Here is a 72,089-nt window from a genome sequence, read left to right as displayed (position 1 = left end):
ATGATCCTATTGTAATATCTTTTAGGTGGCCGACGTAATTGGTTTAGGCCTTAGGATTTGTATAAAATGATCTAAGATCTCATTGTAGATCGTGGTATGGGAATGAAATAAGAATTCATGGTCTTGGAATTCAATATCATATGTGAAGGATATTTGGTCGATCATAGGTGATCGAATTGGGATGAAGGAAGAGGTCAAAGGCCTCTGGTATTGAGCGTAACCGAGACTATAATTAGGCATGGTAGATGTTATCTCTAGAAGTTCACTCTATTGGATTATTGTCCATTTATCTTGAGATGGTTGTTGCCTCTCTGTAGTCAGTGAGACTCTTTTGTAATGAGTAGTATTCTCTAGGCAATGTGCCTTCCTGCATGTGCAGGTCCTTCATTGTATCACATACTTTCTGCAGAAGTATCCTCTGTCTGTGGGTAGGCTTCCCACCATGGTTTTTGCCTTTCCGGGTTTTCCATGTACAAATCATGGTGTTATGTGGTATGGTTTCTTTGCATTGATTATATGTTTAATTGTTAAGTTGCATTGTTTACCGGTATCTGTTTCTCCTCTACCGGTACTTAATATGGTTAAAGGTTATTAAGTGGATTAAAAGTTATAATCTGTTAACAACTGATTCACCCCCCACTCTTAGTTGTTCACCGATTATCCTAGCAATTTAAGAATCAAGACATGAAGGAACTATGTGAGCGATTCCATATTCAACATAGATTTTTGACACCATATTACCCATAGGGAAATGGTCAAGCTAAGGCATCAAATAAAACAATCCTAAAGATCTTGAAGAAAACAATCAATGAAGCTGGTAGAGACTGACATGTTTAGCTAAATTCTTCTCTATGGGTATACCAAACTAGCATTCATACACCAATGGGGGCAACTTCATATTGACTTGTGTGTGGATTTGAAGCCATATTACCAGTAGGAGTAGATATACCTTCTCTATGGGTGTCCTTGAAAGATCTTATCCCAAAGGAAGAATAATGAATCTCTAGGATTCAAGAACTTGAACTGATTCAGGAACGTCACCAAAATGCTTTAGATCACTTAAAAGAATACCAACAGAGAATGGTGAGAATCTACAACCACAGAGTTAAGCCATGAATGTTTCAGATTGGAGATATAGTCCTAAGAGAAAATCCACGTAATTAGCAAGATTGAGAAAAGAAAGGCAAATTTGAGCCAAATTGGTTGGGTCCCTTTGTCGTGGTAGCATCATATGGTTCAGGAGCATACAAATTATCTACACCAGAAGGTGATTTGTTCGATGAACCTATCAATACTGTGCATCTGGAGAGATTCTATGCTTAAAAGTATCAGCAGAAAATACCCCCCCCCAAAAAAAAAAAAATAGTGGAAAAGAAAAAATAGCCTAAAAATCAGAAAAGCAACAAAATCCCTAAAAAGAATTAACAGAAAAATACAAAAATAGTGTAAAACAGAAAAAAAAAAAAAAAAATGAAAAATGCAATAAATTTAGATGGTGAAAATTTGGTAAACTGGTGCTATTTGAAAGTGGGTTCTTCCATCTATGAGATCGCTTTTCTTATCTATCCATCCTATCACATCTATCCATCCTAGCATATCCATTTCATCTATCGCATCCATTTCTTTGAACCGCTAATAGGAAATTTGCATCTTATCAACAATTATCAATCTTTGACATACTTAGTGTAGTCACTATCTTGGATTTTATCAGTGTCAATCATATCTGCATCGCATCCCACCATGATTTATATTATCCTTTGTATATCCATCATAAAGTTTGGTTCTACTAGGGTTAAAATCCTAAAACCCTTTCTAAGGGCATATTTAAAAGCTTCGAAAAATTTAAAAACATTAAAAAACTTAGAAAAGCCAAAAACACCTAGCATTTTTGAAATAGACGATGAGAAACAAGGAAACGAAGATCAAGACATTTCTAACAACTGAATCATGAAACTCAGAATACAAAGATTCAACCAACAAGTAAAGAAGGATTATCAATGATCATTCATCAAGATGATTATATCAGTTAATGACTATGATAAGATATGTACGATGTACATGATTCAATGTTTATATCTTGATTTTTGCTAATCATGTACCCTATGCAAATCGATGATGTCCATGAGTAGAGGATCTATGATGGGGCATGATTATTTTCTTTGTTGGCTGTCTACGGTTTATTTCTTAGTAATCTATGTACTCATCTAAGGATATGATTGACAAAAGATCATGGAGGACGTATCGAGTTATGCATGAAAGGGGATAATCCTTGTCTATTCTGCAAGAAATACTTAGGTCAACTTGGTTCATCATATCAAGTTTCTTGTATTAACTTTCTATATCAAAATCCATGTAAGAAGTACTCAGGTCAACTTGAATCATTATATCAATTTTCTTGTATTTTCTTACAACAATTTAAAAGTTCAATGATGAAATCAAGTACTGTTACAAGAAAGCATGTGAGGAATGGCACTATTATTTTAGTTAGATCATTTTAGATTAATATCATTTGCATTTGTATTATAAGCATTCATTGTTAGTTGTATTATAAGCATTTCATTTCATTCGAGATCAATGATTGAAATAAAGATTGAGTATATTTGGACAAACTAAAATAATTTGCACTAATCATATCATTATTAATTGCATTAGGTTATATTTAATTATTTATGTTCAATTCATCTTTCAATCATTAGGTTTGCATGTTATCATAATCATCATTCATCATTAATTAGTTGCATTCAATTTAATTGCATTAGTTTGAATAGAGTGCAATTTGCATTGATCATATCATTATTAGTTGCATTAGGTTAATTTATCATTATCATTTTCGCATCTAGTTATCATTAATTTATTTAAAATCAATTTTCCATTAGGTTCATTTAATTGCATTTTTGCATCTAGATTCATTAACCATATTATTACATCATTATTATTAATATCTCATCATCTAATTATCATTGACGTTTACATTATCATCTATAAACATTATATTGTATCCAAATCATCAAATCAGGATCACATGCATCTCATTAATATCATTTCATCATTTCATCATCATATGCATGTACATCATGGAATAGTAATAAACTTTTATTGCATAAGTCATTATTATAAGCATTTTAATATAGATCATTGAATTTAATCATTTAAGTTAAGCATCATAGAATCATATTCATATGCATATAGATCATGTAAATCATCAACATCATATAGATCATATAATCATAGGTAACATCATTTCGTAAAGACCATCATCATATCATAGAGGCATATAAATCACTATAACATCATAAAACATAAAGGAAAGAAAAGATCATCATGGCATCATCCATGTAACCAATGCATATAGGTCATCATCATCAGAGTAGCATGCATAATAAATCACGAATCAAAGCATCATATAAAGTCCATGTCTGCATATCATCATGAACATAAAAAATATTCAAGTATACAATGATATCACAAAGCAATAATCAATAAAATACAATGTCCCATGATGCAAATCAAGTCTCAAAAGATATAAATCAAGGGTGTCCAGTGCCACTATCGCTTGAATCTATCTGTCTTTGTGGAGGTGGATGAGAAGACCCACCAGATGGACCTGCTCCTGGATCCCTCTCTCTATCCCTCTGAGGAGGCCCCATAACCCCACCACTGCTGGTATCCATCCTTCCTGTTAATGGGGTGGTTGCATAGCTTCTTTCTCTCTATCTCTTTGAGACCAAATCCATATAATCTTCGCCAATGTGCAGTCTCCTTCCTAGCCCAAAATAATGCTCTGATAGTATTGACTGAGAGTGCACCAGAACCAATCTCTTATATATGATCGAGTGTACCCTATACATCTCGGTATCTCCTCAATTTTGTATCTCTCTCAAGGGTGAGATCCTATACCTACGCTCTCAACCAATTAATCTATGCTTTGAGATTATCCAGTCACATCTTGCTGAGGTGCATTCCGGATAGCCTTGTCACCACCCACCTCACCTACCTCTCCATTAGCTAGAGTCTGACCCTATGTGGATCTCATCATTCACTGATGAATCAGTGGCACATGGTCCTCCTCATCATGCTCCTCCTCATCATCCCAACCTCCCTATGCTACTATGACTCTACGATCTGGATGAATCTGACCAAAATTAATCTCCCTCCCCTAACCTCTATCCAATCCACTACCTCTAACCAAACCAGGAGAAGGTAGTCCCCTCTCTAATCCTATCCTGCCACTACCTCTACTTGTATCCCTCCCACCAAACTGACTTGCATCTCTACCTTCCATAGAAAGTGGTCTCCCAATCTTGCCACTCTACCAATCTGTCCAAAAGGTCCTTGTCGGACGCTAGCCCTGCCTCCTCTTCATCCTCGCCTCCCTCCACGACCATCACCACCCTCATACCCATCATCTCCTCCAGCCTCTCAGATAGCTCTGATCTCTCACCTCTGTCTCCATCTCCTCACAATAGGATCATTAGAATTTGACTCCTCACCTCTTGAGCTTGGAGGAGGGTCCGCATGATTAGTAATATGAAGGAATGGATGAGTAAGAAGATACTAAGCATAATCAACTATAATATCAACATATAAAATATGAGGTCTCAAATCATAAGAAACAATAGGAATAGCCAAAAACTCTGCATATGCTATATCAAAAGACAAGGAAGGACCCCAATCTCACCTATCCTTGTATTCTCATGCATACATGGCCATACCAGAAGGCATATGCTAAATGTAGTCGAACTGTTTCAAAATATGACCAAATAACTATCTCTCAATGATGAAAGGAGTAGGACCGATCAAATATCTACTTTGAAAAATCAATGGTCACACACGAGCATCCTCTAACCAAGGCTCACGATGTATATAGGGCCACCAAATAACATAATTCATAGAATCAATAACCCATCTCCAATACTCTAGCTTACCCAACTTATGCTGAGTAATGATAGCTCTATACAAGTAAACAAAAGGCTGACCATCGCCTTGAACCCTATCATGCACTGGCCTTGTGTCAACTATATGCTCCCAACACCAGATCTGAAGGAGTGTGCACCCAGTAGAGAGACTAGCCCTACCATCATACATGACCTTATGTAAATCATGATAAAGATGCATGAGCATACCAACACCCCACACATATCAAGTACGGTGCTCCATCATACTCTGAAGAATGTCACCCCATCCAACAACAAACCCTCATGATCTCATATTTGGGCAGATGAATCCACCAATCAATCTTGCGAGTATAACTGAGAGAGTCTCATAATGCATAATCATATCCTCCCATCTAATCTCCCTACCATCAATTTTCTCATCTCCAAAATATACCCTGCAAGCCTCAGTGCCTCCTAAATCCTGGTAGTCATATTGGACAAGCTTGCTAGTAACAGGGATATGTAAGATCCTATACACATCCTCGAGCGTAACACTAATCTCACCCATGGGTAGGTGAAATGTGTTATGCTCACTATGCCATCTCTTGGCTAATGTTGTCAAAGAGACCCCTATTATGCATAATATCAGGCATATATAAGAGATGACGTAGACCACAAGCATCAATGTGTGTAATCTCATGTTGACTCAACTCCGATTCTAAGTGGTGTATTGCCAGGAATTTCTCTTGACACTGGAGAACATCAAGTTTCTCCTATTTAATCAGACAAGTTTGTCTATCAATTATCTATCCTCTTAATCAAACATTTCAAGCAAATATTATCTATCAAGAAAATCATGCTATCAATCACATGTTCAACATATCAAGCTCTTCATCAGAGACTAAATCGATCTCTTAGAGGTCCTATCAAACCATCAATCATGGTTTTAGCAAACAAACAACTATCAAATCGATCATAACATATATCACACAATCAAATTTCTTATCAATCGATAATATATCTATCAAATGAAACATCAATCTTTCAAATTGGAGCATCAAACATCCTATCAAATCCATTAGAGTGAATTCAAACATTGCATCAATAAAAAAAATATATTTTTCAATAAAAGCGTTGTGCATTTTCACATATGCGATAACATACTATACATAGGTGAAGAACGAAGTAAAAGTGCTAACCCACATCATAAATGCGCGACCAAAACAAGCACATGCCCTAACTCAGGCACATGTGCTAACATAAATCACAAATGCACAACCTTAACATTTACAAGCGCTAACCAAGAAAATTCACTAACCTAAATGACAGAGGCGTTAACATAAAAGGTGAATCCGTTAAACTAATAAAAGCAATAACCTAACCAACAAAAGGGCTAACTTAAGAAGCAAAAGCGAGAAACCAAAGCGGGAAAATCAATTTTTTTTTAAAACTACCCTAAATCATGCGAAAAACATGGAAACTCGTACAGAAATCAAGAACAAAGCTTGAGATAGGTCACTCACTGGTGGGCCATACTTGACAGGTTGCTGATATTGATGAATGCGCTCAAATCTGTGGTTCTCATACATGATCATCATCTTGCCAGCTCAACACTTTAAGACAATTTCTCTTTTCTCTCCAAAAGCTGACAAATTGAAAATGAGGATAAAATGGGCCCATGGTTAATTTTATTATAACATTTTTGATTTTTTGAAGGGGTAATTAATTTTTCAAAGTGGGGCAATTTTATTTAATTGAAGGGCCTATTTTTAATCAAATCTTTTCAATCAATTATTGTGAGATTAATCACTCAATTAAATTTTTCACAATTTCACGATCAATCTCCCAAGGGGGCACACAATCAGGATTTTCATCATCGTCAGGGGCATCATCGAGACTTGATTTAATCTTTGAAACAATGTTGTTTCAACATCATTTCAAAGAGGGGCAAAATGTATACACATAAAATTGGCTATGAGTAATTAAATAAATATTTTATATTTATTATATTCTTCTATTAAATAATTAATTTGAAAAGATTAACTTATTTAATTCATTAGTATTTAATATTCTTCTATTAATTGTCCAAGGGGTTGAGCTTAAAAGGTTAAAACACTGGGTTCTGATTGTGGAGACACAAGTTCAACTCCCAATAGGGACATCTAAAAGGAATTCTAAGCTGTGACTCTTGGCCTTCCATAAAAATGGGGAAGGTCTAGGGTCAATCTAATCAAAACATAATAATAATAATAATAATAATAATAATAATAATAATAATAATAATAATAATTCAAAGTACTGTGGCTTCGGCCTATTACCGATCAAAAAAATAAAATAAAAATATTCTTCTATTAATTAATTGAGTTGAAACATTTAATTAATTAATTCATTACCTTCTTTCTTCTAAGCCAAATAATTAAATATTTAATATTTAATTATCATCTCTTATCATATTTGTGCACTATTCACTATCCTATAGTTCCATTATTAAATAATTTCATAATTATTTAATTACCACTTTCCAACTCACCCTTCATCTCCACCTTTGCCAACTCATCCATCACGTGGCTAATTTAAATTAATAAAATCAAATAAAATAAATCATTTATGAGCCACTTATCTCCAACTCCCATATTTACGAATAAAATGTGTATGTGCACATAATCTTTGAAACTTCCCTATTTTTTCTCCAACACTCCTATATTCTTGGAGGAGGTTTTGTCCACCTAACCCTAGTCCATCTCCACTTGTCCCCCTATCCCTAAATATTCTCCAACCATTCCTAGTTTCTCTCATTCTTTCCCCCCAGTCAAGGTGAAATGAGTGACACTTGTCTTCTCCTTCCCCCTTTCTCTCAACCTTTAGCCTCTTGCTCGTAGCTATCCAAAAAGAAAGATTTAATCATGACCATTGATCTCTACCAACTAAGCTTATTCACTCAAAAATCTATAAATAGAGGAGTTCTAGTGCATTTTGAGCCCAATGTCCAATAGTCTAAGTTAACTAGGAGTCTTAATCTTTGTATCTGTGAGTTCATTTGTCTAAGGATTTTAGAGTTTTTGAGAAAATTAGCATACATCATTTTCATAGCATAGATTTTGCATATCATCTATCAGTCCATTCCACACTTGCCATCTTGGAAGCTACTAATGCTTGTCTGAGAGCAAATTATCTACAACCAAGAACAATGGGGTTAAGACACATTGAGACATAATTCATGAAGGTATAATTTGTTTTATTTACTTTATTTTATATTGTTTCATTTGTTGAAGCTTGAGTTCTTGTAGCTTTTATTTTTCATGATGGACTAACAAGTTGCAGGTCAATTTTTGAGGTGAAAACTTAAGTCGATACAATAATTGGTTGCTCTATTTATTACAGTGAAAAATTAGGTTTTCGAAGGATAAAAGTGCATCTCAAGACTTCATTTGTCACAATGCGTTCAAGCGAATAAGAGAAAAATAGAGAGAAAAGTAACTTGGTGATCTCAACAACAATTTCAACAACTTCTAAGTTTATTTTAGCGCTCGGTTGTGAAGCAAGTTATCTATCTGTTCAGATTTTTAGTTTTTTGCAAACCCTAGGATTTGAAATGGCTTCAGTTTCTGGTATTATGACTCCTCTGGTGGTTGAAATTAAGGATAGGGTTCGTCCAGTCTTTAAGAAACATTTATTTAAATCAGTCAAGGATAATCTAGAAGGCACATTCTAATGCATGCCCTAGGACATACTGCACAATGAAGATATCAGGGCCTACATTCACTGTGACCTTGAAGAGATTTGGAATGCAAACATTTTTGACCTCTACAACAAGAATTTGATAGATAGTTTGGGAAATCTCAAACCAAAATATAAGGTGCTATAGGATAAGGGTTTCTCACAGTTCATGCATTTTCTGCTATTTGATGAGGCAAAATGGATCTGCTACATCCTTAGCCACGTGCATGATGAATTTATATGGCTTAATAGGCCTCACAAAATTACCAAGCAAGCAATCCATGCTATAACTGGTTTAGCTGAAATCGATGATGTGCCCAATTTAAGAAAGGTATCAAATGACACTGTCATAGCTACCACTGGATCCAAATTTGACAATAGAGCCATGACTGTGAATAACATTTTGGAGAATGATGTGAATTTTCCTTCAATGGTAGTTAGATACAAGGTTTACCAGTCCAACTATTACAACTTTGTCTCTGGTACTGCTATCTACTATGTGTACCAAATGCTCAAGGAAGATAAGAGGTATGATATGTGCACTGCACTTCTGAATGAATTATTGAGTAATCTAAAGAAAATTAAGTAGGATAAAAGCTATACTTTTAAAAATGGTACTCCTTATTTTACTGACACTGTACTTTCTTAATGAGATACTCGATATCAATGGTAAGGTCCAATGGGCCTATGATAGACCGGTGCCCATGCAGATCAAGGAAGGTCTATGGGGAGTTGGCGATGCAACCATGAGGATATCTCCCCTCTAGGGATATTTTAAAACCTTCCAAGCCGCAATGAAAAATAGGGAGAGGATTCCAAAGGAGGTAGTGGAGAAATATGAGCAAACCATTTGCTTCATGGTCGATAAGGATCAATTTCTGATGGAAGCAGTGGAGCCCTAGATAGTCTAGATCATGCCCATGGGGTATGTAGTTGACTATGGTACACTTGAGGCATATGCACAACACCTTTTGAGTCAACTGGTAGATCCCAAGGAAGGGAGATTTGGCACATTGAAGTAAACAAACCTTAGTTTACATATGCAGTTCACTGCTCTTGCTCGAAAGAGAAAAGCCACTAAGATGGCAGAAGAAGTAGCTGCTCAAATGGGTTTCACCAAGGAGGAAGTGAAGAAAGAAAGAGAAAAATATGCTCAAAAGGAGGCCAAAGAGGAAACCAAGAAGCCCAAGGTTGATCCATTTCCCTCCAAGGAAAAACCTAACGCAACTAAGTCTACTCGTGCTCTAGTGGCACAACCTGCAAAACCAAGCCCATCTAGAAAAGGTGTGCTAAAGCAGAAAGAAAAACCCAAAAGAACCTATGTTGTAGTATCTTTGATGGCCTCAAAAAATGAATCAAAGGAAGAGGTAGGAAGAGCTAAGAAAAGGGAGAGTTTGTCAGACTGGTGAGAAAGCCTCAATTTGGTGAAGCACAACAAAGCAAAAGGACCAAGTCATATCTTGCTCCTACCAGAAGATCCCAAAGAGGTAGATAGGTCAAAATTCAACTCGAAAAAGACCTTGAGTCTGGAAATATACAAGGTAAGTACACAATCATTCCTAAACTATCAATAGATCAGTTGATAGATGAAATATTAGTGGATGGTAATTTGAAGAATCTTGAAGCAAATTTTGAGCATTTTGATGATGGTGACCAGAGGAAAGTTGAGGAAGTAGTAGCATTATACTTACATATATTAATTGAATTATAAAAGTCCATTCCAAAGGACTTGTACAGTTTAATAGATGTTATAATAATGAATGCAAGCAAAATAGATAGAGAAATGAAGGAGAGAGAGCTAGTAAATATATGTACTTGTATTACTCATAGTGAAGTTTAGTAGGTTCATTGAAGAAGCAAATAAAAAGGAATCCAGAAGTAAGAACATAATCAACAAATTAATGATTAGGAATGTAGAGGAGGTGAGGAAAGAGACAAAGAAAATATGGAAAAAGATTATTTAGAATGACCCTCTGTACAAAGATGCATTTAGACCATCTTAGCCAGAAGATAAGCAAGGTGATTCTGGAAGTCAGAAGGTTGAGACTTAGTCTGAAGATCAACTGAAAGACCAAGGTAATACTATAATTGATGCTGAGACTACTGACAATCCCTCAGTGATAGATAGATCTGTAGCCCCTATGATTCAACAGATTGATATTTGGGACAAGGGAGAGAAGAAGGATGTTGTGTTAGGAGAAGCCGAGGTAACTAAGGTGGAAAAAGGTAAAGGCATAGCTGATTCGACAATTGCCTCTCCTCTGGTTACAGGGATCCTGCCTCAGATTTTGATCAAACTTGATGGCTCAGTTGATCTTGGGAAGATGTCTCCTATCGAGAAGCTTATGCTTGCTGCTGTAGTGCAAGCTCAAGCCTGTCAAGATTTGTTGAAATCAGAAAATGAAGACAAAAAGATAATTTTGATGTCTATAGATGTTTTGCAAAAGGTGTCTTTCAATGTACAGTTAGATTTAAATAACAACCCCTCTGGTAAATTATTACAATTGGTTAACAATGCAAATACCAATTTTGATTCTTTGGAAAAGGCGGCTACTCAAAAAGTTTTGGACATGTTTAAGGAAGTTAGAAAACAAACATTCCTGAAAATGATTGAAGATGCTAGGGTAACATTGAATAAGAGATTGTAGACTATTTCTGACACATTGCCAAAAGCTGGTAAATTGTATAAATCTTGCCTCATTTTGCCTAAATTCACTATTGATATTGATAAATAGATAGGAGTTAGCCATGGAAAGCTTGCTAGCATTTCTCAATCTTTTGACCCTAATGTAACATTAACCAGAAATATTGAAGGATAGATTATAGCCTTAAATGATCAGATCTCAAGACTTAAAGCAGATAAGGAGAAAATTTTGAGCAAAGTGGGTGAGCTCCGAAACTTGATTGTTGTTTGGTTAGATACCATGCTAAGTAATAAGGCAGACTATATGAATGAAATGGCCTAGCCTATACCATCAGATTTGAGAGAATTAGAAATTCATGGTACTGTATTTAATGCATTTATCACAATTTTGGATAACTTGAAGAATGGGTTGGATACTCACTTGAGATTCTTCAAGACTACTTATGCTGACCTCTTCAAGTATTTGTAAAATGTTTGTCATCTGTATATCAATTTTGGGTAGCACCCCATCTTTGGCATTGCTGTCAAAGGGGGAGAGATAAAATAAAAAATATACAGACTAATTTTGTATAGAGTGTACAGTTCGGTGATGCATATTTTTGGATTGTTGATCTAAGGGGGAGCCTTAGAATTGTTTTATGTTGTCATCCGATATACAAGTTTCAACACTTAGCCATTTTTAAAAGGTGTTGCCATCAATGCCAAAGGGGGAGATTATTGGAAATTGACACTCATCCGATGATTTCATATAACTTCTGGTAGTTGCATACTTGTCTAGGGTTTTCATTCATGACAACCCTTCTTGGTGATTTGATCTGGTAGTTGCGATTCATCTAATCTGGAAGATGGACGTAACCGGTAAAATAAGGTATTTCAGTAATGTTTTGATCCAGAATGATTTCTGATGATTGCAGTGTTTTTGGTGATTGTTTTTGTGGTCTCAGTGATTGGGAAGACCCTTAGGAAGTGTGTGATTATAATATTTTGGTTTGGTGCTATGTTTTGTTCAAGATTGAATCTGACTTGGGGCTACATGTTACACTTCTTGAAGTTGACTTGAAGGAGATTGCATTTGTGTCAAGACCAGATATATAAGATTGATCTGGCAATTTATTTTTGGTGAGTTAGTGGTATGGTGATCTGTTTTGATGCGATTAAGCACAGTTTCACGTGCTCACTTTGCTTTCAGGCCAATCACTAGCTGACATAGATAGAAACAAAGTATTTAGTAGAGAAAAGATAGTCAGAGATTCAATGCTTAATCAGAACTCATTCTTGCATATTCAGATGCTAATTAAAATTTCATTTCATTGTATTTTCTCATTATAATCAAATTATAAGTTAGTGAGACTTCCCTGAAGGTTGAAGCCTTCTAGGCAATTGTAATTGAGCAGTGAGCTCTTGGCAGTGAGCCTGAATGCAAGTGCATTCCCCATCTATGTAATATTTATGTACTCTTGGCCATAGTATATGAATATTGTGGGTTCCAGCCGCACCGTGGTTTTTCCCTTTCCGAGTGTCCACATAAAATTTTTGGTGTTGTGGATTTATGTATTCTTTGTTGGATGTTTATGTTCTTTTTTGTTATGCATTGCTAACTGGTGGATAAAGAATAAGTTTGAGGATTTTATTTCTGGTAGATCACCGATTCACCCCCCCCTCTCAGTGATCTCTGATTCTAACATTCTACTTTTGCAGTAGATAGGGACACTCAATCTCGTTTCTTACTAAACCAAGAGACCAATATATCCCCTAAAAGGAATGCACCACCACTAGTACTCTATCGATCATCAATACATCTAACCCAATCTGCATAAGTATATGATTTCAACATAAAATATCCTCCTTTTTTTGTACCAAAGTACATAATCAACAATACCTTTCAAATATCTGAAAATTCTTTTTACAACTTACTCATGTGTCACGTTTGTATTTGCCTAAAATATAGCTACCAAACAAATAGCCTACATGATATCTAGTTTGACGTAGTCAAATACAAAAAACAAACAATCATCGACCTATATTTCTTTTGTTCAACCTTCAAAGACTCATCATTTTTTCTTAACTTACATCCAACGATTAAAGGAGTTGTAACTAGTTTACAATCATCAAAACCAAACTTCTTCAACATTTCCTTCACATACTTGCTATGAGAGAAAAAAATTTCCATTTTCTAATTGAATAGCTTGTGACCCAAGAAAGAAAGATAACTCACCAATCATTGACATTTCAAATTCTTTCTCCATCTCCTTAGCAAATTATTTACATAGATTATCATCTCCTCTAAATATAATTTCATCAACATAAACTATAACAATTAACAACTTATCTCCATCAACCTTGAATTAAAGATTACTATCTATTGTACCTTTCCTAAAATTCTATTGAATCAAATACTTGTCCATTCTCGCATACCAGGTCCTCGGTGCCTATTTAAGACCATACCAATCTTTCTTCAGTCTGCACACCATATCTAGGTCTTTTTTCACTCTAAAACCATTTGATTGCTCAATGTAAACTTCTTCTTCTACGTCTCCATTAAAAAATGTTTATTTGACATCCATTTGATAAACTTTAAAATTCTTGTAAGCAAAAAATGCAAGAAACATATGAATAGCTTCAATCCTTGCTATTGAAGCAAAATTTTCTTCAAAGTCTATGCCTTCAACCTAAGAATATCATTTACATACCGGTCTTTCTTCATTCCTTGCCACCTATCCTTTCTCATTCAACTTATTTATGAATACCCACTTAGTTCCTTTTACATTTCTGTCCACCGGTCTAGGTACCAGCTCCTAAGTCTTGTTCTTCTAGATCTGATTTAATTCTTCTTCCATTACTTTTAACCAACTCTCATCTTTACTTGCTTCCTCATAATTCTTTGGCTCTGTCATAGATGGAAAACAATAATTGGTTTGTTCTTGAGCTTCTACAATCTTCCTTCTTGTCTAAACATCTTTTGTCTTGTCTCCATCTATCTGATTTTCAAAATGATATGTCTAAACATACTTAGAATTACATTTCTCTAAATTCTCCTCATCTTCTTCTTTTTCATTATTTGTTTCCTTCTCTTTTCTTTCTTCCAGGTCACCTGTCTTCTCTAGAATGGCTAGAATAATCTCAATATCAGTCTTAGTATTAAGTTCACTCAGATTCCATTCTTCGTATACCTTCACATTTGTACTTTCCACTATTTTGTTCAACCTTTTGTTAAACACCGATAACCCATGCTATTTGTAGCACATCCCAAAAAGATCCCTTCATCAACTTTGGAGTCAAACTTCCCAAGGTTGTCCGCATCTATTTTTAAATACTTCATAGTAGGCGATCTTCCATTCCATGACTCACAAGGTGTTTTGGTATTATTCACTCTAATCTGCACCCTTTTGAGAAGATACACAACACTATGCACTACTTATTTTGTGCTTATTTACAATATACATTAACCAAACTAACATATTTTAACAAAGTCTTAGCCAAATCAATAATATTTATATTGTTCCTTTCTACAACACCATTCTACTAAGGATTCCTTGGAGTAGAAAAGTGCCTTCTAATCCCATGAATTTCACAAAAGTTATCAAACTTCCATGAAGTGAATTGTCCTCCTTTTTCTGATCTTACACACTTAATCTTATCATCTACTTGATTTTCAACCATGGATTTGAAAACTTTAAATCTATCAAAGGCCTTAGATTATCCTTTAGAAATGTAACCCAAGTCATTCTAGAGAAATCATCAATAAGTAACATGAAATACCTTTCATCGTTCAAATCTGTTGTTTTTGTAGGTCCACACAAATCTATATGATTCAACTCCAGTGGTTTTGATGTAGAATATTAATTATTCTTGAATCTTCTGTTTGTTTGCTTGACCCAATAGACATTCTCTGCACATAGTGTCAGTAGGCTTCACAAGTCTAGGTAAATCTCTAACTACTTCAGATCTACAAATCCCTATCATATTATCAAAATTGACATGTCCCATTATTTTTTGCCACAACCAACATTCATTACTTTGCATTAGAAAATACTTATTCTCCATTCTACCCTTGATATAGTATGCATTTCCACCTATTCTAAATCATTCTACAACTCTTTTACCAGTCTTCTCTTTTCTGATCACACATCTAGTGCTACTAAACAACATGAACCAAGGGAAAAATCCACAAGAGGGTTAATGGTTAGATTAAATAAAAATAAAAATAAAACACATAGAAAAGACCATTATACTTGTTAGACAACTCAGATAAGTAGAGGACAACTGAGAGGGGGGGGGGTGGTGAATAAGTTGTCAATAGGCTACAAAACTTTAAGCATTCAAATTCTTATTACCAAAACACATAAACTCAATACCAGAATGCATAAACCAAATACTAGAATAACTGATATAGTAATTAAACATAACCATAAATTATAGATCAGTTACCATCCATCCAGAAAACATGACACCAAGATTTGTACATGGAAAACCTGGTAAAGGGAAAAACCATGGTGGAAAGCCTACCCACTGTCAGATAATACTTTTGAAGTAAGAATGTGATTAAAAAATGAGGGGCCTGCATATGCAGGAAGGCCAATAGCCTAGAGCACACTTCTCATCACAAAAGGAGCCTCGCTGATTACAAAATAAATCCAAACTATAATCTGGAAAGTAGAGTGGACTGCAAAGATAACATCTCTTATGCCTGAGTACAATTCTAGTTAAGCTCAGTATCAGAGGTCTTATACCTCTCTTACCAACCCAATTAAATCACCTATGATTGACCAAAAATCTTGCTTATGATTATAGCATTATTTGCACACAGATAATTGCATAACCATCCCATAACCATAATCCCATGATCTACAAAGAGTTCTTACATCATATTTATACCAACCCAAGACCTAAACAATTAGGTCGACCACCTAAAAGATAATACAATAAATTCATAACATAAACCCGCAATCTAATGATCAACCAATTTGGCCTAAGATTGAAACAACATAATCCAATCAATGAATCCATTCAGTAACGTATCAAGATCACCTATCAACACCTTACATAAGTTGGTCCATAACCTAGCAAAATAAGATATCATTAGGTCCTATGCAAAATGCAACACCACGGATCAACATGAACATGAACAAGATAACCAACAACATCTTGAAAGCCATCTTGAAGCCGCACCAACACCACTTATCACGTGCATCAAAAGATCTTCAACAAAGCTCTACCGGTAATACCCTTATCAGTGACCAAAAGACTTACAACCAAAACAATCGGTGTTGCCATCAATGATAAAACAACAATGCAACACACAATTAATTCCTCCAAATTGCCAACAATCTCCCCCTTTAACATTGGTGGCAACACTAAATGTGAAAAATATCCAAGTGCCAAGAAATGCCAAACAAGTCTCCCCCTATGGAAGACAACCAACAATCTCCCACAAAATGATATAGAAATGAAGATCTTAACCAAACTCCCCTAATGAATATATCTCTCCCTTATGTTTTTCACAAGAATAACTCTCCCCCATTGACATCAATGCCAAAGATCTGACATAAATATCAAAGAAAAATCACAAATCCTCTGATTCTTACATTTGACTACTCCCTCTGAGTATTAGCACCACCATATCAATCTGGAATGAGTAATAGCTTTGATAATGCATACCGGACTGATGCCAATCAACATCACTCAGGTCTCTACCAGAGGGGCAGAAACCCCCAATCTATCTCTGAAGTACTCAAATAATTCTTTAGGGAAAGGTTTAGTGAAGATGTTTGCAATCTTCTCTTTAGTGTTCATATAAACCAGTCCGACTTCATTTGCTTCCACCTTCTCCTTCAAAAAGTTATACATGATAGATATGTGCTTTGTCTTAGAATGAAATACCGGATTATTTGATATATCAATAGCAGTAGAGTTATCATAGTGAATTACTACTAGTTCATTACAATCCACCTTTATATCCGTCAACATTTGCTTCATCCATAGAATTTGTGTACAATTAGTAGCAACAACAACATACTCAACTTCAGTAGTAGATAAGGAGGTACATGACTACTTTTTGCTGATCCATGAAACAAGTTTCTTTCAAAGAAAGAAAGCTCCATCGGATGTGCTCTTCCGGTCATCAACATCTCCAACCCAATCTGCATCTGTATATACACATAATGTAAAGTCATCATTTTTAGGATACCACAAACCATATTCAGTTGTTCCCTGCAAATATCTGGAAATCCTTTTCACCGCACTCTCATGATTTTCTCTAGGATCACTCTGATATCTTGATACAATACAAACTACATTCATTATATCCAGTCTAGTCTAAGTCAGATATACAAACCTCCAATCATAGACTTGTACCTTGTAGGATTTACTAGTGCAGATGCATCTTTCTTTGTCAATTTATCACTTGTAACCATCAGAGTACCAATCGATTTAGAATTTTCCAACCCAAATTTCTTCTATAACTCTCTAGCATTCTTAGTTTGACAGATGAACATACCTTTATCAGTTTGAGTAATCTGCAAATCTAAGAAAAATTTCATCTCTCCAATCATAGACATCATAAATTCATTCTTCATATTGTTAAAGTATTCCATACACAACTTATCTTCACCTCCAAAAATAATATCATCAACAAAGACTTCAATAATCAATATGTCATCATCAGTGATCTTATAATATAAATTACAGTCAACATTACCTTTAGTGAAAGCAAGCTTCAAAAGATATTTATCCAGTCTTGCATACCAAGCTCTAGGGGCTTGTTTTAATCCATATAAAGATTTCTTTAACCCGCAAACCATGTTTTTGTCATCTGAAAGTGAAAATCCATCAAGTTGCTCAATATAAACTTCCTCTTCAAGATCTCCATTCATAAATGCACAATTAACATCCATCTAATAAACCTTGTAGTTCTTACGTGCAACATAAGCAAGAAATAATATCACAGCTTCCATCCTAGCTACCAGTGCAAAGGTTTCATCATAACCAATTCCTTCCTTTTGAGAATATCCCTTACAAACCAATCTAGCTTTATTCATCACAACTTGTCCATCTTCATTCAATTTATTCCTAAAAACCCATTTAGTTCCAATAACATTCTTATTTTTAGGCCAGGGAACTAAAGTCCATGTGTTATTCTTTTCTATCTGATCTAATTCTTTGTCCATATCTTTCATCCAACATTCATTTTGACAAGCTTCAATTACTGATGCCGGTTCAACTTGAGAAATTAAACATACCTCATCAATTTCCAACCTTCTTCTTGTCATCACTCCTTTGTTTTTGTCTCCAATGATCTGATCTTCTGAATGATTCAACCTTACATACTTAGGAGTCTTTTGATTTTCTGTTCCTCTGCCCTGATCTTCGGTTACTATTGAATTTTCTGATACTACCGGAGTAACTGGTTCAACATTCTATTCTGGTGTAGGTGCTTCCAGTTTAGTTATGATCATTTCCACTATCGGTTATCTCTCATAAGTTCTGATTTGACTTCTATTATGCTCATCCACCTTGACATTTGTGCTCTCCACAATTCTCTGCAATCTTTTGTTATAAAATCTATATGCTTTTATTTCATTAGAATAACCAAGACATATTCCTTCATCATATCTAGGATCAAACTTTCCAGTGGAATCATCTCTTTTGATATAGCATTTACTACGAAAGATTCTAAATTACTTAATTGTCGATGTATGACCAAACCATAACTCATAAGGTGTCTTACCAGTATCTCCTTTGATATGAACTCTGTTGAATGTGTATACCACCATGCTTACAACTTCTCTCCAGTAGACATGAGGCATATTAGCTTCCATTACCATAGTTCTAGCTGCATCCAAGATAGTTCTGGTCTTCCTTTCCACAAATCCATTCTACTGAGGTGTCTGGGGTGTAGCCAACTGTCCCCTTCTGCAATTCTTCTCACAACAACTGTTAAATTCACCAGATGTGAATTCTGATGGACTTGAAAAGAACTGAGAGGGGGGGGTGAATCAGTGACACCAAAACTATCACTACTTTAAACACTAACCGATAGATGAACTTAACCAAGTAGTTAAAAAAATACATGCTATCCAAAATGAAATAACAACATCCACATAAAGTATAACATCCGCCATAACACAAGTGTTTATACGGGGAAAACCCAAATAGGTAAAAACCATGGTGAGATGGAACTCACAAGTTAACTATCTGCAGTAATATATAACTGACCGGTTAAGGTCTTACAAAGAGCTCTGCTAAGAGAAAATCTTGTTAGAGAGCTCAAGCTTGATTAGAAGCTTATACCCTGTTAAGAGTACTACCCTGTTAAGAGTAACCTTGTTGGAGGATTTTAGAATCCAAACTAATGGATCACCATGTTAGAGGATTTGTACAATGAAGCTTGTTAGAGCTTACCTGGTTAGGGGATTTTATTCTATTGTAATGATTAGAAAACAACAAGAAAGATTTGATTCGTTCTGAGTAGCACAAACTTGCTTGATCAGATCATTCTAAGTACATTCAACACTTCTCTCCATCTAAACACTTATCGCTCTTTAGCAAAAGTATTCGCATAGATCACTTCTACTATATCTGTTCTCTCTTTCTCATCTCTCTCGAAATACTTCACTAAGATGTCTCTAAATATGCATTCAGACCTTATGTCGGCCATAGGAACACAATTTCCTAGGTGTAGTGTATCTAGACATTTAAACATAACTCATCACAAAAATGACTGCCAAACAAATGGTGCTGATAACGCATCACAAAATTAGATACTGATTAGAGAAGTCAATACCGGTTGGAATACAACTAGTGTATCGTTGTCCAAGAATCTTCCACTTGATCTTCCCCTTCAACTTCATCTTCACTTTGATGCCGACTTAGTGTTACCATAGGTTATCTCTTAGGCACATACCGGTTGACACAAAGTACCAGTTAGAGATAGACCTTAAACATACCGGTTTGTAGTAAAAACCAATTGAAGTTATACCGGTAGTCAATGTAATCATATATGTGTGTGAGAGTGTTTCATCAATAACAACAAGTGATGAATACATTACAATTATCATCAAGCCAACAATCTCCCCCTTTGGTATTGATGGCATCACTTAGAAAATTTTACAGTAATACAATACCACTAAGTGTGCATACACAACATATTTACATATTTACTCATATTCCCCTTTTAATGCAATACTCCCCCTTAATGTATGCATAAATACAAAATTTTCAAAAACACACATACACATTATTACTCCCCCTTTGACAATAATGCCAAAATGATAAAGTAAAATATATACATATATATAGAAAATCTGTATCAAAGTGTTCATCATATATTACAATTTTAAACAAGTTCATGCATTGGATATTCTCATGAAAATATTATTGAAATTCTACTGCATCTAGGATAGAGCATTCTTCCATGATTCCAGTATGTTGTCCGTATACTCAGAGGTAGACAACAGTTGAGAATAGAATTCTTCCATTGAATCTAGAGTACAGGTTTCAGGAGTAGCAAGAATAGCTTCTGCACTGGAGTAGGCTCTCTGAAGAATGCCAATCTGTGAGGTGAGCTGACTCTTGAGCTCTCTTAGAGATTGGAATCTCTTAGCTCTCTCATTATCATACCTGTTCAGTTTGTCATGCACTTCATCTATAGATAAAGGCATGAATAGAGTCTTGGATTGGGACATATGCCTTTCATAACCTTTTTATTTCCTGCTCAGTCTCAACTTGATTCTTAGAAATATCAAAATAAAAGAAAGTAATATTGGAGGTAGAGGCAAGATACTTTCCTCCAGATTCAATAGCTTTCTTTAACATACTACCATTATGAGATAAAGTTATTTTTTCTATTTTCAATGTGCTTAGCAATTTAACTCCATATGCCTTCTTGTGACTCTTTTCAGCAGATATTTGAGAACCATCTTCAAGTGATTTGATTTGATCAGATGCATCTGCAACTAACTGACCAAGTTTGCTGATAGGAGTAGGAAGATGTATGACAGAGGTTTCCAATAGTAATCCAGACAAGATTTCTACTGCATTTTGGATTGTCTTTGCCTCAATTCTTTGCTCTTTCAATCTCTTCTTGTGTGCACGAGATTGCATAACATTAGAAATCTTCATCATTTCAGATGCACTCAAGGTATTCATTTCAATAGTTCCTGAAATACTTAAAGAGTCTTCATCATCATCATCAAGTAGTTCTAGCTTTGCCAATTCAGGGGGTGTACTCTTAATGATGGCTCTTTCTGTGTTCTTCTCTGTTGCATCTTCTATTTGTTGAGTAATAACTTCCTTAGTAGACTCCTTTTGAGTAGTCTCAATGAACGGTGGAGATTGGGGTTTCTCCAGTTGTTCAGTTGCTGGTTCACTGACCTCTTTTAGTTGATTACCTGGTTGATCACCTGATGTAACCCATACTTCTATGATTTTAGGAGGATCCGTATCTGGTACAGTAATGTCTCCAGATAGGTCTATTGTGTCCTGAATGTATTCATCAACAAGAATAATGGAATCATCCTTTTTCTTAGTTGGATAGACAACGTCAACTTGAACAATTTCCTCTCCATCCATTTCTAGTCGAGGAACATCTTCTATGGTATCATCCTTACTGCTTGAGTGGATGACATCTTCCCGCTTTTTGATTATACAGGCTAGCTGATGTGTCTTAGACTCAACAACTGACCTTTTTCCATTTAGAAGCTTCAATTTTCTTACTTTAAAATCAAAATATGCTTTGTATTCCTTAGTTAAAGCACCAATTCAATTTGATGATAGATTGGGAAAATACTGTACAAATACTTCATCAAAAATCTTCTTTTCTAAGTGAATGGCTTGTTCCCATTTATCTAACGAAGTATTATACAAAGAGACTGAAATATCTTTCTCCAAATCATGTGTAAATCTACTGTAATGACCCAAGTAGGTTAGTACCTGTTGAAGTACTTGCTTCTGCTCATCTTTAGTAAAAGAATCATAATGTTCTTTGACATTGTGAAACCTGTTTCTTCCCAATGACTTAATTGTTCTTTCAAATGTTGTGTCAAGTTTGTAAGTGGCAATGTCTATAGGTGTAGTTGCCTTTGGCACTACCTTTACCTTCTTAGGTGTTCTTCCAGTTGCCTTTTCCTTCTTAGGTTCTTCTTTAGAATCTGTACCCTCAGACTTTGGTTGCAAAATCAGTTTCCTGTTCCTCTTCTTTGGTACACTCTCCTTCTTCTCATATATTCTAGGTGCTGGTTCCTTCTTGGTTAGGACACTCTGAGTCACCCTTGTAGTCTTCTTCATAGGAGATTTTTCATCACATTTCTTTTTCTTTCCTTTTGCTTTTGCTACAGGTGCAGTACTATTTTCAGTTGGTGCAGCTTGGACTGCTAGGTGCAGCTTGGACTACTAAGATGTCCAATTTTGCCTTTGTTTTGTCTTTGGGCGATGCTAATAGAGTATTAGCATAGCTAACCAGTAAGTCATGATTGACCTTGTAGTTCATATCTTCCATCTCTTCCTTCCTTGGTTCAATTGCTTGCATCAAGCAAAAGTTAGTGGTAACCGTGAATATTATGTCTTTTTCAAAGTGTTTTGCCAAATCTTCAGGTAACCTCATTCTCAAGCTCATCTTCTTCTGGAATTCATTAAAGTACCTGTTCATGGCAATTGAAAAGGTATTCTTCACAACCTTAATGCTATTCTTGATCTATGCATTGACCAGTTGTTCTTTGGACCATTCAATGTCACCTATACCAGGTAGAAAGTTCTGAAAGTAGAAAAATAACCCAGCTAACAGCTGACCATATTTGAACTTCTAAGTATTGTTCTTCTTAATGGATTTAAAATTTTGAAATAGCTAGAGTCTGATAGCTTCACAAATATCATAGTCTACATTATCAATTATCATTCTATGTGCTATATGAATTGCTACGGATGGAACACTGTTAAGTCTACTAGAGTAGAACACTCAGTAGCCTATCACCATTGCTGCAAGTTTCACCACAGGATCCCTAATATTGTTGATAGAAAAAGAATGCCTATCAGATGTAGAACTGGTTAACTTGAAGACAATATCTTTTGAAATTCTCCTCAACTTAGGAACTTCACCGGTTGAGCAATAACCTGTTACAACCCTAATAGCCTCCTTGGTTATTGTGTGAGTCCTCTCTAGATACATATTTTCACCATGGACTCAACTCAAAATTATTCTTATGTGTTCATCCTCAAAGTCTTCAAGAAAGTAGGCGACATTATGGAACCCTTTTTCAAAAACCCTAGTATATTTAGCTTCAATCTTTCCATCCTTATTACAGAGTGATTTCAGCTGAGTATAGATGTGAAGAGTTCCTAAATCTTCAATTTTGCAATCTATATAGCTGGACAAATCACCTTTGACCACAACACCACTCAGGACTTGCGACAATACATTATAAGTCATAATTTCATCTGCCTTTAGAGCTTCCTTAGGCTCAATAGTGATCATCAACCTCCCTATAGACTTAGAAGTAGATGCCATTCTAGATAAACAAGTTTTCGAGGCTATATACAAAGAAATACCTAGAATCTTGCACGTCGCTCCATTTCCTGGTTGGACTGTTCAAATGCACTCCCGTTCGCTTCTCTGCAGCTTCTGATTCAACTTGATTTTTCTTAATCACAAAGCAATTTGCCAATTCGCACCAAGACAATCTTTCTATGCTCTGCAATCGCTTCAATTTCTTTTTTTGAAAGAGTTAGGGTAAAAATGATAAGGTAAAACTTGTTTTTATCCGTTTTAGCAACCACAATAAATGCTCATACTTTTAGGTTACAAACCCTAATTTCACCGCTTAAGTGAAATACCAGTTAATAACACGTCAACAAAAATCACCAAAATTCAAAATTTAAAAAATTCTTTCCCGCTTATTTTACAAAAGGGGTTCGGAAATGTTTTACCGTTACGCTCCCCTTAGCTATATTAGACAGGCTTAAGTCATCGGTGCTGGATTCTCTTCACTAGGTGAAGGAATGATTTCCTCTATAGGAAATTCTTCACCTTTCTTCTTCCAAGTCCGGTTCATATCTTCTCTTGTTTCCTCAACATCAATTTTTTGTTTGCCTTTCTGATCCTTGAAAGAGTTGACCGGTTTACTATTCCTTGATCTGCAAAACTTTGTCAGGTGCCCCGGTTTATTGCAGTGGTAACAGACCATACCAGATGATCTCCAGGGTCCCGCATTTCCTCTTCCTATTCTTTTTTTGTAGTTCATAGCCACATGACCAAGGTTATTACAAAAGGTACAAACAACATTTGTTCCCTTTTCCATTTCGAATGGACTAAACTGGTTGCCATAGGATCTTTGCCAGTTCCTGTTTACCCGGTTATCAAAATTCCTTGTCCAGTCACCATATGGTCTATGATGCATGTGTGGTACAGGATTGTTTGATCCATATTTGCACTTAATATGTTTATGTCCATACATTCCACAAGTGTAGCAATGTCCTTCAAACTTTCTAGACACATACGTAGCACTAGTATTGTAACTTGCGTTCTTATTAGGTTTGTTCCTACAAACATTTGCAGTATGACCATGCTTATGGGAAACAAAGCAGACAGGTTTAAAATCCTTCTTACCGGTAGTCTTATTGACTTTAGAAGCAATTTTGTTCTTTGGATTGTTGCTCTTTGTGTCAGAGGATTCACCTTTTTCAGTTGTATGAAAACCAAGTCCAGAGATATCACCCTTCATTCTCTATGATTGAATTTGTTCTTCCAGCATGGTAGAACTTTTAATGAACTTCTCTAATTTCTCATTAGCTTTAGTAAGATTTTTGACAAGATCTTCATTATGCTTAGACAGGTTCTCTTGCAGAGACGATGCCAACTCAAGAGCTAGCTTTAAGTTCTCCTTTTCTTCTGTTTCAGCTATTAAGTCCTCATGTATAGTATCTTTTTCCTGTTTGTTCTTTATGATTTCTTGATCTCTTACCTTGATAAGATCTTCAGCAACTCTTCTGGCTTCCAGTTTCTGACTCATGCAGATAGTGAGACCTTCCAGCTCTCTTCTTTAATTTAGTTTCTCACCCTGCAACTTTTCAACTTCTTCTGATAAAGCATCAATATTAACTTCGTCTGAAGAACTATTGTTAGATATTTCTAAGAGCTTTTCAGATATCTCTCTCTTCTTGACTTGAGAAGCTTTCAGTTTGCCCCTAAGGGATTCAACTTCATTTCTACTAGCTTCCGTCCCCCATGGTAGTTTCAAGATTCCCTTCTAAGCGGTTAGGCTTCAAAGAAGTTAGGCTCCGATACCAATTGATGGACTTGAAAAGCACTGAGAGTGGGGGGGGGTGAATCAATGACACCAAAGCTATCACTACTTTAAACACTAACCGGTAGATGAACTTAACCAAATAGTTAAAAAAAATACATGCTATCCAAAATGAAATAACAACATCCACATAAAGTAGAACATCCACCATAACACAAGTATTTATACATGGAAAACCCAAATAGGTGAAAACCACGGTGAGATGGAACTCACAAGTTAACTATCTGTAGTAATAGATAACTGACCGGTTAAGGTCTTACAAAGAGCTCTGCTAGGAGCGAATCTTGTTAGAGATCCCAAGCTTGATTAGAAGCTTATACCCTGTTAAGAGTAGCCTTGCTAGAGGATTTTAGAATCCAAACTAATGGATCACCATGTTAGAGGATTTATACAATGAAGCTTGTTAGAGCTTACTCAGTTAGGGGATTTTATTCTGTTGTAATGATTAGAAAACAACAAGAAAGATTTGATCTATTTTGAGTAGCACAAACTTGCTTGATCAGATCATTCTAAGTACATTCAATGCTGCTCTCCATCTAAACACTTATCGCTCTTCAACAAAAGTATTTGCATAGATCACTTCTACTATATCTGTTCTCTCTTTCTCATCTCTCTCGAAATGCTTCACTAAGATGTCTCTAAATAGTCATTCAGACCTTATGTCGGCCATAGGAACACAATTTCCTAGGTGTAGTGTATCTAGACATTTAAACATAACTCATCACAAAAATGACCGCCAAACAAACGGTGTTGGTAATGCATCACAAAATCAGATACCGGTTAGAGCAGTCAATACCAGTTGGAATAAAACTAGTGAATCATTGTCCAAGAATATTCCACTTGATCTTCACCTTCAACTTCATCTTCACTTTGATGCCGACTTAGTGTTACCATAGGTTATCTCTTAGGCACATACCGGTTGACACAAAAAATTGGTTAGAGATAGACCTTAAACATACCGGTTGGTAGTAAAAACCAATTGAAGTTATACCGGTAGTCAATGTAATCATATATATGTTTGAGAGTGTTTCATCAATGACAACAAGTGATGAATACATTACAATTATCATCAAGACAACAAATTCTCCACCCTGATATAATCTTAAGCATTTAATCTTCAATCCTGTCTCTGTCTCAACTTCAACTTTAAAGATTTTAAACTTTTCAAATGCTTCAGACTTCTCCCTTAGAAAAGTAACCCACATCATTCTTGAATAGTCATCAATGATTAGCATGAAATATCTATCACTCTGAAAACTTTTGATTCTAGCAGGACCACACAAAATCAGTATGAATAAGATCAAGAACATCATTAGATTTGTCTTGTATACTCTTAAAAGGAGTTCTGATTTGATTTCCCATTTGACATTCCTTACATACCAGATTATAGGGATTTACAATCTTAGGTATATCTCTAACTGCCTTAGTAGAACTGATCTTCACAATGCAATCAAAATTCACATGACACAACCTCTTATGCCATAGCCATCTCTCATCAATTTATGTAATCAAACATGTCTTCTCACCAGAGTTCAAATGAAATATTTTACCTTTAGTCTGTGTACCGGTTGCAATCTCCAATCCAGATCTATTGATAATCTTGCATTTTCCATCCTTGAACTATAACTGAAGTCCCTTATCCACCAACTGTCCTACACTCAAAATATTATGCCTTAAACCTTCAACATAATAAAAATTATCAGTGTTATGCTTACCATCCAATGATATTGTTCCTCTTCTCATAATCATGCATGCTTTGTCATCTCCAAATCTAACCAAACCACCATCAAATTCTTGCAAAGATAAGAACTTCCTTTTATCTCCAGTCATATGATGTGAACATCCACTGTCAATTATCCATTCATCCTTGTCTTCAATTTTAGCCGCAAGGGCCTTCTCTTTAGGTACCGAATCATTTTCCTTGATAGCCAAAAATACCCATTCCTTTCCATTTCCAGATCAACTAGCTGAATCTTGTGCCGGTTCATCATCAGAATCAGTCACACCTTCCTCATCAGCAAAGTAGCATGATTTGTCTTTGTTTCTCCTGTATTTATGCTTGTTCTGATAATCATGGTTAGGCCTAAAAGATCTTCTAGCTCTTTCTTCAAATCTTGAATTCCTTTCAGGACATCTAGATGCAAAATGACCTATCTTATTACATGCAAAGCATTTACAAGGTGATTTTCCTTCATACTTACTTCCTATTGGTCTTTTAGGTACTCTTTTAGAAAATAAGGCTTCAATTTTCTCAAACTCTTCATCTTGTTTCTTCATATCCTCTAGTTCCTTCTCATATAAAGATTTCCAATCACTCTTGCCGGTAGATGATGTAGATGCATGAAAAGCAGGTTCATATTTTGCAGCTCCAGAAGGTCCAGATTCCTCAAGTTCAAAAGAAGATAACTTCCCAACCAAGGTAACCCTATTTACAGAGGTGTTTTCCATAGTTCTCAACTCATTAATTGTAGTAGCCTTCATCTTATTAGCTGGTGGCAAAGCTCTCAATACTTTAGAAACTATTTCATCTTCGCTTAGAGATCCACCACAACACTGGATTCCCATAACAATCTCATTAACTCTCTCAATAAAAGAAGCAATCCTTTCATCTTCTTCCATCTTTAGGTTCTCATCCCTCACTCGGTAACCATCAAGTTTAGCAATTTTAATAGGAGGGTCACCTTCATTCAGAGTCTCCAATTTTTCCCATATAACCTTTGTAGTTGATTTTTCAGTTAGTCCCATTATTTGCTGATTAGAAAGTGCACACAAAAGAGCCTCTCTAGCTCTACAATCATTCTCAAGCTCCTTATCCAAGCCTGTCGGAGGAGGATTGCTAGATGCTAGATTAAAAGGTGTTACTCCATTCTCAGTGATGACCCAAATTTGCTTTCCAAGACATCTCAGATGAGTCTCCATCCAAATCTTCCATACCCTGTAATTTGTTCCATCAAGCCTAGGAATTTCTCCCTGAAAAATAGCTGCAGATGTATTTGATGAGCTTGAACTGTTAGCTACCATAGGATCTTCCTCAAGTGGTTAAGCTTCTATAGAGAGGACCAAGCTCTGATACCAATTGTTAGATAGCTTAGATAACTAGAGGAAAATTGAGAGGGGGGTGGCATGAATAAGTTGTTAATAGATTACAGAACTTTAAGCATTCAAATTCCTATTATAAGAACACATAAAATCAATACTGGAATGCATAAACCAAATACCAAAATAACTGCTATAGAAATTAAACATAACCATAAATAACATGAACAGTTTCCATCCATGAAGAACACATGACACCAAGATTTGTATGTGGAAAACCCAGTAAAGGGAAAAAACATGGTGGGAAGCCTACCCACAGTCAGATAATACTTCTATAGTAAGCATATGATTGCAAAATGAGGGGCTTGCACATGCAAGAAGGCCAATAGCCTAGAGTGCACTTCTCATCACAAAAGGAGCCTCATTGACTACAAAATAAATCCAGACTACAATTCGAAAAGAAGAGTGAAGTGCAAAGATAACATCTCCTATGCATGAGTACAGTTCTGGTTAAGCTCAGTACTAAAGGTCTTAAACCTCTCTTACCAACCCAATTCGATCACCTATGATCGACCAAAACTATTGCATATGATTACAACATTATTCACACATAGATAATCACATAACCATCCCATAACCATAATCCCATGATCTACAAAGAGATCTTACATCATATTTATACCAACTCAGGACCTAAACAATTAGGTCGACCACCTAAAAGATAATACAATAAATTCATAACATAGACCCCCAATCTAATGATCAGTGAAGTCGACCTAAGACCGAAACACCATAATCCAATTAATGATTCCATCTGATAACGCATCGGGATCACCCATCAACATGTTACATAAGCCGGTCCATAACCTAGTTGAATAAGATAGCATTAGGTCCGGTCCAAAATGCAACACCACCAATCAACACAAACATGAACAAGATAACCAGCAACATCCTGAAAGCCATCTAAAAGCCACATCAACACCACTTATCATGTGCATCAAAAGATATTCAACAAAGCTATGCCATTAAAAACCTTACGGGTGACCAAAAGGCTTACTAGAACAAATGATAGTATCCGAGTCATCAAATCCCAAACCAACTAATCGTGATATGCATTTGAATAGCATGAATGACAGATCCAAATCGATTCCACAAACCAAAGCATATCAGATCATACCAGATCAATATCATAATCCAACCACTTTACCGAAACCAACCAAAAACTAGTAAACAATCAAAACAACTGTTATTGCCATCAATGACAAAACATCAATGCAACACATAATCAATTCCTCCAAATTGCCAACAAAACCTTCATGCAAAAAATCTCTTGTTCCTCGTATTAGACCTTTGGTGAAGTGAATAAGGTACCCCTTCCTCAATTGATCGGATTGGTCCTATGGAAAGATTGTGGATTACTCTCCAAGATTGCACAACAAAGATAAAAGGGATGGAGTGATGGATTCTTAAGTGATAGATATGGATGCCATGGATTCTAAGTGGATATTTGACAATAATGGTGATGCTCTTGATGAATTTCTAAAGATATGTTGACAACATGAGATTGCACAAATTGGAGATGTGAAATGGAGGGGAGGAGACCCCAATTTATAGATTTGAAGTGGGATGAATGGACAATCAAGATTGAAGATGGATCAAGGGTGGAGATTGAAGGAGAGGGAGCACATGGATTGAGAGGAAATGAGAGGAAAAGGTGTGGAAACCAAGAGATTTTCCATAAAGGCATTTATTGTCTCCACACTCGACAATGTACATGGGGAAGATATCCCAAGTACATTGAGAAGAGAAGAAGGAATTAAAAATTCCTTGGGGGATGAACAAGAGAATTAATTTTTTTCAAATAATAGAGTGCATGGGAAAAGGAAATGAAAAAAGTAATTTAAAATTCCTTGGGAAGATGAGAGGCATGGGGAGAATGTGAGATTTTGAATTTATTGAAATGACCCAATTAGGTATATTTAAGGTTGGAAGGTGAGGAGGGGACAAGTGGACTTAGCCATTTATGGCTATTGGTTGACTTGGTGGCTAATCATAGGGATTAGCCACTAGAAAATGATTAAGGGAGATGATTAGGTGTGATAATGAGAGATTAGAAGACAAGTGGGATTTGTAGGAGGATTTGACAAGAAGAGAGAGAGAATGAGTGGAGGAATTAAAAATTAGGAAATAATGTTAAGTAGGCTTCTAGAAGAATTAATTAGGCTAATGAAGAATTAGGGAAAGTGATTTGCAGGAGTGATATGACTAAGTTAATTATTGTCATTAATTAACTAAAAGGGGATTTTGGAAGAATTAATTAATTTTGATGACTTTAGAAGAATAGGGGATAATCAATTTATTTAATAAATCAATCATTAGACTAAAGTGACATGATAAATTAAATTAAATCTAATTAATTCTGAGAAGAATAATATTACTATAATTAAATTAATTACGTAGAAAGGATAAAATTAATTAAATCTTTAATTTAATTATTTTTGGACGTCTACATTTTGCTCCTCTTTTACGTAGTGACAAAACTAGTGATGGGTAAAAGATAAGAAAAAGATGCCCCAACGTGAAGACGCGAGTGGTGTATGCCCCCTTGAGAATTTAACCGAGAATTTTTAAAAATGTTCGAGAAAATTCTCAAAAAAAGAAGGATGACTGGTGAGGAAAGAAATGAAAAAGATGGGGAAGTGAATAAAATAGAAGAAAAGTGAGAAAGGTGAGAAAAGAAGGCTATGGGCCCAATATAAGCCACACGAGGCCCAAGGAAAGGTCATTGACACATACACCTTTAGAGATCACAGAGAGCATAGAGCCCTAGGAGAGAGATGGAGTGCATTATCACTCATGAGCACAACATGAAGAGAGTCCAATGATTCTAGAGACTAGAGGTGTATGGCCCATCAGTAGGTACCCTGACCCCACCTCATGTTTTAGTAGGTTAGAGAATTTATTATGGCCAATAAATAGGGTAAAAGGCTAGTGGGGAGAAAGCGTTGATCACTGTTTCAACGTCTCCATAGGTGAATGAGGCCTGTGCAGGCATTGAAAGGGCTAAGGAAGGGGGGTGACACCAGTGCTTATGACATAACACAAGCACAGGCGCTGATCAAGCTTGAAAGGGCCAGACAGGGGGTGGAGACTGTGATTCAACATCTTCGCTTGTGGTGCAAGGTATGCATCACAGTTTCAACACTTCTGCTGGGGATGAATAAAAATCTTTACTAGGGAAGCTAAAAGGGGGGAAATGAGGATCAGGAAAGGAGGTTTATACATTCAAGGGGCTCATAGGTTCCCCAGGGAAGGCATAGAATAGGATAAGATAAGCTAGGGTAAGGCATGATAGAATGAAATAGGATTATGAAGGTTAACAAAGTGAATTGGCTAGGTGCAAGCGAATGAAGGACCACTTACGTCACAAGAGAATTTTCCTCTAACTATGAGGCTATATAGGTGGCTCCAATTGGATGAGAGGGAGATCCTAAGTGCAGTGGGATTAGGTTTCATTGAGATATGGCCTAGGATCAGGGCACACACGACTATGATGACTGTGCTGGTAGAGCGATGGGACAACAGGACTTGCACTTTCCACCTTCCGACTGGGGAGGCTACCATCACACTGCTAGAGGTCTAGAGGATCTTGAAGATTCCCATTTGAGGCATCATCTTAGAGTACAGATTAGATGGCAAATAGTACTATATACAAAAGGTGTGTGAGTATGAAGCCCTACCCATGGAGGGGACAAGGATGCACCTAGGCCGAGCCATGCAGATTTGACACATCTCGCGACTTGTACTATTTATTTGTGGATTGATTAGTGGGTAGATGATGCCAGACCTAAGCGGTCAAAGGTTTTCGATTGGATGGGCCTGATGTGTTTACTATATGGTCAAGGATTGTGTGACATACTACTAACTCATTTGATTGCAAAACTTGACGATAGTCCAATAATTATTTGTATCGTCAGGTACTTGTGTGAAATTTTCATTTTTTTCATTTCTGCTCGACGTTCGTCAATCTTGCGACGCTCCTTGATTTTTATTGCTATTTTGACATTCTCTTTAACTTCTGGGTCGACGGGTATATGGTTAGCCTTTGTCGGGGTTTTGACCAATGTTTTTTGATAAATAAAATTGATTTTGACAATTTATCTATAATCAGTTCCCATTGTAGCTAATGCTTGTCAAAAAGCATTTATAACTAACGTCCGTGCAGGGAATTCTAGACCCTTAGAAGGGGATTTTGACTAAGGAAGAATTAATGGAATAGAAGATCTTGAGGATGTGGCAAGTAAAACACAAATGAAATTCTTAAGTTCTATCTAAGAAAGAGATTTATTTCTGATAGAGAATCGTTGCATGAATATACTAGAATTAATGGTAGTTGGGAGCTTGGTTGTATCTAAATATACAAATTTGAACCAAACGAAGGAAGTGTGTCAATTAATGATGGTGTCTATTAGTCTACATGGTAGATGGAATATATTGAATTCTTCTACATCCAGAGAAGTAAAAATTAACTCAAGAATTAGTGGAAGTTTTATGATACAGAGAAAGAGTCTCTCAAAAAGTAAATTTGGTAATACAATTAATGATGAGAGTAGAATTGTTAGAATAGAAATAAGAAGTGTTTTAGAGGGTGGAGCAGAGAGAGAAGAAGAGAATAGAGAGTAAAGAAATAGAAGAACACTAAATGCATGCATAACACAGTGTAGAGAGCAATGAATAGAGAATAGAGGAAAGTGAAGAGTTCAGAGCAAAGAGTTGATAACAAAGAATGTAGAAGAGGGAGAGGTGCAGAGTACAACCGAGAGTTATAAAATATTATTTGTAACAAGGTATCTTCATTATAACAAAAAAATGATCTTCATTTTAATTCATCTGAGTTGTTGCTCAAAATAGGGGTTGGTGATCCTTTGGGTTCTTGACCCTTATTAGGGAGTTTTGACCTTTGAGGGTCTTTTACCTTCTGTCAAATTAAATGTATGCACTTTTGTGGAAGAATCTTCAACTTGATCCATTGTAATGAAATTTGCATATACTTGGGAGCTTGGTAAAGAAAAATTATGTCAGATAATATTATTTCAGAACAAAATGAAGAGACAATTGCTAGATTGTGGGCTAGATTGAAAAGAAAAGGTGATGGGAAATGTTATTGTCCATGCAATAATTGCAAGGGTTTAAAGATGAGAAGAATTTTACTCACAACAACTGATAAACAATGTAGGCAACATTGTCACATTGAAGGGGGGCATGATTATCGTCCATTGATAAGGTGTTCATTATATGTCTTTATATTGATTGAATTTGTAAATGTTTATATCATTTTAACATTTTTTATATGTACAAAAAATCACTTGATCATGATCATGGTTTATTTGTATCGATCATTATTATAAAGGTGGGGTGCCCTAGGGCACATGATATGGATTATCATGGCCTAGAGCATGTGGTTTTGCAAGTGGAGGAACATAGTGCTGTGAATAGCGAAGATGAAGTTAATGATCCTATGGAAGAAGAGGATCATGCGTCAGAAAACACAGTTGAAGATGATGGTACAAATACATTGATCCATGACACATTTAGTGGTGCAGCTCATCATGATGATCGAGAGGACTTTGATGATGTTCATGATTTACCTGTACCTAAGAAGGCATACGAGCCCCTTTATGAAGGCTCCGAAAGAACTCTTCTCTCTACTGTATTGTTGGTGTTGAACCTTAAAGTTATGAATGGTTAATCCACCATAGAAATCTCACAGATGTTAAGGTATCTCATATATGTCATCTTTTTTCATCTATTTTTGTTGTTAGTTCATCACTAGTAAATAAAGGATGAAATAAGTACGATTAATATTCTTTATATTAACAAATTATTTTTTTGTTGTAGATTGATAAGTGATTTTTTTTACCACCATCAAATATTTTACCTTGCTCACCGAGATTTATTTGCTATTATGAAAAATATTGGAATGGAGTATCAAGCAATAGATGCATGTCCCAATGATTATATTATATATCATAAACAACAAGAATTTGCAACAGAATGCCTGAAATGTCATATCAATAGATATCGATCAGATCAACTAACAAAAAAGGTGCCTCACAAGTTTCTTCATTATATTCCCATTATTCCACGTATGCAACGATTATTTAGGTGCAAAACCTTAGCGCAATTTATGGATTACCATGCACAAAATAGAAGTGGAGATGAAATTCTTTGAATGCCTATGAATGGTTCTACATTTAGGGACATGGAGGAAAAATGGCCACACTTTAAAAAAGAACCTCATAATCTTAGGTTTTCATTGGCAACGAACAATGTCAATCTATTTGGAGAGCTGAGATCTATTTACTCAGTGTGGCCTATTTTTGTTATCAACAATAACATTCCTCCATGGATGCCAATAAAGAGGGAGCACATAATGTTGGCAATGATTGTTCTAGATATTTGTTTACATTAATTTTATTTAACGTAGTAGCATCTCATTTGTCTTATTTGTTGCATAATGACATAATTTTTTATTTAATAGTCATGTACATTAATTTATATATATTGCAGTAAAATGGTTATAACAATTATGTAATGTTTATGTTCATTCAACTAGGTAAGTACCAAGTTAAAGGTATGAATGTGTATATCAAGCCTCTTATCAATGAGATACTAAAGTTATGGTATGGCATCACTATGTATGACATCTCAAGACCAATATGACAAAAACAATTTGAATTCCATGCAATGCTTGTATGGACAATTCTTGATGCTCTAGGGCTAACACATTTTTGTGGTATGTTATAATGTTTGAATTTACTTTAATGATATTTAATTTTATAAAGTAGATATTATGTATAGTTATAAAAATTGACACATTTAATCCAATTATATATGATCTTGCAAGTCTTAAAACAAAGGGAAAATTTGCATGTCCAATTTGTGGTCCAAAGATGAAATCTTGTCATTCAACAAGTTTAGGAAAGCATGTGTTTGATGAGTATAGGCACTTCCTCCACATATATCATAAGTATCGAACTACTAAAAAACATTTTTTCAATGGGAAAGAAGCAACTACATGAAAACCATGAAGAATGACACCCTACCTATGAAATTTGGAAAATAATAGAATTAATCGTCAAGGTTATACATCATGTTGTAATTGACAATGATTGTCTTTGTTAATTTGTTTAACTTATATGCTTCATGAAGGTCGTCAAGGCATTAGTGGTTGACTTCCACAAGGATTGATAAGTTATCCCAAACAATTTAGTAGGTTGTCCCTCTATGAGAAACTACCAATTTTGTATTTTTTTGATACAATGGATTGATAACTCAATGATGAACAGTAAGTACCAAACCGGTACTAAGAGAGGGGGGGGTGAATCAGTACAGGCAAAAACCTTTTCTTGAACGGGTTTGATTGCAGACTGTAAACTACTGGAAATCCCTAACATTGGTCCAAACCAGATTACTACCGGTTAAACACAGTACAACTGTGAAAGACATGAACCGGTCAATCTTTTTAAATTTCCATACAACCTACTCCCTCATTTCCACTGTCATGCATAAACAGATAATCTATCATCAAAGATACAATGATTTACCACTAAACAAGAAAGAACAAAACATCACATGAAAGAGGCATCACACATGACACATATATTTTTCACGTGGAAACCCCACTGGGAAAAACCATGGTAGGGATGAATACCCACAAGCCATTTTGAACTCTTTAGAAGTCTGCTTTGTTAGGAGCCTAGCCCGGTTAAAGACTGTTACAACAGGTTCTGTTAGGAACCTATCCTGTTAGGGATCACTCGGTTAAGGGATGGCTAGAATAACCGGTTAAGGGTTAAACCCTATTAGAGCTTACCTTTTTAGAGGATTTTATGAACTCAATGGCTTCGAGTCACCTTGTTAAAGGATTTACAACAAGCTGATTAAAGCTACCCTGTTAAGGGATTTTCCAACTATTGAAGTAGTTAGAGATCAATAAGTATCACAATGATCTGGTAATAGCACTCAATGCCAATGCAGATTCACTTTAGTTCCTTCCTTCTACACACACACTATGTAGGTATCAATCCTTTCAATTGGTCTGGCAAGAATCACGTATCTCTGCACATAGATACACACACAACATTTGCCAACAACTTCAACATGAAACACAACATCGACCTTATAGGAAACAGATAGGTCGGTAGCATAAACCCTAAACCCTAAACACTTAGGTTGAGAAATTTAATCAGTTCAATCCTGACCATTGAACACTTTGCATTTGAATACAATGGTCTTGAATAGATCTCAAGACATTCTCCATTGTTCATTTTTCACCGCTTCTTGGAGGCGATAACCCATCACGCGTTCTCCACCATTTGCAGAGACTTCACACTTTCTCGAGGTAGATAGGATCAATCTCCTTCATGCAAGATCCTTCACATGCATGAGGGTGACATGGAAACACAATCTGATCTCCATTACAATGCTAACTCATCACATAATTCCATCGGTTGAAACACACAGGCTCGAAACACTTCAACCGAAAACCTTGAAGCTGAGACTACCAACTGATAGTCATGCCATATGAACCCTTGATACAAAACATTCCATATACCAGTTCTCATTCTGACATACCGGTTTCGGTTCACAACATCATACCGGTCCACTTTGTCAGTTGCTTAACTTCAATAATCCTATTCACTCTTTATCATGTTACTGGTTCACTCTTCAACATATTACCGGTTCTCTTTCAGCATATTGGCATCAATGACAACACAATATAATCATCTCGACATATTCTGCAGATATGCCAACAATCTCCCCCTTTGGCATTGATGGTTTTCTTTCAGTATATTGACATCAATGACAACACAATATCATCATGTCAACATATTTTGCACATATGCCAATAATCTCCCCCTTTGGCATTGATGGCAATATACAAAGATATCTCTCTTTCTGCATCACATCTTCTCCTTAATACTATAGATATCTTTTCCACTTCACATCTTCTCCCCCTTTGACAACAATGCCAAAGTGGAGGCACAAGCTTCCTTGTTCCACTATGCTTCTACCCCTGAGGAGTTGCATCCTTCAACACATCAATCCTAAAAAGATATAGCAAAGTAAGATCTGACTGATGTGGAGCACAAACCTTTAGATTATCTCTTGAAGGGGCAACACCCCTAACTTACCTCTTAGATAGGTAAAAGTAGCCTTCGGCAGAGGCTTGGTGAATATGTCTGCTAATTTCTCCTTATTGGAAACATGTTCCAATACCACCTCTTTGTTTTGAACCTTTTTCCTTAAGAGATGATACTTGAGTTCAAAGTGCTTGGTTCTAGCATGTAAAACCAGATTCTTGGAAATGTTAATTGCACTTGTATTGTCACAAAATATACTTACCGGTTCAGATACAGGAACTTTGAATCCATTCAATACATGCTTCATCCAAATAGTCTGGGTGCAGTTCATAAAAGATGCAACATACTCTGCTTCTACTGTAGACTAAGAGATACAAATCTTCTTTTTACTCATCCATGAGACTAGTCTACCACCGAGAAAGAATGCACCACCGGTTGTGCTCTTCCGGTCATCTACATTACTAGCCCAATCAGCATCTATGAACACTTTCAGGTTGAAATCATTATTGTATGGATACCATAATCCATAGTCAATAGTTCTCTTCAGATATCTAAGAATCTGCTTGACTGCTACCAAGTGGGATTCTCTTGGGCTTTGCTGAAACCGCATGGTAATACCCACTGCATGTGCAATGTCTGGTCTGCTATGCACTACATAATGCAACTTACCAATCATTGATCGATATTCCTTCTCATTTACCAATGCTGAGTCATCTTCTTTTGATAGTTTACAACTGGTCACCATTGGTGTACCAACTGGTTTACTATCTTCCATGCCAAAGGTCTTCAACACCTCTTTGACATAATTGGACTGAGTAATAAAGATTCCATTTTTCATTTGCTGAATCTGCAGTCCGATGAAGAACTTAATCTCCCCTATGAGTGACATTTCAAACTCCTTTTTCATCTCATTTGTAAAGTCATGACTCATCTTGTCATCTCCACCAAAGATTATGTCATCAACAAATACTTCACAGATCAGAATTTGATCTCCTTCTGATTTCAAGTAGATATTACTATCTTCACTTGTTCTTTCAAATCCAATCTTCACAAGATGGGAATGCAAGAGTTCATACCATGCTCTTGGTGCCTGCTTTAGTCCATATAAGGCTTTATGTAGCCTACACACCATGTCACTATCTTTTGATAGGAAAAACCCATTTGGTTTCTCTATATACACCTCCTCTTCAGGCATTCCATTTAAAAATGTAGATTTTACATCCATTTGGTATACCTTGAATCCTTTAAAAGTTGCATATGCAAGAAGCATATGAACTCCTTCCAATCTTGCTACTGGAGCAAAGGTTTCTCCATAGTCTTCTCCTTCTTCTTAGGCATATCCTTTACATACTATTCTGAATTTATTCCTTACCATTGTGCCATCCTCATTTGGCTTATTTCTGAAGACCCATTTGGTTCCAATGATATTTTTATGCTTCGGTCTGGGTACCAAAGATCATGTACCATTATTCTCTATCTGGACAAGTTCCTCCTCCATTGCCTTGATCCACTCTTCATCTTTATGTGCCTCTTTGAATGATTTAGGCTCCAATTCAGGGATCATACATGAGCTTTCTCTGACCTTCCTTCTTGTAAGAATTCTTGCATCTTTGTCTCCTATGATCTGCTTTGGATCATGATTGAGTTTGACATACCTAGGTATGTTCTTAACAACTTCCTCTTGCTTTTCTTCAACATCTTCATTAGCATCAACATCTACTGGTGTAGGAGCACAATTACTGGTACTGGGCTGATTAGCAACTGGTTCCTAGAAGGTTACTACCGGTTCATCTCCTACATGCTCTCTGCCAGTTTCCTATAATTTCTCAGAGTTTTCATCAACTCTAACATTGATGCTTTCAACAATTCTCTGAGTCCTATTGTTGAAACATTTGAGAGCTTTGGTCTTAGTGGAATACCCTAGGAATATTCCCTCATCACATTTAGCATCAAATAGCTTGCTCTAATGTTCACTCCTCTTGATATAACATTTACTACCAAACACTCCGAAGTAGCTTACCACTGGTGTCTTTCTGGTCTAGTACTCATAAGGAGTCTTATCCTTTCCTTTCTTGATGAGTACCTGGTTCATTGTGTAGATTGTAGTGCTCACCGCTTCTCTCCAAAAGGTGTGAGCAACCTTTCCTTGGATTAGCATGGTTCTAGCCGCTTCAACCACCATTCGGTTGTTTCTCTCTGCTAAGCCATTTTGCTGTGGAGTTTGGGGGGTAGACAGTTGCCTCTCGATGCCATTCTCTTCACAATATTTGTTGAATTCACCGAAAGTGAATTCTCCTCCTTGATAAGTTCTAAGGAATTTGATTCTTCTACCACTTTCTTTTTCTACCAGTGCTCTGAAAGCTTTGAACTTTCCAAAGGCTTCAGACTTGTCCTTCAAGAATGTGACCCACATCATTCTTGAGAAATCATCTGTAAGAATCATAAAATGCCTATCTCCCTGCACACTCCTAGTTTTTATAGGACTACACAAATTAATATGCACAAGATCAAGTAAGTTGTCAGCAGTGAAAGATTTACCTTTGAAGGTTGAGGAAGACATTTTCCCCAGTTGACATTCTCTGCACAAAGGATTTTCCGATTTGCTTAGCATCGGCAGTCCTCTAACAGCCTTGATCTTACTGGCCTTTACTATGTTATCAAAGTTTACATGGGAGAGTCTCCTATGCCATATCCAGCTATCATCAAACTTAGCCATAAGACATGTACTTATATTTTCATTTAGCTGAAATAAGTTACCTTTGGTCTGCATACAGGTGGCCATGAGTTCACCATTCTTTCCTTTGATTTTGCACACTCCATTTTTGAATTCCAGAGTGAGTCCACTATCATTCAGCTGGGCAACATTCAATAGATTGTGTCTGAGACCTGCCACCCAATACACATTGTCAGCACTACTCTTTCCATTTAGAGAGATGGACCCTCTGCCTTTGACCAAACATGGTGCATTATTACCATAACAAACCACACCAACATCATACTCTTCTAGAGATATAAACTTTCTCCGGTCACTAGTCATATGGTGAGAGCAACCACTGTCAATAATCCACTCATTGGAATTATCAAAGTGGGAAACAAGAGCCTTCTTGTTTGACACATCCTCCTTGACTGCAACAAACACAATATCTTCATTTCCTTCATCTTCTAATTCCTCATCTGTGACACCTTCATCAACTACTACAAAATAGTTTCTCCAGTTTCCTCCTTTGAATTTCTTGAACCTTTCTGGTTTTTCCTTGCTATCACCATTAGGATAGTTTATAGCAATGTGTCCTATCCGGTTACAAGAGAATAATTTCAAAGGAAGCTTACCTCTGTATTTACCAGTTCCCTTAGGAAGTCTCTTGGCAAGAAGAGCTTCAAATTCTATCAGAATCTCCTCATCATCCATTTCTCTATTCTGTCTTGGTTCACCACTGGTGCTTGCTTCTTTTCCTTTTCTGGATGGTGCAACAGATTCTCTAAAAGCCGATTTAGACTTCTGAACATTGCCATCAAAACTATTTAGCTCATAGGCTGTTAACTTTGCAATGATGGAGTCTAGGGACACCTTAGTCTTGTCTATTGACCTCAACTCCTGAATAGCAGCAACCCTTGTTGCATAGACCGGTAATAAGGATCTCAAAACTTTGCTAACAATAGTGGAATCTTCCATTTTACCACCTGCCCTCTTGATATCTCCAATAAAAAATTTGATTCTTATTTCATATTGTTGAATGGTCTCTCCTTCAACCATCCGCATATCTTCAAAATTTCCTCTAAGGCTTTCTTCCTTAGCTTGTTTCACATGCTCATCACCTCCATAGATATTCTCAAGAGTATCCCATACTTCTTTGGGATTTTCTTTATCCTAGACATAAATAAGCTCAATGTCAGATAAACTACTGATTAGGGCTTCCATGACTTGCCCATTCTCCTGGATCTCTCTCTTTTGATCATCGGTGAGAGTACCGGTGGGAATGGCATAGTCATTTTCAACATAGCTCCAGTGCTGAGCACCCATGCTTCTGATGTATATCTTCATTCTGTCTTTCCATATTTTAAAATTGTCTCTGTTGAAGTTTGGACCTTCCCTCTTCATCATTACAATAGGATATTTCCCTCAAGTGGTTAAACTTATAACACAGAGGACCTAGATGGCACTCTGATACCAATTGATAACTCAATGATGAACAATAAGTACCAAACCAGTACTGAGAGGGGGGGGGGTGAATCAGTACAGGCAAAAAACTTTTCCTAAACCAGTTTGATTGCAGACTGTAAACTACTGGCAATCCCTAACACCGGTCTGAACCAGATTTCTACTGGTTAAACACAGTGCAACTGTGAAAGACATGAACCAGTCAATATTTTTAACTTTCCATACAACCTACTCCCTCATTTCCACTTTGTCCTTATGCATAAATAGATAATCTATCATCAGAGATACAATGATTTACCACTAAACAAGAAATAACAAAACATGACATGAAAGAGGCATCACACATGAAACACATATTTTTCATGTGGAAACCCAACTGTGAAAAACCACGGTGGGGGTGAATACCCACAAGATGTTTTGAACTCTTTAGAAGTCCACTTTGTTAGGAGCCTACTCCAGTTAAAGACTGTTACAACAGGTTATGTTAGGAACCGATCCTGTTAGGGGTCACCCGGTTAAGGGATGGCTAGAATACCCAGTTAAGGGTTAAACCCTGTTAGAGGTTACCTTTTTAGAGGATTTTATGAACTCAATGGCTTTGAGTCACCCTATTAAAGGATTTATAACAAGCTGATTAAAGCTACCCTGTTAAGGGATTTTCCTACTGTTGAAGTGGTTAGAGATCAACAGGTATCATAATGATCTGGTAATAGCACTCAATGCCAATGTAGATCCGCTTTAGTTCCTTCCTTCTACACACACACTATGCAGGTATGAATCCTCTCAATTCATCTGACAAGAATCACGTATCTCTGCACATAGATACACACACAACATTTGCCAACAACTTCAACATGAAACACAACATCGACCTTATAGGAAACAGATAGGTCGGTAGCATAAACCCTAAACCCTAAACACTTAGGTTGAGAAATTTAGTCAGTTCAATCCTAATCATTGAACACTTTGCATTTGAATACAACGGTCTTGAACAGATCTCAAGACATTCTCCATCATTCATTTTTCACCGCTTCTTGGAGGTGATAACCCATCACGCGTTCTCCACCATTTGCAGAGACTTTGCACATTCTTGAGGTAGATAGGATCAATCTCCTTCATGCAAGATCCTTCATGTGCACGAGGCTGACATGGCAATATGATTTGATCTCCATTACAATGCTAACTCATCACACAATGCCATCGGTTGAAACACACAGGCTCAAAACACTTCAATTGGAAACCCTGAAGCTGAGACAACCAACCGGTAGTCATGCCATATGAACCCTTGATACAAAACATTCCATATACCGGTTCTCATTCTGACATACCGGTTCCGGTTCACAACATCATACTGGTTCACTTTGTCAGTTGCTTAACTTCAATAATCCTGTTCACTCTTTATCATGTTACCGGTTCACTCTTCAGCATATTACTGGTTCTCTTTCAGCATATTGACATCAATGACAACACAATATCATCATGTCAACATATTCTGCACATATGCCAACAATCTCCCCCTTTGGCATTGATGGTTCTCTTTTAGCATATTGACATCAATGACAACACAATATCATCATGTCAACATATTCTGCACATATGCCAACATGCATATCAGAATGAATATAACATAAACATTATGGAAAATATTGGATGGAAGGCATGACAAAGAAAAAATTGTCAAAATTTGTAGTGACATTTAGGAAGCCAATCATGTAATGAAAAATGTCATTCAATTAAATAGTTATGGTGACCAAATTAATATAAGCGCCCTTCCTTGGTTATTAATAGAGGAGCAAAACAATTCTATAAAATAAGTCATACGAAAAATTTAATTTCCCACAAGATTTGAAGCGAACATAAACCATATCATAACAAAGAAAGGTGAATTTGGGCCAGGGATGAAAATGCATGATTAGCATACCTTCATTAAGGTAATTATTCTGATGTATATATATATATATATTTGTATATTGCATGTACTTTTTAGTGTATCATGTTTACTAGTTTTAGAAAAATAATGAAAAGATCATTTTAATTGTTGTAGTATGTTCTACCTCTATCTCTCCCAGACAACTTCGACAACAATGTCAAGAAAGTTATATATGATCTTGGAAAATACATGAGGTAAGTAGAGATATTTGTTCAATTTGTTGTATACATCCTATATTTGCCATTGTTTTACTTGTTATGTAATATATTGAATATTTTTGTTAAATCTCATTAATATATTTGCGCCTTGAATCACTTGTAGATGTCTATCATCTAAAGAAATCCATAAAGAAGATATAATTTTTTGGAAGAGAAAAATTCCTCATCTAATGTGTGAAATGTAGAAGTGTCTACCTTCGACATTTTTCAATGCACAAGAACACTAACTCATACCAAGTTGAGGAGATTGAATTGTGTGGACCTGTACACACAAGGTCAATGTGGATGGTTGAGAGGCACTTGAAATTTTTGAAGGCTTTGGTTAGACAAAGAGCACATCTTGAGGGTTCTATGGTGGAGGGATATAGGGTATACCAGACCATGGTGTACATTACTGAAAATATCTTCTTAAGTTTGCAAAAAAGTTCCATGTAGATCGCATTTGGGATCCCAACTCCATTAATAGATTCGAAGGGGAGTACCTGACGAGGAAAGGTAGATTGAGGAATGTGAGAGGTAATTATAGGATGGTTATGGAGATTAATTAGAATACATTTTATATTTGGTTTTTATGTATATTGTATTTATTTAATTATTAATCTTCAATATACATCAATTTAAATTAAGGTCCTATACTGTGGTAATTAACTAATTATACATCGTTTGTGAATTTCAATTTTTTTGATACAGTTGGTCAAGAGTGGGATGCACTACATTTGTACATCACAAACAATCTTGATTAGATGACGGTATGGATTGAACGATGTCAACAATCTAGTTGTGCATTAACATGGGAAGGTGTGTCTTCATTGGTTAAAGAAGCTCATCGTAGTGGAGATTCCAATGTTACACCAAGAGAAATTGATTTAGCATATGGTTTAAGAGATAAATAGGTATGTATAAATATATTAATCACCCATATTATTTAATTATTTTCATTTATATTATTTATGTATATATATGTTGAGTTTTTTTTCTTTGCATACATTCGATCAAGAATAAATATGTTTATTGTGAGGCCCTAGCCTGAGCCGCCATAGCATTTCAGTTATTTTCATGTTGGACCTACTATTGATACTACATTTTGATGCATTATGGATATAGATTTTATATGATCCAGTGATTTGGATAACATTGATATGATTATGTCATTTACTTGATTTGCAGTACTTTGTTTTGATGCTAGAAAATTATGGATGCATGCTCTATAAACGATTTAATTCCATGATGATTATGATGATTTCATCTAGTAGATTATTTTATGTGGTTGTGATTAGATAATTAGAAACTTGATTATTATAAATGAAATTGTATGTGATGTTTGAATTGTATCCTTTGTATATGATAATATTATGTGTGATTTTTAGAATTACTAATGTGTAAAATGAGATGTGCGGGAAAATTATTCCATGCTACCATGGAAACAATTAGGAGAATCAAGCCTAGGACTATGTGTGTTTGTGAATCCAAGGGTTGTCTATTTGGAGAGACAACACCTCATTTGTAAATGTGTTTTAATTTGTAAATGTTATGCTTGGATGTGTGTTTATTTTGGAAATTGTAATTTATAAATTCCCAAAAAAGGGACATTTGCCATGTGTATTTTAGTGATGTGTAATTCTTTTTATAGTGTCACTTGACACATGTGTTGTAGGATGAGTTGGCAATGACATTTCCCTTTGGAGAAAATTTGTTTTACCAATGCATATTTTTTCAATTATCCTAGTATGGTCCCAACAAAGTCTTGGATAGGGCGCCATTAGAAAGGTCAACTCAGGGTTGACCCATAGGTAAACTTTGGGTGAATTTCTAGGGGGTTAAACTAGCTCCTAGGGTCAAGTTAGGGGCATTTTTAGTGGGCCATATGATGTACCTATGGATGAAGGCCAAATTTAGCCATGTATCCACTCCCTAGGGCCTATTTAGCCACCCCAAAAATTGAGTTTCTCAAGTTGGCCGAATTTCAACCTTAGAGGAGCCTTCCTAGGTTAGACAACCCTCTTCATGAGTGACATTGCTCTTCCCCATTCCTTTTACCCTTTTTGAGGTGTCTTGGCTAGAGAGTTTGGAAGGTGTTGGGAAGACCAACTAATGAACATCCTTCACCCTTCCCAAGTGGGTTGGAAAGAGTGAGGAGTGTCTTCTTAGGGAATAGTTTGGGAGGGAGAAGTTTGATCACCCACTCTCCATTTTGGAGACTTAGATTCTTGAATAGTTTTTATAAGTTTTCTTGGAAGATTTTGGCTAAGTTTTGAGGGAAAAAGATAGTGGATTTGGGCAACTCTTCTACAAGATTCATCATCCCTTTTGGCAGATTTAAGGTTGGTTGTTTTTCTAGCTCATGTATGTTATTGTATTGTTGAAAATATTGCTTATTATAGTTTATTTTCATTGTTGATATCTTAGTGTGTCGGGAAGATGTTGAGTTATTCCCTATGTGTTCTTTCTTTTGTTATTATGGTTTTTATTTTGAGTTTTGTTCCTGGGAGTTTTCAAGGTCAAACTCACCCTTGGGAGGGTAGAGTGGCCTTGGGGTGAAGCTGTTTGATAACCTATGAGTGTAGAGGCTCTCTTTGGAAGAAATTGATTTACAAGGGGTTATGGGACCCTTGCTGCATAGTATCTTGTTTATGCAATGGGGGTCATAAGGGGAGTTTGTTGGCTTGTATGCCTTGGGGGACATAAGGAATTATAGGGACAAGTTTGGAACTTGTGGATATGTTTATTTTGTAGCCTTGCAATGGCATTATGTTCTCCTACTTGCAGAATTATCCTCCAGGTATATGGTCCACCTTCACCCCACCTGAAAAGTCACACAAGTGATATTGTTTACCCTTGGGATGGGAGTGTTAATGTTGTTCTGAGTTTTCTTTCTTGTATGCATTTTGAATGTGTGTTTTCCATCTAGGCTTGGTTCTCCTAGCTCGAGGGTGGCTTCTTGTAAGCCTAGGTTGGGAGGTGAGCCTCCATGGTCACAACCTCAAGCTTTTTATTGCAGGTTTGCTTGGGAAAGGATTGGAAGAAAAAGCTTGAAGTTGATACTATTTTTATTTGTAATAAGAAAATAAATGTATTGGGAAGCCCTCTTTTAGTAGAAATGAGAGGCTAGGTTTTGTATCTATCTATTTGTAAAAGAAATTCCATGAAGTATTAAATGTATTTATTTGACTAAGTTTTACCATGAAACAAGATGTATTTTTATTTGAAGTATATATTTTTGCAAAGTGAAAAAATACATTGATGAAGTTATCCCTTTAATGACATGTTTTTAGAAAAAGATTAAGCATGAAATTTATGGTTTGTTCTTATTGCTATTTGAAAAGGAAATGAAATTATCTAAATGCTAGTAGTGCAATAATTTTTACTAAGAGGGAATAAATATTCATTTCTGTTTATAGTTATTCAAAGAAAATTTAGAATGATATTATATTCCGTTTCTAAGTGTTATTAAAAAAAAAAGGAAATCCAGAGTTATATGTCAATAAAGTAGTCACTTTAGATAGAAATAATTTTTTTGCTTAAGTCTATAGTTCAGATACAAAGGAAAAATAAATAGACTATTAGAGTTGTATCACATCTTGTTGTTTATGGATTTTATGATTTTTAGAAAAGTTATTTGCAACTATAAATAAGAATACTACTGCCATATTTTCCATTCTGTAAAAGCATGTTTAGTAGAAAATATTATTAATCTAGTTATTGAATATGTTAAATCAAAGGAAAACTATAGGTTAATGGAAGGACATAAAAAAAAATTAATCTATTTTTGTTTATTGAAAATAACCCGCTCTAAATAATGTAAATACAGACTTAAACATGTAAATATATATATATATATATATATATATATATATATATATATATATATATATATATATATATATATATATATATATATATATATATATATATATATATATATATATATATATACAAGAGATAATGCCTACTGTTTTAATATAAAACTAAGTTGTTCTTTTTTATAAGAAAAAAATAAAATGAAAATAGACATCTATGCTACTGTAAAGGAAAAAAAAAATGCTCATGTATATATATATATATATTTATTTATTTGATACATTATATTCAAGAAATAAAATACTGTCATTTTTTTTAGATTTCTGGTTCTTACCAGAGTTATGTTTGCTCTCTAAGTTGAAAATGTACACACATATATATACTTTATAAATATAAACACACACACACACACACACACACACACACATATATTTTTAAACATCTTAAAGTTTTGTTTTAAACCAAAACAATATATATATAAAAAAATATATATGTTGGTAGACCCTTCCCTAGAGCCGAGCTCCCTGCTTGTTGTCCACTGGGCGGCTCGAGCCCCTCTGTGGGGCATGACCCATAGGGGCGACCTCGACCGCCATTGTGGGCTGTGTCCCACATGGTGCCCGCAGTGCCACTGTGGGTCGTGACCCATAGGGGTGGCCTCAGCCGTCACTGTGGGCCATGTCCCACATGGATGCCATGGTGCCACTGTGGGACGTGACCCCCAGTGGTGGCCTCGGCCACCACTGTGGGTGGCCACTCACAACGGCCACTGCCGCCATCCACTCCATGCCGCCGCTAGTCCAAACCCTGCAGCCCATCTTCTTCGGTCTCTTTGACTTGGTTCTCCCTCTTTCACCTGCACACACACATAAAAAAAGAATGGAGAACAAGTAGCCCTAACCCAATTTCGGGTTAGGGTTAGCTTGATAAGAATAAAAGATAAAAAGAGAGAAAAGCATTAGTATAAAAGAATAAATCAACCCTAGTTAGGGTTCAGATTAAAATATTAATATAAATGAAATGAGCGAGAAATTTCTTTTGAAATTTGAAAAGAAATTACCCGCATTTGTCTATAGTCAATATGTAGAAATACACAACTTCTAATATTATACTAGAGGAAAGTTAGTTCTTAATTTAGACTTTATTTAGGAGAATGTGTGTAAGCACACACACACACACACACACACACACACACACATATACATAGGCTAGATTACATATTTAATTAAATATGGTTGTTTGGGTTAAAATTCTTTTGAAGATTTTATTAAATGTATAATGTAAAATTTTAACCTAGGAGGTTATTGTTGGCTAGATATTTAATAGTTGAAATTTAAATATCTATGGGGATTTAAAATTCAACTTTAATATAAAATTAATTTATTAGTCTAATATTATATTTGAATTAGTTAACTCTATTTGTTTTAGTTTAAAAGTGTAATCGCGTGTGTTCAATTAATTATTTTTTTATATAAGTTAACATTATTTTTCTTTAGTCTTGAGTATTTTAAATACTATTGAGATAATTAATATCTCTCGATTAATGTTGGGGAAATTTTAATTAGGGGAGATTAATTAATTTAATTTAAATAATTAATTAAGTAGTGACGACCCTTTTTAGGCAATAATTAGTCTACTCTAAATGTTGATGCTTTATTGATGGAGTTGATTAAACCAAATTTAGGAAACCATTTTATTTAATCCCGAGTTAACCTTTAGTTAAGACAATACTTATTTATTACTTTTTAAATGTAGATTATTTAATGTATTTATGTTATTATTATTTTTTTTTAAATTGTTCTGTTTTTGCCCAAAAGTTTGGGCATGACATTTTGGTATCAGAGCAAGTTTTCCAACACTAGGAACCTTTCTCCATTACGTTTTGCTTTTAATATTATTTTCTTTAAGAATTGTTATTAATTTTATTTATTTACTTTATTTTATTTTATTAATCATTAAGGATTCCGCCAGTTTCGTGACAAGCCTGTAAGCGCGGTAGGGGTCCTAGACATGCTCTCATGGCACGCGAGGACGTTGTGTGGGATGAGCCAGATCCAGAAGGGGATTGGGAAGCTCCTCCCGAACAATCGATTGACCCCAACAGAGACATTTTGGCTGCACTCTAGAACCTGATAGGAATAGTTCAGGATAGACTCCCAGTAGTAGATCGTCAGGCAAAACACCAAAGTTCTAGGAGTCATAGATTTGCAGCTAGGGAGTGGAGTAGGAGTCCACCTCCTAACCGTATAGAGACCCAGGATGAGCATGAGCCTAAGTCAGTCCATCTACTTGAGACACCTCCAGTAGTGGCACCGATTATTTTTGAGAGAGCACCCCGTGATCCCAGGATCAGATCAGAGAGATTTTACGTCTTCAGCCACCATCCTTTGCAGGATCTATCAATGGGGTAGAGGCTAAGGCTTGGCTTTTGAGTCTAGACATGTGCTTCAGATTGCATCCCTATGAAAGCAATTTGAAGGCATGGATTGCCATTCACCTTTTGAGAGGGACGACTTCCACATGGTGGAGGCAAGAGCAGTACAAGAATGATTTAGCTGGGGACACTGTTACTTGGGAAATCTTTACAGAGATATTCAGAGATAGGTACCTATTAGAGAACTATAGGCAGCACAGGATTGACGAGTTCCATGACATTCAATAGAAGGGTCTCTCCGTGTCCTAGTATGAGAGCAAGTTCTTCAAGCTCTTACCTTACGTTGATTACCTAAAGGACGAGAAGTTACTTGTCAACCGGTTTATTAGAGGATGGAATGCCGGGATAGCAAGACCAGTTAGGATGGCAGCTCCAGGGAGCCTTCAGGTTGTCGTGGAGAAGGCCTTGATATCAGAGGAGATTCAGGGAAGATCGCAGGACACGCATGATTGACATCAGAACCGAAACCCTATACCGCAGTCTTTTGGGTTTCAGAAACCCCACTGGAAGGGTAACCACAACAATTCATCGGGGTCCTTTAAACCCCCTCCTCTGCAAAAACCATAATAGAATCAGAGGCAGAGGCCTCCATAGGGACAACAAGGCTTTAAACCCAAGCAATAGCATTCACTGGGTCCTAGGTGCGACCAGTGATCATAGGGTCCTTAGACACCTCCAGCACAGACTCAACAGTCCTCCAGGGGTGGTTTCAGTGGTTTGAGCAGGACAAGAGGATAGGGACACTCTAGGCCACAGGGTGTTCAGTTCTAGACATGTGGTGCTTGCTTCACTTGTGGGGCCATGGGGCACATGGCAAGAGAGTGTCCATAGGGTTAGATGGCAGGCAATCAGAGGATGACAGGTTTAGAGCCTATAGTTGGGGACATGGGTAAGTCCCATAGAGTCTTTGCAATGGTTGACAACCGCTAGGAAGAGCATCAAGCCATAGTCATAGAGGCCACATGTTTGATCGGGAGTAGCAGTGTTTCTATCTTGTTTGATTCAGGAGCTATTGATTCTTTTATATCTCCATTGGTAGTGGAGTGTTGCAGGCTAGTGGCATCTAGGCAAGGTGTTAGTTGGGAAGTGGAGTTGGCTTCAGGAGCTAGAGTGTCTATTGAGTCAGTGGTTAGGGGTTGTCAGCTTCATATTGGGAGTACAACCACCTTAGTAGACCTTTGAGTCACACCTTTTAGGATCTTATGACATTGTTCTTGGCATGGATTGGCTATACGCCCATAGAGCCGAGATGGATTATCACCAGAAAAAGATCAAGTGTGTGGATGATCAAGGTACCTCCATAGTTATTTCAAGGATTCAGAGGCTCGTATCACTTTGTATGATTTCCGCTATGTAGCTTAAGCAGAGCATACGAAAGGGATGTCAGTTATTTGCCATCACCATAAGTGATAGAGAGGAAGAGAATGAGAAGGAGCCTTCCCTAGATGATCATCCCATCCCTGAGAAATTTGCAAATGTGTTTCCTTCCAAGCTACTTGGTATGCCACCTAGAAGAGAGATTGATTTTCACATAGATCTTGTACTAGGAGCTGAGCCGGTTTTGAGAGCACCATATAGGATGACCACAAATGAGCTTAATGAGCTCAAGATGCTGCTTGAGGAACTCTTAGAGAAGGGTCACATTCATCATAGGGTCTCCCCTTGGGGCGCACCAGTCATCTTCATGAAGAAGAAGGATGGATCCCTTCGGTTATGTATGGATTACATGCAGTTGAACAAAGTGACCATCAAGAACCATTATCCCTTGCCCAGGATCGATGACTTATTTGATCAGCCTCAGGGTGCCAAAGTATTTTTTAAGATAGATATGAAGTCAGGATACCATCAGTTGAGGATTGTAGAGAGCGATATCCACAAGATCGCTTTTCACACAAGGTATGGCCACTATGAGTTCACTATGGTCCCATTCGGTCTTACAAATGCCCCAGCTATATTCACGAGTCTAATGAATGGGGTATTCCAAACTTTCCTTGACCAGTTTTTTGATTGTGTTCTCAATGACATATTGATATATTCTAGCACTTGAGACAGGTATTGAAGTGCTTGAGAGACAATCGGTTGTATGTCAGTCTGTCAAAGTGTGCATTCTTTCGATCAGAGGTCAGATATCTAGGACATGTTATATCCAGTGATAGGATCTCAGTTGACTTATCAAAGATAGAGCTATTATGGATTGGCCAGCGCCATCTAGTGTGATAGAAGTAAGGAGTTTCATGGGTCTAGCAGGGTACTGCAAATGCTTCGTTGAGGGGTTCTCTAGGGTTGCACATCCTATTATATCCCTTCAGCGAAAGGGAAATAAATTTGAGTGGACAGAAAGGTGTGAGAGGGCCTTTCAGGATCTAAAAAGGGCACTCACTAGTGCACCTATCCTTGTTGTGCTAGACCCCTCAGTTGATTTCATGGTATGCACAGATGCTTCCTTGGATGGATTAGGAGCAGTCCTTATGCAGGAGGGTCGAGTTATAGCATACGAGTCTAGGAAACTTAAGACTCAGGAGCTTAACTAACCTACACATGACCTTGAGCTTGTAGTAGTAGTGCATGCACTTGTGAGGTGGAGACACTTCCTTTTGGGTCATCATTTTGAGCTTCATTCAGATCATCAGAGCTTGCGGTACATATTCACTCAGCCTAATCTTAATGCTCGTCAGAGGAGATGGATGGAGTTTTTATGTGAGTATGATTTTGATGTTCACTACATCAAGGAGAAAGAGAACGTAGTTGTAGATGCCTTGAGTAGGAGACGTCATGAGATATGCACCATGTCTATGGACACAGGTTTGAGAGGTCATATATTGCAGCAGCTACCAGAGGATGAGTGGTATATTGAGGTATCTCAGGTAGTGCATTCTCAAGAGACCCTCGAAGGGAAATATGCAGACTATTCATTAGAGTCCTATGGACTACTACGCCATAGAGGGCACATCTGTGTACCTTCTTCCGGAGGATTGCGTGATTTCATTATGTTGGAGGCTCATAGAGCTCCTTATGCAGTGCATCTTGGAGTTAAGAAGATGCATGTAGATTTGAGACAACTATATCATTGGCCAAGTATGTGGAAATTCATTGTTGTACTAGTAGCCCGATGCCTTGAGTGCCAGAGAGTCAAGGTAGAGCACCACCATCCAGTTGGGTTTCTTCGGTCTTATGCAATACCAGAGTGGAAGTGGGATACTATATCGGTGGACTTTTTTATTGGTCTTCCTATGTCAGCACATCGTCATGATGCCATCATGGTGACAGTTGACAAGTTGACCAAGGTCGCCCACTTCTCACTAGTTCAGACTACCTTCATAGCACCAACAGTGGCATAGGTATTCTTGCAGGATATTGTCAGACTTCATGGCATTCCATGGAAGATTATCTCAGACAGAGACTCCCTCTTCAATTCTTCCTTTTGGAAGGCATTACAAGCAACAATGGGTACCAGACTCAACTTCAATATAACCTATCATCTAGAAACAGATGGACAGACAAAGAGGGTAAACCGGGTGTTAGAAGACATGCTCTGCATGTACGTCATGGATCATCAGACCATATGGGAAGAGTACCTTCCTTTGGTAGAGTTTTCCTATAACAATGGGCATCACACTTCTTTGGGAATGCCACCTTTTCAGGATTTGTACGACAGACCTTGCAGGACACCTTTGAGTTGGGACTGTATTGAGGATAGAGTAGCCATAGGTCCTAAGATGGTTCGTGATATGGAGCAACAGGTGATTTTGATTAGACAAAGCCTTAGAGAGGCACAAGATAGGTAGAAGAAGTATGCAGATGTGAAGAGGATAGACCGTAGCTTCATGGTTGGGGACAGTTTTCTTGAGAGTGCGACCGCATAAGAGTCCATTCCCTTAAGGAAAGGGTTCTAAGATTTCACCTTGCTTTGTCAGACCATTTGAGATTCTTGAGAGGATAGGACCAGTTGCATATCATCTAGCTTTGCCACCTAGCCTGTCACGCATCCACGATGTGTTTCGTGTATCAGTTCTGAGGAAGTGCATTTATGATGAGTCTCATATTTTGGATTGGGATGCCTTGCAGGTGGAGTCAGACGAGCAGCTATCTTTGGAGCCCATCCACATTTTGGCTCGATGGATGCCGTCTCTTTGAGGTTGAGAGCTAGACTAGGCTAGGGTCCAGTGGGATTGTTATGATGAGGTTACGACATCATGGGAGGATGTAGCGTAGATGTAATCTCAATACCCCCATCTTTTTGATGAAATCTAGGAGGAAGTTCATGCCTAGAGGGGGAGGGTGTGAGGCCCTACCCCGAGCCGTCATAGCATTTTAGTTATTTTCATGTTGGACCTACTATTGATACTACATTTTGATGCATTATGGACATAAATTTTATATGATCTAGTGATTTGGATAACATTGATATGATTATGTCATTTACTTGATTTGCAGTACTTTGTTTTGATGCTAGAAAATTATGGATGCATGCTCTATAAATGATTTAATTTCATGATGATTATGATGATTCCATTTAGTAGATTATTTTATGTGGATGTGATTAGATAATTGGAAACTTGATTATTATAAATGAAATTGTATGTGATGTCTGAATTGTATCCTTTGTATATGATAATATTATGTGTGATTTTTGGAATAACTAATGTGCAAAATCAAATGTGCAGGAAAATTATTCCATGTGACCATTGAAACTATTAGGAGAATCAAGCCTAGGCCTATGTGCATTTGTGAAGCCAAGGGTTGTCTATTTGGAGAGACAACACCTCATTTATAAATGTGTTTTAATTTGTAAATGTTATGCTTGGATGTGTGTTTATTTTGGAAATTGTTTAATTTATAATTCCCAAAAAAGGGACATTTGCCATGTGTATTTTAGTGATGTGTAATTCTTTTTATAGTGTCACTTGACACATGTGTTGTAGGATGAGTTGACAATGACATGTACCTTTGAAGGAAATTTGTTTTACCAATGCATATTTTTTCAATTATCCTAGTATGGTCCCAACAAAGTCTTGGATAGGGCGCCATTAGAAAGGTCAACTCAGGGTTGACCCATAGGTAAACTTTGGGTGAATTTCTAGGGGGTTAAACTAGCTCCTAGGGTCAAGTTAGGGGCATTTTTAGTGGGCCATATGATGTACCTATGGATGAAGGCCAAATTTAGCCATGTATCCACTCCCTAGGGCCTGTTTAGCCACCCCAAAAATTGAGTTTTTCCAAGTTGGCCAAATTTCAACCTTAGAGGAGCCTTCCTAGGTTAGACAACCCTCCTCATGAGTGGCATTGTTCTTCCCCATTCCTTTTACCCTTTTTGAGGTGCCTTGGCTAGAGAGTTTGGAAGGTGTTGGGAAGACCAACCAATGAACATCCTTCACCCTTCCCAAGTGGGTTGGAAAGAGTGAGGAGTGTCTTCTTAGAGAATAGTTTGGGAGGGAGAAGTTTGATCACCCACTCTCCATTTTGGAGACTTAGATTCTTGAGTAGTTTTTAGAAGTTTTTTTGGAAGATTTTGGCTAAGTCTTGGGGGGAAAAAGATAGTGGATTTGGGTAGCTCTTCTACAAGATTCATCATCCCTTTTGGCAGATTTAAAGTTGGTTGTCTTTCTAGCTCTTGTATGTTATTGTATTGTTGAAAAGATTGCTTGTTATAGTTTATTTTAATTGTTGACATCTTAGTGTGTTGGAAAGATGTTGAGTTCTTCCCTATGTGTTCTTTTCTTTTGTTATTGTGGTTTTTAATTTGAGTTTTGTTTTGGGAGTTTTCAAGGTCAAACTCACCCTTGGGAGGGTAGAGTGGCCTTGGGGTGAAGGGCTGTTTGACAGGCTATGAGTGTAGAGGATCTCTTTGGAAGAGAGTGATTTACAAGAGGTTATGGGACCCTTGCTGCATAGTATCTTGTTTATGCAATGGGGGTCATAAGGGCCGTTTGTTGGCTTGTATGTCTTGGGGGACATAAGGAATTGTAGGGACAAGTTTGGAACTTGTGGATGTGTTTATTTTGTAGCCCTGCAATGGCATTATGTTCTCCTACTTGCAAAATTCTCCTCTAGGTATATGGTCCACCTTCACCCCACTTGAAAAGTTACACAAGTGACATTGTTTACCCTTGGGATGAGAGTGTTAATGTTGGTATGAGTTTTCTTGCTTGTATGTGTTTTGAATGTGTGTTTCCCATCTAGCCTTGGTTCTCCTAGCTTAGGGGTGGCTTCTTGTAAGCCTAGGTTGGGAGGTGACCTTCCATGGTCACAACCTCAAGCTTTTTATTGTAGGTTTGCTTGGGAAAAGATTAGAAGAAAAATCTTGAAGTTGATACTATTTTTATTTGCAATAAAAAAATAAATGTATTGGGAAGCCCTCTTTTAGTAGAAATGAGAGGCTGGGTTTTGTATCTACCTATTTGTACAAGAAATTCAATGAAGTATTAAATGTATTTATTTGACTAAGTTTTACCATGAAACAAGATGTATTTTTATTTGAAGTATATATTTTTGCAAAGTGAAAAAATGTATTGATGAAGTTATCCCTTTAATGATATGTTTTTAGAAAAAGATTCAGCATGAAATTTATGGTTTGTTCTTACTACTATTTGAAAAGGAAATGAAATTATCTAAATGCTAGTAGTGCAGTAATTTTTACTAAGATGGAAGAAATATTCATTTCTGTTTATAGTTATTCAAATAAAATTTAGAATGATATTATATTATGTTTCTAAGTATATCTATTAGAGTGAATATTAGTATTGCATCACAAAGGAAAAATAAATAGACCATTAGAGTGAATATTAGTATTGTATCACATCATGTTGTTTATGGATTTTATGATTTTCAGAAAAGTTATTTATAGTTGTAAATAAGAATACTAGTGTCATATTTTCTATTCTGTAAAAGCATGTTTAGTAGAAAATATTATTAATCTAGTTATTGAATATGTTAAATCAAAGGAAAACTATAGCTTAATGGAAGGACATAAAAAAAAATTTAATCTATTTTGTTTATTGAAAATAACTTGCTCTAAATAATGTAAATGCAGACTTAAACATGTAAATATATATATATTCTCATATGTATATATATATATATATATATATATATATATATATTTACAAGAGATAATGCCTACTGTTTTAATATAAAACTAAGTTGTTGTTCTTTTTTATAAGAAAAAATAAAAATAAAAATAGACATCTATGCTGCTGTAAAGGAAAAAAAAATGCTTATTTACATATATATTTATTTGATACATTATATTCTGGAAATAAAACACTGTCATTTTTTTTAGATTTCTGGTTCTTACCTGAGTTATGTTTGCCCTCTTAGTTGAAAATCTCCACACACACACACACACAGACACACAGACACACAGACACATATATATAAACACACACACACACACACACACACACACACACACACACACACACACACACACACACACACACACACACACACACACACACACACACACACACACACACAAACAAATATATTTTTAAACATCTTAATATTTTGTTTTAAACTAAAAAAAAATAAAAAATATATATATATGTTGGCAGACCTTGCGTCGGAGCCGAGCTCCCTGCGTGTTGCCCACTGGGTGACTCGAGCCCCTCTGTGGGCTGCGACCCACAGGGGTGACCTGGGCTACTACTATGGGCCATGTCCCACATGGCGCCTAGGGCGCCATTGCGAGCCGCGACCCACAGGGGCGGTCTCGACCACCACTATGGGCCGTGTCCCACATGGGCACCGCGACGCCACTGTGGGCCACGACCCCCAGTGGTGGCCTTGTCCACCACTATGGGTGGCCACTCACAGCGGCAACCACCACCATCCACTCCATGCTGCCGCTATTCCAGACCCCCACGACCCATCTTCTTCGGTCTCTTTGACTTGGTTCTCCCTCTTTCACTTGCACACACACACACAAAAAAAAAGAATGAAGAACAAGCAACCCTAACCCAATTTTGGGTTAGGGTTAGCTTGATAAGAATAAAAGATAAAAAGAGAGAAAAGTGTTAGTATAAAAGAATAAATCAACCCTAGTTAGGGTTTAGATTAAAATATTAATATAAATGAAATGAGCGGGAAATTCCTTTTGAAATTTGAAAAGAAATTACCCCCATTTGTCTATAGTCAATATGTAGAAATACACAACTTCTAATATTTGACTAGAGGAAAGTTAGTTCTTAATTTAGACTTTATTTAGGAGAATGTGTGTACGTATACAAACACACACACACACACACACACACACACACACACACACACACACACATATACATAGGCTAGATTACATATTTAATTAAATATGGTTGTTTGGATTAAAATTCTTTTGAAGATTTTTTTAAATGTATAATGTAAAATTTTAACCTAGGAGGTCATTTTTGGTTAGATATTTAATAGTTGAAATTTAAATATCTATGGGGATTTAAAATTTGACTTTAATATAAAATGAATTTATTAGTCTAATATTATATTTGAATTAGTTAACTCTATTTGTTTTAGTTTAAAAGCGTAATTGCGTGTGTTCAATTAATTATTTTTTATAAGTTAGCATTATTTTTCTTTAGTCTTGAGTATTTTAAATACTATTGAGATAATTAATATCTCTCGATTAATGTTGGAGAAATTTTAATTAGGGGAGATTAATTAATTTAGTTTAATTAATTAATTAAGTAGTGAGGACCCTTTTTATGGAATAATTAGTCTACTCTAAATGTTGACGCTTTATTGATGGAGTTGATTAAACCAAATTTAGGAAACCTGAGTTAACCTTTAGTTAAGACAAGACTTATTTATTCCTTTTTAAATGTAGATTATTTAATGTATTTATGTTTATTTTATTTTATTTTAAATTGTTCCATTTTTGTCCAAAAGTTTGGGCATGACATTTATCATCTGACGATGCAATAATTTTTACATGTTTGAAATATTGTAGGTGAAACACCACAAGACTATGTGGTGCAATGGTCGTAAATTTAGAATCAAAAAGTTGAATGACATGAAGAGAACTTGTGATTCTAGGATAACTGCAGTCTTTCAGGTGACTAATGTTTCATCCGTAAGCGACATACATCCAGAAGTATCAAAAAATTGATATTATGGGATTTTGGATGATATAATTGAGTGTGACTTTAAGTCTTTGAAATTAGTTCCGTTCGTTGTCCAATGGTACATGTTACGATTGCATTAAAATGGTCCTAAGAGAATTGTTATTAAACATGATAATGGATTTAAAATGGTTAATACAAGGTCGTTCGAGCGAGCTAGAAATGAGCCCTATGTTCTTCGAAGCCAATGTGAGCAAGTATTTTACGCAAAGGTTCCAGGTAAATCGGGTTGGTCATTTGTTGTTAGACATGATCCAAGAGGAGGCTGATAAAGTATAATGTGGTGGAAGAAGAAGATACCGAAGAACTAGAAGATGATGTCGATGTCGATCAAGATCAACAGTTAGTTGATGACGTTCTTGAGGAAGATGTCGAAGAAGAGGAACTAGATCGTGATGATGTAAGATTTTATGTTCATGAAGATGATATTCGTGTGGATGATGACATTATTGAAACTGATATCAATGACAATGATGATGATATGACTAATCCTTACAATGTCGAATCTGGATCGGATGATACAAACAAAGAGTTGGATGAAGAAGAAGATCAATGACATTGAAATGTATGAGTTATGTGATTATATTATCTATTTGATATTGATTTCTTGATAGAATTATATTTGACTTATATGGTTACATAATTAATTCATGATGTTTTTTAATTTTTATGCCATATGTATCCTGATAATCCAACCATGTAACAACATCTATAATTTATTCATATAGAGATTTAAAGCAACAATTATCAATTGTAGACAATAACAACAAAGAACTGATTTTAAAATGAAAACATCCACAACACCATTTGCAAGTAAGGAAACTAATTTCTGTATATTACTTTTGAAAATAAGAGTCTTGTTCTTGGAACATGAGAACTGCTTGAAAATTGAACTTCTAAAATCTTGTAAAAGATTAAAAACATATATCAACTTGTCTTTTGTAAATGATTACATCAAGTACTTATAACACATCATAGGGTTACAACCTTTGAAAAAGTCTTTTGGAAACAAATTAAAACATTATTCTTTAAATGAAAGTAGTTATCATCTAGTTAGTCACAAATGCACTTTGGTTAAGTATGCCAAGTATTTCTCGCTGAAATGAGTATCACAGTCATGAACAGTGTCTCATGCCTCCACCTCCATCAACACCATGCCCTCCATGTAGTTTGCCACTTTGTCGGTGTCCTCAGCTTTGGCAGCTTTCATTGCATACTTGAGCACCCATTGGCATTCCCCAATCCATTTCACTTTATCCTTCTAATCTCCATCTTCATTAAGCAAAGGAGGCATGTCATTTGATCCATCACCAAGGAAATCAGAACCCTCAGATTTTTGAGCCTTCAAATATTTTTATGAATTTTTATCAACTGTTCAGAATTCAACACAGCCTCAGGATTTGCTTCATTTTTACCTTGAATCTCTTTAAGTCATTCATGCAGTTTCTCATCCAATCTCTCATTCTCCTCGATGAAAGTCTCATTATTAAATTACATATCCCAATATTTATCCATCCATACCATTAAATTTGTGAATCTCTTTTGTATGAGTATAGATAGAGTTTCATTCTTGACATTTCTCAATTGGGCTTGGAGCTGGAGATTCTCTTCTTTCAATTTGCCAGCTTTGGTTTGAGGCTGCGAGCTTTCACCTTGTGTCAATAGTTTTTGTCCCTCTTTTTGTTTCAACATTTCTCTCAAATGATCAATCTCTTTATTTGGTCTAATATTCTCAATTTTGGTAGACTCATTTTCTCTTAGCAACAATTGAATCTGTGCCTTATTCAATTTGGCAATATTCTCTCCCAGATCAGCTATAACTACAAGATTTGTTTGTCCAACCTTCAGAGTCATTATGTGCCAAAAGGACTTCTATGTATCAATCACCATGGGTCTTTTGTGTGGAGAATATAAGGACCAAATCAAGATAGAGTGCTCAACTGGGTTGTACGTAGACCCCATGTACACTTGGGTCACACCTTCTGGAGACAACTTATGTTTTGCATCAATATCATGGAGAAAACTATCAAATATCAAAGCTGAATTTAGATCCCATCTAGGAAAGATTAAGATGCCTTCATCTTAAAGTAATTTCCTCCCACTCTCATGAGTCATTTAATTCATTTCTTATTCTACTTCACTTCTCAAAGCAATCAATAATTGGTTTTCATTAGAGGTATTCACCTCTCCAACACTCTCCCTAATTGATTTACCTTTTATTTATACAAGAAATACTTAAATTTAGAAGACTTTAAAAAACTATCACCAGACACGAAATCCTTACAAGTCAATTGCCTTGGATCCTCTTCTATGGGCACTTCTTCATCTGGTTCACTAATCGGGGACACTTTCTCTTCAATCAACATCTTGGAGAGCTGCTCAAATGAAATCTCACCTCCTTCTGATGATCCCTCATTGCTGGAAGATGATACATCAATTGTCTGTATCTCTCTCACCCTTAGCTCCATTTCTCTGTTATGATTATCAATGGCCAATTGGCCTCCTCCTTATCCATGTTTCTTATCAAGTCATCCCTTATATATGGGATGTGCACATATTCACCAAGTTTTTGTTACCTTTTTGTTGAATGAATATATCCTTCAGGGTTAAATCCTCTCCTTGGTGCTCCCAACTTTAAGTTGAAATGGGCTAGTTTATGCCATGTGAGCTCTTGACCTTCTTTCCTAGTAACAATGAATTCTCCAACACATAAAGTTCTAGGCATAAAGGCTTGCTTTTCATGTGAACTCAAATGCATGTGATTTGAAACTCCCATCTGCCTAATGATTTCCAAATAGGCAACTTTGTTAGGCAATGTCTTGGGCAGTAGAAGTGGAGATTCCTCAAAGCCATAGACTCTAATCATTGTTACATTAGAAAAATAGTACTAGCCACCCCAATTATGTTGAATTGTCTTAGACCCCCCAAAGTCTGTAGGCCTCAAAATTATCTTAACTTCTTCTGAAAGTGCAAAATTGCATGGGTGATCATAGAACCTGTATAAACTTTTTACAAAGAACTCTTCAAAATTAATATAACTAGATATCACAAATCTACAATCCCATATCGAAGTCCATAATTGGACTGGAAAAGGCTGATTGTCATCATCAAATTTCTTTAGTCTCATCTTCTCAGGGCACAGACCAAGCTCTTGACTATAGAATAACACCATATGCATTAGCATAGAATAATGGGGGAAGTAGATTTTGGAAGAATCCTTCTTGATGGCAGTGAGCCCTATATCAAGTTGTCTTGCTACAAATGTAGCATAGTCAAATTCTCTGGCATTCAGGCTCTGAAAAGTTGCTACAATGACCATGGATTCAATCATCATGAAATCTAGGGTGTTCAACCCCAGGACCTGGCCAATTGAGTAATAAGTATACTTACAGTAATTTTTGAACAAATTCACATGAAAGGCAAGTCCTTCCTTTGCCTCCAATGGTGAATTAGGATGGAGCATATGAAGAGGCAACCTCCATCTTATATAGGTGGTGTCTAACCTTCAATATTCCTGTTGGCAATATAGCATTATAACAGACAATGAAAGATTATTGACATTTCAATAAGGATATTGAGAAGCTTGTTGATGATTATAGATATAACTGATTAAGGATGTTTACTGTCTTGATATTATTATTTTGTCATTGATGTCAAGAAATTAATTTTCTAATTCAGTATGATGTTGCCATATCTTGAGAAGTATGATTTGAATAATATAAAGATGTCGGTAAAAGACACAGGAAAGATTATGATGAATAGGAGGATGAATAAGGTATTAAATGGGAAACTATTACCAAGTCAGACAATGATGAGATCATGATGTTTATATTGTTTTAACATCATACATATGTTGTAAATTGTAAGGTTAATACTATACTATGTTACCAAGCAAAGAACCTAGTCGGTAAACCCTAAGGTTATCACTATCGATTAATGAAGGCGGAATGTCTACCGAGTGAATTTTAGTATTTACCGAGTTGTAACCAAGTTATAACAAAATGCATTAAAAGGTTACATGCATTATTTAATGAAGGAAGCTAATGAGTTGGAACTGATTAAATGATTGGTATGCCATAAATAAAGTTTCTTAATGAATCTATGGCAAAGGAAAGTTAGCATGAAGATCTACAACACAGATTGAACCGCAATACCCTAGCACAAGTTCCAAGAAATATATGCAAGTTCCTAGGTGGGGTAAAAAGTTTTCAGAGCGAAAGATGCATTGAACCTGGACAAGATTGAAGATCTGATGGCTATGATTGATCATGGGAAATGTGATCAAGGAGATTAAGCGGTTAGCTAATTGTTTATAAATAGGGAACTATTGATAAACAATGCATGCGGGCAAGTGTATGCACAGGGATGCTACATAGTGATTACTAAGCACAGAAGCTTGAAGACCTATTTGAATAGTAGAGTATAGAAGCCCAGCAAATGGACAAGATTAGTTCTATGTCTAGATTGTATTAAACAAATAAGAATCTACTTTAGCATTTTAGATGTGAAGTTGCAAATAGATTTTTACTATTGTTATTTTGTGAAAGTGATAGAAAATCTCTTAACCGAGTGGACTTAACAGTCTTATTTGTAAAACCCTCTAGCAAGGTGACATTCTGATTGAGTGTTTGAAATCCTTTAACAAGGTCACTTCTAACAAGGTGAAGATCCTAACAGATCTGAGGGAAATCCCTTAACCGAGTCACATCTAGCAATGTGTTTGTAATCTTTAACAGGATTTGCTTTTAACCGAGCATACTCTAGAAGAGTATATTTCTTAGTGGGTCCGAAATCCCACAGTGGTTTTTCCCTATTTGGGTTTCCACATTAAATCTGGTGTTATGAGGTTTATGATGTTTATATGCTTTTGAGTTTGCATGTTTAACAGTTTTGGTTATATTACTGAAGTATATGTTACTGAGGTTGAATCTGATGTTTTTATAGAAGATTAAGTTTGTATGATTCACCCCCCCCTCTCATCTTGTTGGCTATTGGATCTGTACTTACATTTAGTATCGGAACTATCAATTGGTATCAGAGCCTTGGACTCTAGAAGAAAAGTTTAAAGGCACTTCAGTTAAAGATCCAAAGATGTATAAGAGGGATGCACCGAAGGTGAACAAGTCAAGTTTCTCTACATGGCAGAAAAGGATGAAGCTACATCTATCAGGAGTTGGAGAATATGCTGTATACTAGTTGGAGAATGATTTTGTTACATCGAGCACCTATCCATTGACTATGGAAGAGATAAAGGCAAAGCAAGAAAATATCCAAGATATGATTGAAATAACATCTGCATTGACTGAGTCAGAGTTTAATGATCTAGAAGGCTGCAATGATGCAAAGGCAATGTGGGATAAGCTCATATCAGTATATGGAGGAGATGAACATGTTCAAAGAGCAAAAGTAGATAGTCTAAGAGGACAACTTGAATCTATGAGGATGAATAAAGGTGAGAACATAACTCAATACAGTACAAGACTAAAGGAGATTGTCAATGAAATCAAAGGAGCAGGTGGAACTATTGAAGAAAAGGATATAACAAGTAAGTTGTTAAGAACCCTTCTACCGGCTTATGCAATCCGAGTCTCTGCAATCAATGAATTGAGGTTTGTACCTAATATGCCAGTTTCTTTAGATGCTACTATTGGCAAGCTACATGCATTTGATTTAAGTAACTTTGATAATAGTGGATCTTCGGTAAATAAAGTTGAATCTGCATTTAGTTCTTTTCATCTTGATGAATCTAGTGATTTTAATGAAAGAAAGTATAAGTACTCTAAAGGAGATCATAGTGGAGCAAGTAAAAGATTTCGTAAGAATATGGAAGAAGTACACAAACTGTATGAGGAAATCAGAAAGCAAGAAGAGTTTGAAGCACTATTAGCCAAAAGGTTACCGAGAGGCAAAGGTAAGTACAAAGGAAAACTACCTTTGAAATGTTTCAATTGTGATAAAATAGGACATATGGCTTCTAACTATCCTGACAAATATTCTACTGAAAAGAGAGATTACCGAGATGATAGACAAAAAGATAATCATTACAGAGGACACCGAGACTTCAGAAGAAGAGATAGAAAGACATGCTTAATAGCCGATGAGGAATCCAATGATGATAAATCAGATGAAACTGATACATAGGAAGTAGTTTATGTGGCTATCAAATATGGATCAGATGAAGAAAGGTATGAAGAAAAAGCCCTAATATCTCACATAACACTAATGATTCTTGGATCATAGATAGTGGATGCTCACATCATATGACAGGAGATAAACACAAGTTTGTTATATTAGAAGATTATGATAGAGGCTATGTTAGATTTGGTAATGATGCACCATGTCCGGTGAAAGGTAAAGGATCCATAACACTTCTTGACAATGCAAGATGCAATGATGTTTATTAGGTTGAAGGTTTGAAATACAATTTGTTGAGTGTAGCACAGCTAAACAACATAGGTTACCGAATAGAATTTCAGAAAGGAATTGTCAAAGTTCATGACAAGAATGGAAAGTTAGCTGCTATCGGGACACAAACAAAAGGTAACACATTTCACCTTGACTCAACTCATAACAAGTGTTTGTATGCAAAGATAGATGATACTTGGTTATGGCATAAAAGGTTTTGTCATGTAAATTTTGATAATCTAATCAAAATAAGTAAGAAGCACCGAGTAAGAGGTCTACCGAGTCTTGAAAAACCTGAGAATGCTATGTGCCAAGGATGCCAGATGGGTAAGATGACAAGATCAAGTCTTACACTTCTAAGGGAATTTTAGATCTTGTGCACACTGATCTTTGTGGTCCTATGAAAGTTCAAAGTTATTATGGTGATAAATATTTCATATTATTTGTGGATGACTATTCAAGGATAATGTCAGTAATGTTTTTAAAAGAAAAATCAGAAGCTTTTCAAATGTTTAAATGGTACAAGGCAAGAGTTTAAAATGAAACAGGAAGACAACTAAAATGTCTTAGATCAGATAGAGGAGGAGAGTTCACATCTGATGAATTCAACTTATTCTACAATGATCATGGTATTAGAAGACAAGTCTCTGCACCGAGAACTCCACAGTAGAATGGAATAGCTGAGGGAAGAAATATATCTATTGTGGATTGTGCTAGAACACTGATGATTGAAAAGAAAGTGCCACAAACATTTTGGAGAGAAGCAATAAGCACAACATTTTACACCCTGAACCGAGTACAATTGAAGAAAGGTACTTTGAAGACACCATATGAAATCTGGTATGATAAGAAACCTAATGTAAGTTATTTTAAAATCTTTGGAAGTAGATGCTATGTTCACAAAGATGTTAGAAATGACAAGTTTGATCAGAAAAGTGAAGAAGGAACATTTCTAGGTTATTCCTCTAGAAGCAAAGCATTTAAATGTCTGATCAAATCATCTAACAAAATACTAGAAAGTGCAAAATGTGAAAATTGATGAATTTGCAGAAAGAAATGATGAAGGAAATTCCAAGGAACTAGAAGACTATGATGAATTTGTCTATGTTCAACCAAGAAGTCTTACCGAGAAGACTGTTGAAGAAAATGAAGAGAATATCCAGTTACCGAGTGATGAAGAAGATAATACAGAGCCTACCGAGCCTGTATTAGCCAAGTATGTCAGAAGACATCATGCACCAAGTCAGATTATAGGAAATAAGAATGATCCAGTGATGACAAGGAACAAATTGAGATAGAACACATGTTTGATATTTTAATTTGAACCGAGAATAGTGAAAGAGGCATTTAACAGTAAAGATTGGATAAATATTATGATAGAAGAGATTGATCAAATCAAGAATAATGACATATGGACACTAATCCCAAGATCGAAGGACAAAAATGTAATCGGTACAAAGTGGATTTTCAGAAACAAGCTAAATGAAAAAGGAGAGGTCATTCAAAACAAAGCAAGACTAGTTTGCAAAGGTTATGCTCAAGAAGAAGGAATTGATTATGGTGAAACTTTTGCACCTATTTCTAGACTTGAAGGAGTAAGAACATTGTTGGCATATGCTACTTTCAAAAACTTCAAGGTATATCAAATGGATGTCAAATCTGCATTTCTGAATGGAGTATTAGAAGAAGAAGTTTTTATTGAACAACCTAAAGGATTTTTTGAAGACAATAATAAAGATCAAGTATGTAAATTGAACAAAGCTGTATATGGTTTGAAACAAGCACCTAGAACTTGGTATGAAAGATTGCACTCTTATTTGATTAAGATTGGTTTTATAAGGACAAGTGAGAACAACAATATGTACATGAAGAATGATGAAAATGGAATACTGATCTCAGCCATATTTGTTGATGATATTATATTTTGTGGAAATGACTCTTTATGCAAGAACTTTGGAAATGAAATGAGCAAAGAATTTGAGATGTCATTAATCGGTGAGATAAAGTATTTTATAGGTTTACAGATATTGCAAATGAAAAATGAGATTTTTATTACTCAATCCAAGTACATAAAGGAAATCTTGAAGAAATTTGGAATTGAGGATTCAAAACCAGTAAGTACTCCTATGACTACCAACTATAAATTATCAAAGAATGATGAATCTGCATCTATTGATGAGACACTTTACCAATCCATGATTGGAAAACTACAATATGTTGTTCATAGCAGACCAGACATAGCACATGCAGTAGGTATAGTTGCAAGATTCTCTACAGATCTTAAGGAAACACACATGACTGCAATCAAAAGAATTTTTAGATACTTGAAAGGCACTGAAGATTATGGCTTAGTATATCAGAAAGTAAATGATTTTGATTTAAAAGTTTATACTAATGCTGATTGGGCAGGCAACATTGATGACAGAAAAAGCACAAGTGGAGGAGCTTTCTTTTTAGGAGAAAGACTAGTGAGTTGGCTTAGAAAGAAACAAGGATGTGTTTCACAGTCAACAACAGAAGCTGAATATGTTGCTGCAGCATTGAATTGTACCAACATTGCATGGATCAAACAACTATTGGAAGGTATAAATGAGAAAGTTACCGAGCTAGTAACTATATTCTGTGACAATACTAGTGCCATTAACATTTCAAAGAATTCTGTTATGCACTCTAAGGCAAAGCACATCTCTATCAAATATCATTATCTTAGAGAAGAAGCTCAAGAGAAGAAAGTGGTGTTGGAGTATGTTAGCACAAAGGAACAAATAGCAGATATCTTCACCAAGCCACTACAAAGGGACACTTTTGAATATCTCAGAAGTAAGTTAGGGGTCCTACCCCTATCTTCTACTCACTGACCGAGTTTGGTGAAAGCATCAATCCGATGACTCTATTGAATATCTTTTAGGAGTTGATGCTGATTTACACACTTTAGGATGTTTGCTAAAGGTGTACAGGAAATATTACATGAACCAATACAAGGAACTAGAATTGAAGACAAAATGCTCTGACCGAGACTGAATTGACACATTATAGCAGGAATTCACTTCATACAGGATGAAATTATGTTTTAGTTCTTTACTTTTTGGCATTGTTGTCAAAGGGGGAGAAGACTAATAAAAGGGGGAGAAGACTGAAGTTTGGAAAGAAGACCGAGAAAAGAGGAGAAGTGTAATGTATGGGGGAGAGCATTTCAGCATTTCAGAATCACAGCAATCTGAATCTTTTAAGGTCAAATCAATTGGTTTTGCCATCAATGCCAAAGGGGGAGATTGTTGGCAATATAGCATTATAACAGACAATGAAAGATTGTTGACATTTCAATAAGGATATTGAGAAGGTTGTTGATAATTATGGATATAACTGATTAAGGATGTTTACTGTCTTGATATTATTATTTTGTCATTGATGTCAAGAAATTGATTTTCTAATTCAGTATGATGTTGCCATATCTTGAGAAGTATGATTTGAAGAATATAAAGATGTCGGTAAAAGACACAGGAAAGATTATGATGAATAAGAGGATGAATAAGGTATTCAATGGGCAACTATTACCGAGTTAGACAATGATGAGATCATGATGTTTAGATTGTTTTAACATCATACATATGTTGTAAATTGTAAGGTTAATACTATACTATGTTACCAAGCAAAGAACCTAGTCGGTAAACCCTAAGGAACCTAGTCAGTAAACCCTAAGGTTATCGCTATCGGTTAATGAAGGTGGAATGTCTACCGAGTGAATTTTAGTATTTACCGAGTTGTAACTGAGTTATAGCAGAATGCATTAAAAGGTTACATGTGTTATTTAATGAAGGAAGCCGATGAGCTGGAACTGATTAAATGATTGGTATGCCGTAAATAAAGTTTGTTAATGAATCTATGGAAAAGGAAAGTCGACATGAAGATATACAATGTAGATTGAATCATCATACCCTAGCACAAGTTCCAAGAAATATATACAAGTTCCTAGGTGGGGTAAAATGTTTTCAGATCGAAAGATGCATTGAACCTGGACAAGATTGAAGATCTGATGGCTATGATTGATCATGGGAAATGTGATCAAGGAGATTAAGCGGTTAGCTAATTGTTTATAAATAGGGAACTGTTGATAAACAATGCATGTGGACAAGTGTATGCATAGGGATGCTACATAGTGATTACCGAGCATAGAAGCTTGAAGACCTGTTTGAATAACAGAGTATAGAAGCCCAACAGATGGACAAGATTAGTTCTATGTCTAGATTGTATTGAACAAATAAGAATTTGCTTTAGCATTTTAGATGTGAAGTTGTAGATAGATTTTTACTACTGTTATTTTGTGAAAGTGACAGAAAATCTCTTAATTGAGTGGACTTAACAGTCTTATTTGTAAAACCCTCTAGCAAGGTGACATTCTGATTGAGTGTTTGAAATCCTTTAACAAGGTCACTTCTAACAAGGTGAAGATCCTAACAAATCTGAGGGAAATCCCTTAACCTGGTCACATCTAGCAATGTGTTTGTAATCTTTAATAGGATTTACTTTTAACCGAGCATACTCTAGAAGAGTATATTTCTTAGTGGGTCTGAAATCCCATAGTGGTTTTTCCCTATTTGGGTTTCCACGTTAAATTTGGTGTTATGAGGTTTATGATGTTTATATGCTTTTGAGTTTGCATGTTTAATAGTTTTGGTTATATTACTAAAGTATATGTTACCAAGGTTGAATCTAATGTTTTTATAGAAGATTAAGTTTGTATGATTCACCCCCCCCCCCCATCTCATCTTGTTGGCTATTGGATCTGTACTTACATTTAGTATCAGAACTATCAATTCCTTCAACAAATCCTTAGGAATAATTGGATGTTCGTAAATCCCAAGAAAATCAAAAACTTCAAAAATTGCATCTGTTGACACATAAAAATAGGGCTTCCCATCTCCATTACAAATTGTCCTCTTCTTGGGGTCATAGTTTTGTGCCAACAGTTTCAGTATATCCAAATTAACGTAAATATTGGGAACAACTAGTTTTCTTAAGCCTAATCTCCATGGGTTGCAAATCGGCTCAAGGCTGTCACACCTATGGTAATGGAACAAAAAAAACTCACAACCCCTGATAGTTGTATACACATCTCCCACATTGTTATAATTGTATTCTAGTTTCCATTGCGTAGACCTTCTTAGGTTTAGGGGTAGAACCAAGCAATTTGTCTAACAAGTCCTAGCTCAGTTTTCTCTCCTCTACCCGAGTTTCTATGTTCACCTCATCATTTTTCTACTTCTTCCCTTTACCCTTACTTATTTCCCCTCTCTGCCTCTTCTTGACACTACTAGAACTTTCCATTTTACAGACAATTTCACTAATTTCTTAAGCATAAAGGAATTTCTCGAGATACTTACTTGTTTGTTCGCAGTTATTGTTCTTCTCAACCCACTCCAATTTCGTCCCTAAATGTCTACAACTCTGGTGCAAAAAATTTCTTGAATGTATTCTCAGAGAATGTATTTTGTGCAACAATAAATGTTTCAACCTACTAATCAATGGAGTAGTCTTTTCAAAAAATTGAATTGTGCTTTTTACGTGTGACATTGGCTTAACTCTTTCCTGTTGATGCCTCTAAGTTTGGCACCATTCTAACAAATTTGTCATTTTAGATAAATTTCCTCTTATTTTCTTTTGTCGAGATAACTCACATAATCTAGATAGCCTTCTAGTCCTATCCCGATCGTGTATATGATTTTGATAAAACTTGTATCGAAATAACATATTCTGAAATACACATGTCAGAATAGTTTACTCTATCGACATTACAAATTATGCTTCTCTGCCTTTGGTAGTCATACCGATAGACATCTAAAGTGTTGTATTCGGTATAACTATACCGATGTAATATTATCAGAATATCTTGTTCGATCGGAATCACAAAGAATTGTCATTTCACTTTTATTGGTTATTCTGATAGGTGTTAAGACCTCATGTTCGATAATGCTATCTTGATGTTGATGTTTATCATTGAATTGTTAAATTGGGTAGGCTATCCCGATATATACATAAAGTGTTGCTCAATGAAGGTTATTTTATTGATCTTCCTTGGGTCTTATCAGGCATGCTTTACACAAGATCTAGGGCATAATGGAGATGAGATGTGGGGCTCTATGCTAGATGAAAGAAAACTTATGTAGCTTCAACCTTTCACCCTTTTAAATACAAAATCTTGGTGATGACTAACATGCAATGGGTACTAAGCATCATTATGAAATTTTAGGGTTACAAAAATTTCATGATCTCTTTTTTAATGACAAACATGGTTACGTTAGGTTTTATACTAAAATTAGAATTGTA

This window comes from Cryptomeria japonica, chromosome 3 (genome assembly GCF_030272615.1).
Source record: "Cryptomeria japonica chromosome 3, Sugi_1.0, whole genome shotgun sequence".
Taxonomy (NCBI): domain Eukaryota; kingdom Viridiplantae; phylum Streptophyta; class Pinopsida; order Cupressales; family Cupressaceae; genus Cryptomeria; species Cryptomeria japonica.
Note: the sequence above shows the minus strand (reverse complement) of the source record.